Raw genomic sequence first — 72,089 nt, 5'->3', positions numbered from 1 at the left:
GAAGATCCACAATCAATGTGGGATGTCTAATTGTCTTCTTGCCAATCTTAAATGTCAACCAGGATGTTCCTTTTACCTGTAAGGCATTTCCACCTACACTTATCAAAGAGCCATCAAATGACCTTAATCGTGGCTTCTTTGATGTTAAATCTGAAACTTTTTTGAAATAGGTGTAAGATAAAATGGTGGCTTGTGATCCAGTATCTATTAATCCTTTGATTGGTCCGATAAGTTAATTTTTGTAGATATATGTCCACAAAGTATCGGCCATCCACCTGCAACAAATCACAATGAAAGTTAGGATGTTTACCCATCTGCTGTCTGAGAGGTTGACCTCTCTGCAGCTCCGTGACCTCTGCATTCCTGAGTCTCCCAGGACAAGCTGGAGGAGCAGCGTTAGCCTCCCCCCCCCTTTGGGACAAGCTGTGTGACATCACAAATCATAGCTGGCTCACGGCTAGATGCTGGAACGATGTGGTTATACACTGGAACAGACATCTGGTCAACTGAATTGACATCACTAGGCTGCAAGACAAATGACATACTAATTTCAGGGTCAGGGGTACTGCAAGGAAATAAAGAATTAGGAATCACATCAGATTCTACCACAATCAATTTAATACCCTTACAGTGGCCTGGGTTCTGACCCGGCCCAATCTGCTTTATGATGTTAAATTGCTGGGACCGGCAGTTGCCCCTAAAAAAGGGTTAGGCTGTTTTTCTGGGGATAACTGGGACAACTTACTTACCATATTGCTCAGCTGGGCCACTTGCTCTACCAGCTGATCAAACCTGTTTGGTCTGGGCACATTTTGGCTTTGCTGGGCACCCTGGTTATTGGTAGGTGATCTATTCCCGGGTGAATTCAAGGATTCCTGCCTATCTTCCCTCTGTTGTCTGGGCCTATTATCCCAACGTCTATAACCCTGATAACCTCTATTGTTATAGGGCCTATATCCTTGGGGATCCCTACTGTAATAGGGACGGTAGTTAGACTTCCCATTACTTGAATAATTCCCCTCTGATCCATTATTATTTTGGGGTTTGGCCTGTTTGGGCGGTCCTACCTGTTGTTGCTGGGCTTGTTGAGAAGGTCCTGTAGACGGAGGGAACCTTCGTGGCTGGCTTTCAAATCCCAAACTAGGGTTTACCTTAGCTTCAGCTACCTTTTGCTCTGGGGAATTTTTAAACCTTCTCTCACCTGTTGTATGGCACTCACTGATATTATACAGCGTGGTGGCAGCCGTCACCAACCTATCCAAGGGAGCATCAATATCCAGATCTCTGGCTAAGTTAAGTTTGATCTGGGTTTGATAGGCATTTTTGAGGACAGAGAGGAATTCACGGGGACTCTGATTGGGTCTACACGTAAGGCTATATATGTCCCGTTTTGCAGCAGTAGTGGTTCGGTATGGTCCGAATTCCAATTTAACCTCATGCAAAACACTTGGCCAATCTTGTACTCCTCTCTCCTTAAAGGATGTAAAGTAATGACGATATCTGACCTATCCGGTCAGCATCAGAGTATAACTTTAAAGAATCCATAGTGGATTCATACAGTTCTAAGTGATTGGCTATCTGAGAAGAACCTTTCTTGGAAAATTTGGATACTGTACTATTTAAAAACTTAATTATGCTGGAGGAGCACTGATCCTTTTCTGAATATTGGGAATTTTTCTTCGTAGAAACCACCTCAGCATATGTTGTCGTCTGTGATTCTGTGGCAAGGAATAAGTCACATGCTTCCCCACATCACCGTCAGACTCACATGCACTTTCACTTTCATGAAACTTATATCGCACAGGTGATTTAACCCTGACCCTAACATGTCTATCCAGGGGAGTATGAGGAGAGACACTTCTAGGGGCTTCCGTGATATCTGCACCTAGTAAGGTGGTTACAGTTTGGAATGCCCGATTTAATCGGGTTAATGCCTCCTGTTTAATCATGCCAACATTTTCAGGTTGCTGAGTGTTTTGGATGGGGTCTGCTTTAAAAGCATGTGATGACATGTCTGGATATTGGGGAGTAAGAAATGGAGGGTCAGGAGATCTCACAGTGTTAGATGGATCCCTTTCAGCATTGATTATATTATGGGCTGATTCCTCTGTCTGTTTAATTTTGGAATACTGGAGATACAGACGTGGACAAAATTGTTGGTACCCTTTGGTCAATGAAAGAAAAAGTCACAATGGTCACAGAAATAACTTTAATCTGACAAAAGTAATAATAAATTAAAATTCTATAAATGTTAACCAATGAAAGTCAGACATTGTTTTTCAACCATGCTTCAACAGAATTATGTAAAAAAATAAACTCATGAAACAGGCATGGACAAAAATGATGGTACCCCTAGAAAACACAGAACATAATGTGACCAAAGGGACATGTTAATTCAAGGTGTGTCCACTAATTAGCATCACAGGTGTCTACAACCTTGTAATCAGCCATTGGGCCTATATATATGGCTCCAGGTAATCACTGTGTTGTTTGGTGATATGGTGTGTACCACACTCGACATGGACCAGAGGAAGCAAAGGAAAGAGCTGTCTCAAGAGATCAGAAAGAAAATTATAGACAAGCATGTTAAAGGTAAAGGCTATAAGACCATCTCCAAGCAACTAGATGTTCCTGTGAGTACAGTTGCACATATTATTCATAAGTTTAAGATCCATGGGACTGTAGCCAACCTCCCTGGACGTGGCCGCAGGAGGAAAATTGATGACAAATCTAAGAGACGGATAATCCGAATGGTAACAAAAGAGCCTAGAAAGACTTCTAAAGAGATTCAAGGTGAACTTCATGCTCAAGGAACATCAGTGTCAGATCGCACCATCCGTCGTTGTTTGAGCCAAAGTGGACTACATGGGAGACGACCAAGGAGGACACCATTGTTGAAAACGAATCATAAAAAAGCAAGACTGGAATATGCCAAACTACATGTTGACAAGCCACAAAGCTTCTGGGAGAATGTCCTGTGGACAGATGAGACAAAAATCGAAGTTTTTGCCAAGGCACATCAGCTGTATGTTCACAGACGAAAAAATGAAGCATATCAAGAAAAGAACACTGTCCCTACTGTGAAACATGGAGGAGGCTCTGTTATGTTCTGGGGCTGCTTTGCTGCGTCTGGCACAGGGTGTCTTGAATCTGTGCAGGGTACAATGAAATCTCAAGACTATCAAGGAATTCTAGAGAGAAATGTACTAGCCAGTGTCAGAAAGCTTGGTCTCAGTCGCAGGTCATGGGTCTTGCAACAGGACAATGACCCAAAACACACCGCTAAAAACACCCAAGAATGGCTAAGAGGAAAAAATTGGACTATTCTAAAGTGGCCTTCTATGAGCCCTGACCTCAATCCTATTGAGCATCTTTGGAAGGAGCTGAAACATGCAGTCTGGAAAAGGCACCCTTCAAACCGGACACAACTGGAGCAGTTTGCTCATGAGGAGTGGGCCAAAATACCTGCTGAGAGGTGCAGATGTCTCATTGACAGTTACAGGAAGCGTTTGATTGCAGTGATTGCCTCAAAAGGTTGCGCAACAAAATATTAAGTTAGGGGTACCATCATTTTTGTCCATGCCTGTTTCATGAGTTTATTTTTTTACATAATTCTGTTGAAGCATGGTTGAAAAACAATGTCTGACTTTCATTGGTTAACATTTATAGAATTTTAATTTATTATTACTTTTGTCAGATTAAAGTTATTTCTGTGACCATTGTGACTTTTTCTTTCATTGACCAAAGGGTACCAACAATTTTGTCCACGTCTGTATAAATCCTCTAAATCATTTTTTGCCTTTTGGTATGCATCAAGGCTGAGACTAAGGTTGTACTCTAAGTCTTTGATCTTCGCTTCTGCGGATTTTAGTTCTGATTCCATTTTGGATACATATATTTTTGTACCCATTATAGACTCATACCTAGCTTTAGAAAGAGTATTGACTGCCAACAATGCATACAAAACAGGTGGCAATGCACATAAGAGGTGTTGGTCCCTCTTGGTATTATCATTTGCCAAATCCATATAGGTCAGGTATCTATCAACCATGCCACCTAACTTCCATACATCACAACGTTCTTCAAAGGCTCTTGCTTGCAGCTCATTAGTCCATTCATCTATATTTTTATCAATCTTCAAACGGGTATAAATATAATTGATAACCTTAGAGATTATCTTTTCTGGGTCAGAGGGACTATCTGCTAAAACCTGGCCATTACCTGGGTCGCTGCCTGTTACACTCATGATTCTGATCAATAGTCAATAACAACAACAATTTGACTTGCCAATAAGGATTAAAGAATATTTTCACTAATTGCACAAATTGGTTATAGAAATATCTCAATCAATCTCAGCAGTGCCTCCAAATATGTCGGGTATTTATTTCATATAAGATATGAAAACATAAAAATTATGATTTCATATTTTTATGAAATATGGAAAATGAAAAATTTAATTGGCGGACATATAAACGCCAGTTCTTTTATTGATGAGATCTAAAGTTAATTTGTGCAGCTAATGAAACAGGTTGCAATTAATTATACAAAATATAATTTATTATAAATACAAGCAGTAAAAATGGCATACAAATGAATACAAAGATAATATCAAAATTGACCATAAGATGGTGCTCCACCGTTTACAGGCTCACTTAATTTACTACACCAAGTACAATACAATACTACTTTTTCTTTTATCAAATTATTACCGATTAATATACTGGTAATCAAAATATTATAATGCAAAAAAAAAACAAAAACAATAGAAATGAATCTGTGGAAAGTCCCTTATGTATGCTCAATCAGAGAATATGGCAGTAAGAGACACCTTATAAATACGCCCATTGACCTAACTACGGATAATAAAATCCGATCAGAGATTCCACTCTGATAGCAATATTACAGGAATTCTAATGATGTGCACGATCATTAAAATTTCCCATAAAATTATTGTTAACACTATTGACCCACTAATAATGGGGTCTCAACTATATGCCAATTGGAGCGATTTATAATTACTGCAAATAAAATAGATTATACATTACCCCTGGCTTTGGGATAAAGAGCTTTTAGAAGGGACCCAGCTTTCCAAGATTCAGATCTATCCCGTCCTGTGGTACGTTCCTGATGTGTGAAGTAATGCTGATGAATGAATTCCCAAGTGTTCTCTCAAGTCCTCTTTGTCTCAAGTGATCCCTCTTTTCCCCAAAACTGGATCAGATATCCTAATCCTTATCTATGCCCATCCCCTCTTTGATTAGGGATTTCCAATTAGATAAGGTGGGTGTGACGTATGGTAATCATGGGGATGATGTCATTTTATTGGCATTCCTGAAAAACTTCTGCCCATCTACCACTTGATGGCACTGTTGTATCATATAGCAATTTTAAGAATTAACATATATATCTGGCTTTATTATACCTCTTAACCTTTGGTCTCTCCCAACTAAAATCAATTAGGAGGGATTCTTTCTGACACTTTAGAATCACTTTCCCAGACATCATGGATCCATTTTGACAGTTAACAGACCATCTTATTTATGGTCAGATAAGAGAACCATAATCTTTTAACTTTTGTCCTGGTCTGTATACACCTAATTGTCACAGCTATTGAGTAATGATGTTTGAAATAACATCAGCTCCTCTGAATAGACCCTTTTTAAGAGAAAAAAAAAACAAAAAACAACTTACTATATCCCCTCAGTGAGATACAATACAAAAAGATACATTATTAATGTTTGGTTATAATACATCAATATTGCATAGTATATATGAATCATTAACAAGTTCAAACGCTAAATAAATGCACACAGGAATATATATATATATATATATATATATATATATATGAATAGATATCTATTCCACACCAGATGTGTTTTATGGACGTCTCTTATCAGATCATGGCTTAGCCATGAAACACCCATTGTTCCTCAGACAGATATGTTTAGAGAAACCAGTGTTTTAAGCAATAACCTCTCTTGACCCCAGTAGTTGAGACAGTTTATGTGAGACCCATCACATTCTCTAAGATATCACATCTGTTGGCAATAACTTTAAAAACAACATACATTGTATGCCAGTGACCATCATGAATTCCTCTGGCTTATTCCAACAGAGAGTTTGGCCTCTTAAAGGTAATGTGAATCTCCATTTTGGTTCTAATATTGTCAGACCTTAATGTGCAGATATAAATATGCCCGACAATACCCAGTCTGAGCACCTTCAGCCTCAGCTGGATGAAGAAGCAGAAAACTACAAGACAACCTCCAGAGTTCCAGGAAGAAAGCATCCCCTGAGAAACCATCTGAGAGATAAGTCCAGAGACGTAGGAGAAGCAATTCCTCCTCAGCTAGTCTGTCCCCACAAAGCAGAAGTTACAGAAAAGTGCAGAAGCTCAATTCCTGCCACAGTTACAGAGCTACCAAGCAGACGACTTATCCTGCAAGCTCACACTTAAAATGCAGAAGATTAATTGCTGCAAATCATTGCCAAAACCTGCTGGGACCAGAGACCAAAGCTGTATACTGCTTGGATACAAGTTTTCTTTATTAAAGAAACGTTTGAACTTCATCTAAAGTACTGAACATAATTTTTGCAGCAAAATTCCTCTATTACTCCTACTATCACTACACTCAAATTTATTGCAAGTGAGCCAGGAGTCCAGCCCTATCCAGGTAGGCGACACAGTTGACACAATTATCACCACCCTATAGAGACATTATAAGCCATTACACCACTCTGCCATTCCTAATCTGGGACATGTGTTATAACATCTTGGAAGGGCCCTGGGGTAGTACCCTGTGCACGCTGCAATTGGCGTCATGACAAAATCAGATTTTTAAATACCCGTATCCTGGCACACTGTATAGGTGGCGTTAGCGTACCTGTTTCTGATCACTGCAAGTGGTGAGTGCGTGTATGAGTAAGCGGTGAGCGTGTGTATGAGTATATCTATGTATGTTGTGAGTGTATGTTTGAGTGTGTCCGTGAATGTGGTGAGTGTGTGTTTGAGTGTGTCCATGTATGTTTGAGTGTGTCCATGTAAGTGGTGAGCTATGTGTGCGTCTATGTATGTGGTGAGTGTATGTATAAGTGCATCCATGTAAGTGTGTAACACCCCAGAATTGTGTTGCTACACTCCTGTACCCCGCTACTATCTTCTAAGAGCCTTTACACTATCAGATGTAATTTATATTATGTCTTCACAAATGTGCATACAAAACCGTGTTAAACATAATTGTTATTGTAATTTTACAGGTTCACCAGCAGGTGGTAGCATGTAAGTGGTGAGCTATGTGTGCGTCTATGTATGTGGTGAGTGTATGTTTCAGTGCGTCTATATATCTGGTGAACTTGTGTATGAGGGCATCCATGTAAGTGGTGAGTTTAGGTCTCCTCCCACCAAAACGAGTCCTGCAGTATGCGCCCCTCTAATGCATGAAAAAAAGGTCCTACTGTGGTTTCCATGGTGGCCTTATTCAGTTGTCCTCCCCATCATTTTTTGCAGAGATAAGTTTATACTGTAGTTTCTTATGCAGTAGAACGAGCACCCCTGCCTGTCTCCCCATCGATGGGGAACCTATCACCTTGCCAACCCAAAGCCGTTTTATCCTCCAGAAGCCACTTTTATCTAAATGAGTCTCTTGTAATAGGGCTATGTCCGCTTTAAGCCTTTTTAGATGTCTGAGCACCATTAATCTCTTTTGAAGTGATCTCAATCCTGTCACATTCCATGTGACTATGCGCACATCTTCTAAACATAACATGGTGTCAATTCACATAGTCCCCCACAGTGCTATAAATAAAATGCAACAAACCCCCCGACCCCTCCCTTTCCCTTGAACATGCAGCTGCCAAACAAAAACCTCCTATCCACTCTCCGCAACGAAATCATTGTCATCTGGACCTTTTTCCCTCATTTTTTTTAGACTTCATTATCTCCTCCTCTCGTCCTTCTTTTATTTTATTTTATTTTTGTTTTTTTTGTCCTTTTCTTTTATCTTCTACACCATCACACCCAATAGAATAATAGTCGGCCAGTGGCCCACAATTCCGCTAAGATCATCTTTTGGTCTTCCTCCCTTACCTCTAACTATCACCACCCTCCTACCTCTCCCCCCGAGGTAGCAACCTTCTATATTAGCTATAAGGGTCCTCTCTGAAGTCCCTCTAAAGCAGCGCAGACACGATTCAGAGGAGGATATATATATATACACACACACATTACAAAAAAAGAAGAGAAAGAAAACAAAAAAAAAAACAGAACACAATAGCACAACTGAGCAGCAACATCTAGAAAAATATGGTTACTCAGTCCCAGTCTCTATTGGTAGTCTCCTGGTCTTCCCCACGATGTCCTCTGAGCTATCTGGATGTCTTGGATGAGCCAGGACTGTTTTGTTGTTGATGTCGGCTGGTTGGTGATGGGAATCCACGTGGTGTGAGATCCATCTGGCTGGAGATGCCCAATGACAGCATGCCTTCCTAAGGAGTATTTTAAATGTGTGTTTGACCCTCCTCTCTGAACACCTTCAGGACCGCTGGAAATTGTAGGGCAAATTTCTGTCTCCTCTTTACCAAAGCTGAGCAAATCATTGTAAAAGCTCTCCTTTTTCTTGAGACTTCTACTAAGTAGTCTCCAAACAAAAGTAGTTTATGGCTTTATGATTACTATAGGCCTCCCTTCTTTTTTGAAACTGCCCAAAATGGCTGCTTTAGATTAGATATTTGACAATGGTTGGGCAAGGCCTTGGGACGTCGTTGTTATTTTGTAAGTCCCTTGGTGGGCATTACGGAGCAGTAGGGCCAGAGGGATCTCTATTGCACAAATTCGGGAGAGTTGTCCAGGGGGAACCGATTCTGGAAGGCCTATAATTCGCACATGTAACATCCCAGAGTATGTCACTAAAACTCTGTCACCCTGCTACATGATGTTAAAGTGTAAATGTGTTATCATCTGGTGTAATCTGACATTACATTTGCATTATCTGGATTTCTTATTACTGTTTTATGTAATTGCTGTAATTATTCCTGTACACCAGTAGGTGGCGGCAATATGCAGACAGTCTATAGAACAGTTTAGTATATCTAGACCGGAATAGTCCATTCCAGTCTAGGCTCCCCTGTATGAACAGAAGTGGGACGTTCTCATGTCCTGTATCATGAGGAGGAGCAGGAAGTCTAGAGAGTGTACCAGCCATCCCCGTTGGGGTAGGTTGTGTGGATAGGAGCTCCCAGCTACAGGGATCCCAACCCTGGATCCAACCTCGGCTGAGGTTCATGATCCATCTTCCCAGCCTGAGTCATCTATGTCATGGAACCATGAACCAGACGTACAACAAGAGATAAGTGGAAATAAGAAGGCTTTATTGAAAATCAAGCTGTAAGGCAAAAGTCCAAATGGATGGCTAAACCGAAGCAGGGTCTTGCGAGGCCAGAGGTCAGGAGCCGGAAGGGTAGTCAGACGAAGCCTGGATCAGGAACCAGCAGGGTAGTCAGACGAAGCCTGGATCAGGAACCAGCAGGGTAGTCAGATGAAGCCTGGATCAGGAACCAGCAGGGTAGTCAGACGAAGCCAGGATCAGGAACCAGAAGCAGCAGCAGTCTTAGAAGCATGTGAACACAGGAGGACCAAGCAAGGAACTGAAGCCACAGACCTCCTATATATATGAGCTAGGCATCCAGCTCCTCCCAGTGGGAAGGAGAAGCCGCAGGGTGGGAGGCTACAAGAAACCCAGAAACCAAGATGGCCGCCAGCACATGTCAAACGAAGGAGAACAGCAAGAAGGTAAGACCATGACAGTACCTCCCCCTCAAGGGCCCCTCCTCCGCGGAGTAAAGAACGGTTTCTGAGGGAAGCGTGCGTGGAAGGCTCGGAGCAAGGCAGGAGCATGGACATCTGCGGAGGGAACCCAGGAACGCTCCTCTGGACCATAACCACGCCAATGGACCAAAAACTGCACCCGACCGCGGACCAGGCGTGAGTCCAGGATATTGCTCACCTCATACTCCTCACGATTGCCCACTTGGACCGGACGAGGCCGAGGAACCGAGGAAGTGAAACGATTACACACCAGTGGCTTCAACAGGGAGACATGAAACACGTTGGAGATCCGCATGCCAGGAGGAAGCGCAAGGGCATAGGCTACCGGGTTTACCCTGCGAAGCACTCGGAAGGGACCAACAAAGCGAGGCGCCAGCTTGGGAGTGGGCACTCGAAGGTTGAGGTTGCGGGTGGACAACCATACGCGGTCTCCGACCTGGTAGGAAGGAGCGGGCGCTCGTCTGCGATCAGCCTGGAGTCTCTGGCGCTGCGCAGAGACCTCAAGGGACCTCTGGATCTGTACCCAAGAAGCACGTAGGACGGAAAGGTGATCCTCCACAGCCGGAATATCCTGGGGAGAGAATACCTCCGGTAACACGGCAGGTTGGAACCCATAATTGGCCATGAAGGGAGACGTCCCAGCGGAAGAGTTCACCGCCGTGTTCCTGGCAAACTCAGCCCAAGGCAGGAGGTCAACCCAATTGTCTTGGTGATCGGAGACATAGCAACGAAGGAATTGCTCCAAGGCCTGATTGGATCGTTCTGCGGCCCCATTGGACTGAGGGTGGTAGGCCGAGGAGAAAGAGAGATGAATCCCCAACTGGGAGCAAAAGGCGCGCCAGAACCTGGACACAAACTGACTCCCCCGATCCGACACAATCTCCTTGGGCAAACCGTGCAACCGGAAGACCTCCCTGGCAAAAATCGAGGCCAACTCTTGTGCAGAGGGTAACTTCTTGAGAGGAACACAGTGGCACATTTTGGAAAACCGATCCACAATCATGAGAATGACCGTATGGCCTCGGGATGCAGGGAGGTCCACAATGAAATCCATCCCCAGGTGTGACCATGGACGCTCCCCGGTGGCTATGGGTTGCAAAAGGCCCAACGGAAGGTGCCGAGGGGACTTACTCTGGGCACAAACGGAGCATGCCGCTACATATGCGGCGATGTCGGAACGTAGAGAAGGCCACCAGAACAGACGTGAAACAGCCCAGGACAGCTGATTCTTTCCAGGATGCCCCGCGGCCTTGGAGTTATGGTAGGTTCGCAACAACCGAGTGCGCAACTCCTCAGGCACAAAACATCTGCCGTTGGGTCTCCCAGAGGGAGCACCAGATTGAGCCGCCAAAATCTGCTCACCCAGGGGAGAGGTCAGGCTGGTGCGAATAGCGGCCAGGATCTGATTCGGAGGTATGACCGAAGTCGGAATCGACTCCTCCCCGGACAGCTCGGAGTACTGCCGTGATAAGGCATCCGCTCTGATGTTCTTGGAACCGGGTAGGTAGGAGACCACGTAATTAAAACGTGACAAGAACAGAGCCCATCTGGCCTGACGTGGTGTCAATCTCTTGGCCTCAGAGAGGTAGGTCAGATTCTTGTGGTCCGTCAGGATGAGAACCGGAACCACCGAGCCCTCGAGCAAGTGCCTCCATTCTTTAAGGGCCTGCACGATGGCCAATAACTCCCTGTCACCAATCTGATAGTTGCACTCCGCGGAAGACAGTTTCCGGGAGTAAAACCCACAAGGAAGCAGAGGACCCTCTGGTGTTCTACGCTGAGACAGAAGGGCGCCTACTCCCGTCTCAGACGCGTCCACCTCGAGGACAAAAGGCAACCCAGGGTTGGGATGCGACAGAATCGGAGCCGACACAAAGGCGGACTTTAGAGCCTCAAAAGCTCGGATGGCCTCGAGCGGCCAGACCTGGGGATTACTGCCCTTCCTGGTCAGATCCGTGAGAGGCTTGGCTAGCATGGAAAAGTCCCTGATGAACTTCCGATAATAATTGGCGAAGCCCAAAAAGCGCTGCAGGGCACGAAGACCACTGGGCTGGGGCCACTGTAAGACAGCCGAAACCTTCTCAGGATCCATGGAGAACCCCTCAGCGGAAATGATGTAACCTAAGAAGGTTACCTGGGATCGGTGAAATTCGCATTTCTCAAGCTTACCGAACAGCTTGTTCTCTCGTAACCGTTGCAACACTCGTCTGACATCCAGAATGTGGGCCTCCATGGATTCAGAATATACCAAGATGTCATCCAAATAGACCACCACACACTGCTGCAACAGGTCACGGAAAACATCGTTGATGAATTCCTGGAAGACTGCGGGCGCATTGCACAACCCAAAGGGCATAACCAAGGATTCATAATGACCGGTCCTGGTGTTAAACGCGGTCTTCCACTCATCGCCCGCCTTGATCCTTACCAGGTTATATGCCGCCCTCAGGTCGAGTTTGGTAAAGACCGTGGCCCCTTTGAGGCGATCGAACAGCTCGGAAATCAAGGGTATCGGGTAAGCGTTCTTGATCGTGATGCGATTGAGACCCCTGTAATCGATGCAAGGCCTCAACTCACCGCCCTTCTTTTTCACAAAGAAAAATCCAGCCCCTGCCGGGGACGAGGATTTGCGAATGTGTCCGCGTGAAAGCGCCTCCCTCACGTACTCCTCCATGGCCTCATTCTCCGCTACCGACAGTGGATAGACTTTGCCACGAGGAGGAACGGCACCAGATTGTAACTCTATGGCACAATCGTATGGGCGGTGCGGAGGTAGGGCAACCGCACGCACCTTATCGAATACATCCCGGTACTCCTCGTATTCAGGAGGCAACAGAGAGTCCGAGGAAGTACACAGCAACTTGACAGGCCCATGGATGCAACTAGCCCCACACTGCGGTGACCACGAGAGGATCTCGGCCGATCTCCAATCGAAAGTCGGATTATGCTTCTGGAGCCAGGGGTACCCCAAGACCACCGAGTAGTGTGGAGACGAAATAACCTGGAGACAGACCGACTCTCTGTGAACGGCACCAATGGCCATCCCCACTGGAAGGGTCTCCTGAGTCACGTGTGGCGGCAGAAGGGGTCTGCCGTCTATCGCCTCAAGAGCCAGTGGGGAACCTCGAGGCTGCAGAGGAATGGAATTGGCGGCAGCGAACACACTATCAATGAACAAACCACCAGCACCAGAGTCCACCAACGCCTGGGTCGTCACCGAGCCCCCGACCCAGGAGAGGACAACAGTAATCAGTGGTTTGTCAACACGGGAAACCGGGGACGAGGAGACTCCACCCAAGATCTGCCCCCGACAGGATCTCAGGTGCGAGCGTTTCCCGGACGGTTCGGGCATGCCAACCGAAAATGCCCACCGAGACCACAGTACATGCATCGGCCCTCGCGTCTCCGGAGTACCCTCTCCCCCTCGGACAGGCGAGCAAACCCCAGCTGCATGGGTTCACCCCCAGACAAGTCATCCCCAGGAGGCGTGGGAGGAGAGGGAGGCACGGGTGGGACAGCAAACGTAGGCGCCAATCTGTTAGAAGACCTCCGCAGGCTCTCCTTAAAGGAAGGTCTCTCCCTGAGTCTGGTGTCAATCAAAATCAGGAAAGAAATAAGAGACTCGAGCTCCACTGGTAGGTCCTTAGCTGCAACCTCATCCTTCAAGGCATCCGAGAGACCATGAGAGAAAGCAGCGACCAGAGCCTCATTATTCCAGCCCACCTCTGCTGCCAGGGTACGAAACTCAATGGCGTATTCAGCTACGGATCGTGAACCCTGTCTGATGGACATAAGGAGCTTCGCAGCAGAGGCAGCACGAGCCGGCACATCGAATACCTTCCGAAGAGAAGCAACAAAACCGGAAAACTCGGCAACCACCGGATTGTTGTTCTCCCATAAAGGGCTGGCCCAGGCCAAGGCCTTGTCCGAGAGCAGCGAGATCAAGAAGCCCACCTTTGATCTCTCAGTAGGAAAGGCATGTGGCAGCAACTCGAAATAAATGCCCACCTGGTTAAGGAAACCTCGGCACTGAGTTGGCTCTCCCCCAAAGCGCTGTGGAAGGGGGGCAGAACCGGTCATACCCCGAAACACCGCAGGCGCAGCAACAGGTGTCGGGGTAGACTCTGGCGCAACAACCGGAGCGGCAGTAGGAGCGGGCCCAGGAGCGACAACCGACCCATCGGCAACGGAAGCTAAATGAGCCGTGCGTTCAAGCAGGGTTTGCAACGCCACAGCGAACCGACCCAACAGGTGATCCTGCTGATCAAGTCTGGCAACCAGCGTAGGTAGCGAGGATGGCCCTGTACCGTCAGAATTCATGGCTTGGTCCTAATGTCATGGAACCATGAACCAGACGTACAACAAGAGATAAGTGGAAATAAGAAGGCTTTATTGAAAATCAAGCTGTAAGGCAAAAGTCCAAACGGATGGCTAAACCGAAGCAGGGTCTTGCGAGGCCAGAGGTCAGGAGCCGGAAGGGTAGTCAGACGAAGCCTGGATCAGGAACCAGCAGGGTAGTCAGACGAAGCCTGGATCAGGAACCAGCAGGGTAGTCAGATGAAGCCTGGATCAGGAACCAGCAGGGTAGTCAGACGAAGCCAGGATCAGGAACTAGAAGCAGCAGCAGTCTTAGAAGCATGTGAACACAGGAGGACCAAGCAAGGAACTGAAGCCACAGACCTCCTATATATATGAGCTAGGCATCCAGCTCCTCCCAGTGGGAAGGAGAAGCCGCAGGGTGGGAGGCTACAAGAAACCCAGAAACCAAGATGGCCGCCAGCACATGTCAAACGAAGGAGAACAGCAAGAAGGTGAGACCATGACAATCTACCTCAGCTGGACGACCAGAGAAGCAGCATCCAAAGAACAATAGATCTCCAGGAAGAAGACACCATACCCTGCGAGCTGTCCTGTGAGTACAGATCCCAAGACCAGGAGAAGATAAGTACCTCCTCAGCTAGTCAGGCCCATACCAAGCAGAACACAGATAGAGCAGAAGAATAATACCTGCCAGATCTATAGGCGTATGTACCAGATGCAGAATAGATATAAATTCCTGCCACATATTGCCAAAACCTGCTGGGACCCAAGACTATTGCTGTTGCCTTGTAAGGATCAAAGCTGCCATTAAGTAAAGACAAGTTGGACTTTATTATCAGACTGGATCTCAATTATTTCATCAGAACTCCTATTAACAACACTCAATTTGTTGCATGTGAGACATGAAACAGGAACCCAGCCATACCAAGGTAGGATACACCGTTGACACTGCATAGAGACATTATTCCCCCTCTGGCATTCCTCACCTGGTATATGATCTACATCATCTTAAAGGGCCCTGCTATAGTACCTGCGCAAGCTGCAACTGGCGTCACAAACTATTACATATATAAACTGACCCACTGCATAGCAACCCCACTGACCCAGTGTCCTGCTCATTGCACACATTACTCCTTTTAGATCTATTCTCTTAGTGTTCTACCTTCTCTTGTAGGGATTTATTTGATTTCAAGATGTGTTGCATTTTGGTCCGGGACATTTCTAGTTCGTCTAGCAAGCTTAGACGTTGTTCTAACTCCGTTATCTGTGAGGAGTTCAGGTCATGGTCTGCCTGGAGCTGCGTTATGGTTTGCAGCCACTGTTGCCTCTAGTGTTGCCTTTATGTCTGGGGCGAACAGTTTCGCCACTTTGACTGCTAGAGTTTTGCAAGATATGGCTAAACCCCTTTACTACCTCTGGCTCCTTGTCCTCCTCGGAGTCCAGTTCTGTGAGCCTGGGGGGGGGCTACCGTGAGAAAGATCAAGTGGAGCGCGTGGTGCGATCAGCCGCCGCCGCCATTTTGCTACTCTGGTGTTGTCCTCTTTGAGGTAAAGGGCCTCCTGCAGACATGCAACCTATGGCCAGGTACCTCTCCATCCACTGCTGGAGAGGTGCAGACACTGTCGGGAATTCACCCCTCAGTAAGGTTTGGCAGCTTGGTCCTGGGCTTTGAACGGCGCAGCGCCTTACATGCGCGCGCCAGAACCAGAAGTCCCCATTTTTTTGTGATCTTAGCCTAGGAACGTTTCAAAAATAATGAAAAAATATTGCAATGTTCTTTTAAAGTCAAGACACTAAAGTAATTGTGTGAAACGAGTCGCTCTAAGGTACTGCACGGAAAACAATTTTGTAGTTTAATCAGTAAAAGCTTAAATCTAGAGGTCACATCAGAAAATTCTTTCACCATGGACTACATACCTCCAGCAGTAATAAAGATTAACACAACATTTATTTTCTGCATTTATTTCTTGTGAAGAATCTAATTAAGAGAAGGTTTGAGAATCAGCACTAATCTGACCTCTCTTGTGGTATTCTGCATTTTTCTACTGGAACTGGTGACTAATTAAACTAACATTGAATGTACGGTATGTAGTAAAAGGCTTTAAATACCATTATTTTTCAAATTATTAAATAGCTTTGTATAAAATTTCACAAATGTACAAAATAAAACTAGTGATATTGAACCAAATGTAGTCAGACATTAAATTTGCCAAACTTTCATGATTATAAGATTATTGTATGCAGTGGCGCACCTACAGGGGTGGTCCAGCGGGTCTGGACCCTCCTAGAACTAATACTTTTTTATTTTATCCTTCAAGGCCGCACCGCCGATCACCACAGGCCCTGGATGTAATTCCGGAAGCGGTGGGGGGTGCCGGGGGGGCGCCGGGGGGGCAGTAGGAGATGAGCGCTTCCATTGTGGAAGCGCTCATCTTCATATCCATCTGCATCGCCATCCTCAGGACAGCGATACAGATGGCTGTGCTCTGCTGCGGCAGGGGAGGGAGAGGTGTGTCCCTCCCCTATTTTTCTGATAGGCCCCAGGCACTAATGCCTGCAGCCTATCAGAGGCCGGCTCAGGCGGCACGATGACATCATCATAGCGCCGCCTGAGCCGGGCAGCACACAGCAGGGACACAGGCTGGAAGAAGCCTGCATCACATCGCTGCTGATGGAGGTAAGTATTAGTGTTTTTTTTGTTTTTTTGGAGGGGGGGGGGAGCTGGCATCTGACAATTCTTACAGCCCCATTTTTTTTGGGGTGGCACTTCTTACTGGCACATTATGGGGGGCACCATGGGGGAGAGGAGCACTATGGGGGCTCTAAAGGGGCTTTTTTTATTGACACATTATGAGGGCACTATAGGGGAGAATGGCACTATGGGGCATCTGGTGGCACTATAGGGACATTATTTGGGGCACTATGGGGAAGTGGGGGCTCTAAAGGGGCCTTTATTCTTATTGGCACATTATGTGGGGCACTATGGCATTTGGTGGCACTAAGGGGGCATTTTTTACTGGCACATTATGGGAGGCACTATAGGGGAGAGCGGCACTATGGGGGAGAGGATCACTATTGGGGCATATGGTGGCACTTAGAAGGGGCATTTTTTACTGGCATATTATGGGGGACACTATGGGGAAGGGGGAGAGGAGCACTATGAGGGCATTTACTGGGGCACTATATAGGGGTATTTTATACTGGCATACATTATGGGGACATTAGCTCAACAGCAGGCACTAAGCGGGGGTATTTCATGTACTGTCATATTGTAGGGAGAATTATTAGTACTAGAGGGTATTATGCGGAGCCTTGCTACTACTGGGGGCTATGAGTAACATGATTACTAGTATGGGCACTATAGGGGCATTATTACTACTAAGTGTGCTCTGGCAGAGAATTATTTCTATTTTGGAGAGCCCTGTTACTTTGGGGGGCACCCTGACACAGTATCAGCTTAGCACAATAATTTTTGGGGGACATTATATTTATACTATTAGTGTCTGGGCGCAGTTCTTTTTTAGAGCATTGTGTGCCAATAATTGTTGAAGGGGGCACTATCTGTGTGGTAGCAGTATTTCCAGGGGGACTGTTTCTGCAGTATAGTATTGGGGGTACAGCGGGCACAGTATTGGGGCACTATCTGTGTGGCAGTAGTATTTCCAGAGGGACTGTTTCTGCAGTATAGTATTGGGGGTGGCAGGAAAGGGTGTTCAGAAGATGTGAAGATGATGGAAATGTGGGAAACTAATGTCTGTTTGTCAATCTCTGCAGAGACGGGAGATGGCTGAAAAATCATCATGGCGGTCTGGTCTGAATAGAGAAGATGAGGAAAGAGAATGTCTACAACAAAGGTGACATCACTGGATGTAAGAGGTATGGGGCGCTATGTAGGAGAGGAGATGCTCCGGCTCCTCCCTCTGCCATTTGCAGAAGGAGAATTCAGAGCTGGGTGAGGACGGTCAAGGGGGGCAGCAGACCACGGGCGGGTGGCAGATGGTAGGGGGGAACCATAGGCCTTGAGCAGGATCTGGGGAGGGAGAAGAGCGGAGGAGCTTCCTGGCTGTAGCCTGCTTTTTATTGTATAATGTGAAGCAGGCAGTGCAGGACAGACCCTCTTCTCTCCGTATGATGAGTAGAGACAAGCCGCAACTATAGAATGTCAGCTGTACAGTGTTTGTTGGGAGTGGCATATTATATGTAGGAGGGGCTTTTAATAATGGGCGGGGCCCAAAAAGATTGCAGCGCGCTTTGTTCTATTCCTACAGAGCTTTTAGAATCGCCAAGTAAAAGAATCAGTGCAACACACTACACCTCTTCCCCGCATTTTTAAATATAAAGGGGGCTTTGAAAAAATGAATTAGCACAGTGCACTACACATGCCACATATTTTTGCCTTTCAGACCCCCCTAGACAAAATTCCTGGGTGCTCCCCTGATTGTATGCAGTCTTCGAAAAATCTTCTGGTTTATCTCAGGTAGTTCGTTTTTTCTAACTTTCCACACTGAAAATTTTTTACAGAAATATTTTATAGTGTTTATTGGCAGCAGGAACAGAAAAATTTGTGATATGGAATAGGTTTTAAATACAAGTCTCCTGGGGTGCTCGGATGTGTTGATCCTTTAAGAGGCCTGGAGTTCTTCAGTTTCTGTAGGCTGCCCACCATAACCAAAGGACAGGAGGGCCCCCTGTTGAGAGACTGTATTCCTCTGAGGATACTGTGGATATCATCTACTTATATGTATCTCATAATAGAGAAAGTGCATCCCTTTAGGCTGGGAAAAGGAGAGATTGACCATTCTGACTGAGAGAGAGAAACTAGCCTCCATATGCAATCTTTAGGAATTACTTTGGGAGTTGACTGTAAATACTGCATTTCATGTGATTTGTGCTTGTGTGAATCACCTGCTGACCAACGTTGGTAAAATACTGTGGATTTGTTATACCAACACCGGTCTCATCATTATACCACACTACATTTGCGCCTCAAGATGCTGGTGTCACGACAATCAGGATCCTGCCTTGAACCATAAAACAGCAACATTGAGAGCACCTCAATTGGCATCAGACAGGAGAACCCCAGAATCAGAGTGTGCCCCGAAGGGAAGAACCGGTGCCCCCTTCCTGTCACTGCATGCCGTCACAGGGAGCTTGAGGAAACTGTGTGTATGACTACTGCACCCATCCGGCCACCCACACTCACGTGTGCCCCTGCGGCCCGGTCACTGCATGTTGAACCACTTTCTGAAAACATGGAAGGGCAAACAAAAAGTGGTTTATGCATTAGGATAAATATAATCTCAATTTCCTTGAAATATTAGGCAAGATAACTTGCAATAAGAGGAGCGGCAGACAATTAGCTGATTGCCAGAAGTGATCAGCTGATGTCATCAGGGCGTTGTAGATGACAGAGATAAAGACCCTAATCGTCAGTGTCCTATTCACAAGAAGCCTCACCCTCTTAAGAAATGTCGTGGGCTTAGGGCAAAGACTTTACAAGAGCGCAGGGAGATTCTCCATAAACTTGGCATATGCTACAAGTGCTGTGCTTCTTATAGTCATTTTGCTAAAGACTGTAAAGTCCTGAGAAAGCTGCTACGATGTATGCTATAATAGATAAACAGAGCAACAGATCCCTGGTTAAGCCTAAATTCTTTGAGATCTTTGGCATAGAAGGTCACGCAACACCATATACTCTCAGATCCTGTTCTGGTCGTGTAGAGACCTTCAGCAGAAGGGTTGATGGATTCATGGTCTCTCATATCAAAGAGGGAGAGGGCATACCCCTACCAATGTTAGTCGAGTGCGACCAGATACCAGACGAAAGGGAAGAGATTCCCACTCCAGAAGCTGCGTATCAACATCCTCATTTAAGGCACCTTGTTGATGAGATTCCTGCAATGGACAATAGTGCTGAAATCTTAGTCCTGTTAGGAAGGGACATTCTCAGAGTACATAAAGTACACGATCAGTGCAACGGGCCTGACTATGCCCCTTATGCACAAAGACTTGACCTAGGCTGAGTAATAGTGGGCGATGTACAGACTATTGAGTAATAGTGGGCTTGGACAGGATGTGTACGCCATCTGTGTCACCACCAGACATCTGAGAAGCTCTGACAGACGTTCTTCTGAACCTCCTCCTTGAGGTTCCTTTTGTTTTGCTTTCGTTTTCTCATCTCGTTAGCTTCTCTCAGCTGTCATGTAGTTGCACTGATTGCATTCCTTTAAATCCCTTCCCATACTGCATCACTTTGCGGTTTATACAACTTCCTGGAGTGTGTGCATGCTGAATGCTACTACTGAGTCTTCTACAGATAAGTTTTGTTTATTCATTTGTGTTTTCCTGTTTGCTGGATCCCAGGTGACCCTGACTCCCTCCGTATCAAGTGTAGGGAGCCGGTGGTCGTGTCCCCTCACTATTTTAGGGTGTTCAGGTGTTATACAGTCGAGAAACGAGGATATGCGATCATCTACCATTGAGATTTTTGCATAGGCTGAGCAGTTAGGGAGAGAGCCAGGTCTGTTGCAGGGCTCTCCCTTTGGTTCCTTAGTTTTGGATCCAGTCAGTCGGATCTTCTAGTTTTCTGTACACCTTCCGTGACAATCTGAGATCCACTCCTGCAAAACTTACGTGTTGGAAAACGGATGTGCATCCCACTTCAAACTGTGCCTTCACCATTATGAAGTAAAGGAGAAGCTTCTTGACATCATCCAAGTACCTGATGTTACTCCTGTGCTTTGTGATGACAACCTAGATACCACAGTGTTTTGTACTACAAGTGAGGACAACAAAATAGCCTTGTCAGTTGAAGACAGAGAATTCATCAAAATAATGGATAAGGAATTCTTTCAGGATAAGTCCAACAGCTGGGTTGCACCATTACCTCTCCGTGCTACAAGGGCCAAACTCCCAACCAATCGTGAACAGGCTTTATCTAGATTCAACTTACTACAACGAACACTAAGGAACAGGCCTGAAATGAAGGACCATTTCATCGCCTTTATGAAAAGGATCCTTGACAATGATCACGCCGAACCAGCGCCACCACTTCAAACACACGAGGAGTGCTGGTATCTACCTTTCTTCGGAGTGTATCATCCACGTAAGCCAAAACAAATCATGTAAACGCACACCATGTAAACATTCACAGTGCAGGTGGAAAAAGTATGTGAACCCTTGGATTTAATAACTGGTTAAACCTCATTTGGCAGCAATAACTTCAACCAAACGTTTCCTGTGGTTGCAGATCAGACGTGCACAACGGTCCGGAGTAATTCTTGACCATTACTCTTTACAGAACTGTTTCAGTTCAGCAATATTGTTTAGATGTCTGGTGTGAATCGCTTTCTTGAGGTCATGCCATATTTTCTTCTGTTTAAGCCATTCTGTTGTTGATTTACTTCTATGCTTTGGGTCGTTGTCCTGTTGCAACACCCATCTTCTGTTAAGGTTCAGCTGGTGGACAGATGCCCTTAAGTTCTCCTGAAAAATGTCTTAATAAACTTGGGAATTCATTTTTCCTTCGATGACAGCAATCCTTCCAGGCCCTGACACAGCAAAGCAGCCCCAAACCATGATGCCCCAACCACCATACTTCACAGTTGGGATGAGGCTTTGATGTTGGTGTGCTGTGCCTCTTTTTCTCCACACATAGTGTTGTGTGTTTCTTCCAAACAACTCAACTTAGGTTTCATCTGTCCACAGAATATTTTGCCAGTACTGCTGTGGAACATCCAGGTGCTCTTGTGCAAACTGTAAACGTGCAGCAATGGGTTTTTTTTGGACAGCAGTGGCTTTCTCTGTGGTATCCTCCCATGAAATCTATTCTTGTTTAGTGTTTTGCGTATCGTAGAATCGCTAACAGGGATGTTAGCATATGCCAGAGTCTTTTGTAAGTCTTTACCTGACACTCTAGGATTCTTCTTCACTTCATTGAGCTGTCTGCGCTGTGCTCTTGCAGTTATCTTTACAGGACGGCCACTCCTAGGGAGAGTAGCAGCAGTGCAGAACTGTCTCCATTTATACACAATTTGTCTTACCGTGGACTAATGAACAGCAAGGTTTTTGGAGATACTTTTATAACCCTTTCCAGCTTTAGACAAGTCAACAATTCTTAATCGTAGGTCTTCTGAGAGCTCTTTAGTGCGAGGCATCATTCACATCAGGCAATGCTTCTTGTGAAAAGCAAACCCAGAAATGGTGTGTGTTTTTTATAGGGCAGGGCAGCTGTAACCAACACCTCCAATCTCATCTCATTGATTGGACTTCAGTTGGCTGACACCTCACTCCAATTAACTCTTGGAGATGTAATTAGTCTAGGGGTTCAGATACTTTTTCCACCTGCACTATGAATGTTTACATGGTGTGTTCAATAAAAAAAACATGGTAACATTTAATTCTTTGTGTGTTATTAGTTTAAGCAGACAGTCATTGTCTATTGTTGTGACTTAGATGAAGATCAGATCACATTTTATGACCAATTTGTGCAGAAATCCATATCATTCCAAAGGGTTCACATACTTTTTATTGCAACTGTATTATGCAAAGGTTTCAGCAGAGATGAGGGAAGACAGGCGAGATTAGCTATTTGTGCTCCTGCCGGTACAGCGCGCACTGCCAACCATACTGTAGAACACAGAATCCGTATACCACACACATGGCTACAGTGTACGGAGTTTGTATGCACCGCAATGAAAAGCGATGTGGACAGGCTCAAGCTTCGGGGGCCTGTTTTGGCAAAAAATAACTATAAAATCAATAAATAAAATACAATGCAAAGATAATTGTTAGGGTATTCGTAGCAGTTTAAAAAAAATTGAAGGTTTAGGTACACTTTAAACCCTCAAAGTTTATGAATAGGGCATTTCATATGAAATTTTATTGCAAAGTACATGCAATCAAAATATTGTTCTAGTTTCAGTGTATTCAGCGGTGGACTAACATTCTCAGCAGATTCTCTTTTTCCTTCCCTCCCCTCAGTGCTGGGCTAGTGATCTCATACTATAGCAGGCAAAGTGGTCCAGAGTCCTTTCATTCATTCATTTCATTCATTCATCTGTGCTTCTAAATTGTGAGAAATAGCTATCTCTCTCTAGACAGTGGGGAAATTACATGCCATATGTATCTTTGGGGCTATATGTGACAGACAGCTTTTCTATGCATGGGAGAATGAGCTAAATGCGTTGCATCCTGGGAGATGCAGATGCTTTATTGTCTCGTGAGCAGCTGTGCTGCCCACCTACAGAAAGGGAAGACAGTCCTCCAAATAAGCAGATACGTGTACTTTCACACTAGCGTTATTCTTTTCCGGTGTAGGGGCTCAATACCGCAAAAAAACTGATCAGTTTTATCCTAATGCTTTGTAAATGGAGAGCAATCCATTCAGTATACATCAGGATGTCTTCAGTTCAGTCACTCTTATAGTATTTGACCAGAGAAAATAGCGCAGCATGCTGAGGTATTTTCTCCGTCCAAAATTCCGGAACACTTGCCGGAATGCCGGCATCATTTTCCATTGAAATGCATTAATGCCGGGTTCGGCACCAAGTGTTCTGACAAAACAGATCCGGTTTTCCGGTCTGCGCATGCGCAGACCTTTAAAAATGCAAAAAAATAAATAAATACAGGATCCGTTTTTCCAGATGACACCGAAGAGACAGAACCAGTGTTTCAATTAATTTGTTAGACGGATCCGTCTACAAATGCTATGCGTTTGCGCACAGATTTCCGGATCCAGCAGGCAGTTCCGGCAACGGAACTGCCTGCCGGATTCTTCTAACGCTATTGTGAAAGTAGCCTAAGCCAGTAAAAAATTTTTTTTATATGTGTTGGATAACCACAGAATTTTAGCACACACCATACAATCATGATAAAATAAAAGCATTATGGGCGCCCATCAAGCTTCACAGCCTTATGCCCCTGAATATCTCACTTTATTGCAGATGTAGAGCTGATATTGGTACATTCCTGCATGTTTTTGCGCATTACTAAACCAGTAGTTTACAAAATTATAACCAGGCAATTTTCACATATCTTGAGAGGATTGGGGTTTAGTAATGGTGAACCATAGGGTCAGCTTTCTGTCATCATACAAAAGTTGTGGTTTGTCACCTGATTAAAATTAATGCAGTGCTGATTAGTGATGAGCGGCAGGGGTCATATTCGAATTCGCGATATTTCGCGAATATTTTTAGAATATTCGTCGAATATTCGAAAATTCTCGATTTTTTTTCTTGAAAAAATCGGCAAGGTAATGATTGTGTAATATTCGAATTTTCGGATTCGAATTTTTATTGCGAATTTTTCAACTTACAACTATTAGACAAAGAAGATTATAGCACTATATTAGCTAAATTGCTCTATATTCGATTTTTTGAATATTCGCTATATTGCTATAACAGTTTTTTCGAATATTCGTAATATATAGCAATATAGCGAATATTCGAAAAAAACGAATATAGAGCAATTTAGCTAATATAGTGCTATAATCTTTTTTTTATAGTTGTAATTTTTTTCCAATCTGAACTTCAGATGAGAAAAAAATTACAACTATTAGACAGAAGAAGATTATAGCACTATATTAGCTAAATTGCTCTATATTCGTTTTTTTTCGAATATTCGCTATATTGCTATAACTTCGTTTTTTCGAATATTTGTAATATTCTAAAACAAGAATATATAGCAATATAGCGAATATTCGAAAAAACGAATATAGAGCAATTTAGCTAATATAGTGCTATAATCTTCTTTGTCTAAAAGTTGAAAAATTCGCAATAAAAAATTCGAATCCGAAAATTCGCATATTACACAATCATTACCTTGCCGATTTTTTCAAGAAAAAAAAATTCGTGCATTTTCGAATATGACCCCTGCCGCTCATCACTACTCCTAAAGTCAAGTATATTGCAGCCTTCTTATTGGCCCACAAGCTAGAAGCAGGAAGGATCCATGTGTACTAATGAAAAAAATAAAAAATAATCGGAAAGAAAAAAATCGGAAAAAAAATCAAATATTCGAAATTGCAAATATATATAACTATATTCGAAATATTCGCGAATTTTCGAAGTACCTATATTCGCGATTAAAATTCGAAATTCGAATATTCGTGATCAACACTAGTGCTGATCTGTATTCCAGTTTGAACACGACAGAACAAAGCTAATTGAGGATTTACAGTACAGAATGTTCATGGTTTATGTGAAAAGGTTGTTTAATTGTCAACATTTTTATACATTATCTTACAAGACTATTTGCTTAAAAGGACTTCCAAATAGTGTTGGGCGAATCGAATTTAATTCGTCACAAAGCTGAATTTACTTGCTCTTCATGGTAACAAATAAAACTTTTCCTGAAATCACAGTGAAAAGCAAAAAAATACATACTCACCTCATCCATTTGCTTACAGAGAGGCTATCGCAACCACCAAATCTCATGCTCATTGATGTATGACGTCACCACATCAGACCGTTGGCTGGACGTGGTGACCTCATCAGTGATGAAGCACAGCCAGTATGATGACATGGTGACATCATCACGTCAGCATGTGCGAGATTTGGAGCATTTTCATCAATCAAGATGGCCGCGACAGCCTCTCGCGAGTAAATTGATGAGGTATGTATTTTATTTATTTGTTTAACCCTGATTAACCCCTGAAAATCCTCAATGTGACTGTCAGGTGCTGTGATCAGCGTTGAACATGCCATTTGAGGGGTTTAATGATGGGGGTGGTGTGATCATCGTTTTCCGTCATTGCGCCCGCTACATACAATGGAATGTGGTTCGTAACAAAGTAATCTATAACTAATCAATTTTTTTTTGTGAAGCAATCGAATCAAATTTTTAATAACTTTGCTCATTTCTACTTCCAATCATTGTGACTGGTGGCAAAAATAATAAAATAAATAGAAAACAGTATACTGTAGCTGCAGACCTCAGACTTCCGTTACTCAAGATTAAGTGCATTGAATATTCTGGCTAGAGTGGGTAATAGAGTAGGTTTTGTCCACAATGTCTAGAAAAGTCTAATATTTTTGCTCAAGGTGATATCTGGCAGGTAATGACTACTAACTGTAGAGTAAATGTGAGGCATTATTAATGCAAGGCTGTGAGCAGTGCACATAATTAAGGATTATTTAGAAACAATACCCAGCTAATGCAGCACTACTTATTCCAGTATAGGTGAAGGTCACTTTGTATCATCTATTCCACAAAGATTCTTTTTTTTTTTTGTACCATCTGGGGAATAGGAAAAGAAAAGCACACTGGTACAGTTTGCAAAGCAAACACATTATGAGTAGAGTTGAGCGAACACCTGGATGTTCGGGTTCGAGAAGTTCGGCCGAACTTCCCGAAAATGTTCGGGTTCGGGATCCGAACCCGATCCGAACTTCGTCCCGAACCCCATTGAAGTCAATGGGGACCCGAACTTTTCGGCACTAAAAAGGCTGTAAAACAGCCCAGGAAAGGGCTAGAGGGCTGCAAAAGGCAGCAACATGTAGGTAAATCCCCTGCAAACAAATGTGGATAGGGAAATGAATTAAAATAAAAATTAAATAAATAAAAATTAACCAAAATCAATTGGAGAGAGGTCCCATAGCAGAGAATCTGGCTTCACGTCACCCACCACTGGAACAGTCTATTCTCAGATATTTAGGCCCCGGCACCCAGGCAGAGGAGAGAGGTCCCGTAACAGAGAATCTGTCTTCGTGTCAGCAGAGAATCAGTCTGCATGTCATAGCAGAGAATCAGGCTTCACGTCAGCCACCACTGCAACAGTCCATTGTCATAAATTTAGGCCCAGCACCCAGGCAGAGGAGAGAGGTTCCGTAACAGAGGATCTGGCTTCATGTCAGCAGAGAATTAGTCTGCATGTCATAGCAGAGAATGAGGCTTCACGTCAGCCACCACTGCAACAGTCCATTGTCATAAATTTAGGCCCAGCACCCAGGCAGAGGAGAGAGGTCCCGTAACAGACAATCTGGCTTCATGTCAGCAGAGAATTAGTCTGCATGTCATAGCAGAGAATGAGGCTTCACGTCAGCCACCACTGCAACAGTCCATTGGCATATATTTAGGCCCACCACCCAGGCAGAGGAGAGAGGTCCCGTAACAGACAATCTGGCTTCATGTCAGCAGAGAATCAGTCTTCATGTCATAGCAGAGAATCAGGCTTTACGTCAGCCACCACTGTAAGAGTCCATTTTCATAAGTTTAGGCCCAGCACCCAGGCAGAGGAGAGAGGTCCCGTAACAGACAATCTGGCTTCATGTCAGCAGAGAATTAGTCTGCATGTCATAGCAGAGAATGAGGCTTCACGTCAGCCACCACTGCAACAGTCCATTGGCATATATTTAGGCCCAGCACCCAGGCAGAGGAGAGAGGTCCCGTAACAGAGGATCTGGCTTCATGTCAGCAGAGAATTAGTCTGCATGTCATAGCAGAGAATGAGGCTTCACGTCAGCCACCACTGCAACAGTCCATTGTCATAAATTTAGGCCCAGCACCCAGGCAGAGGAGAGAGGTCCCATAACAGACAATCTGGCTTCATGTCAGCAGAGAATTAGTCTGCATGTCATAGCAGAGAATGAGGCTTCACGTCAGCCACCACTGCAACAGTCCATTGGCATATATTTAGGCCCAGCACCCAGGCAGAGGAGAGAGGTCCCGTAACAGAGGATCTGGCTTCATGTCAGCAGAGAATCAGTCTTCATGTCATAGCAGAGAATCAGGCTTTACGTCAGCCACCACTGTAAGAGTCCATTTTCATAAGTTTAGGCCCAGCACCCAGGCAGAGGAGAGAGGTCCCGTAACAGACAATCTGGCTTCATGTCAGCAGAGAATTAGTCTGCATGTCATAGCAGAGAATGAGGCTTCACGTCAGCCACCACTGCAACAGTCCATTGGCATATATTTAGGCCCAGCACCCAGGCAGAGGAGAGAGGTCCCGTAACAGACAATCTGGCTTCATGTCAGCAGAGAATCAGTCTGCATGTCATAGCAGAGAATGAGGCTTCACGTCAGCCACCACTGCAACAGTCCATTGGCATATATTTAGGCCCAGCACCCAGGCAGAGGAGAGAGGTCCCGTAACAGACAATCTGGCTTCATGTCAGCAGAGAATTAGTCTGCATGTCATAGCAGAGAATGAGGCTTCACGTCAGCCACCACTGCAACAGTCCATTGGCATATATTTAGGCCCAGCACCCAGGCAGAGGAGAGAGGTCCCGTAACAGACAATCTGGCTTCATGTCAGCAGAGAATCAGTCTTCATATCATAGCAGAGAATCAGGCTTCACGTCACCCACCACTGTAAGAGTCCATTTTCATAAATTTAGGCCCAGCACCCAGGCAGAGGAGAGAGGTCCCGTAACAGAGGATCTGGCTTCATGTCAGCAGAGAATCAGTCTGAATGTCATAGCAGAGAATCAGGCTTCACGTCACCCAACATTGGAACAGTCCATTGGCATATATTTAGGCCCCGGCACCCAGACAGAGGAGAGGTTCATTCAACTTTGGGTAGCCTCGCAATATAATGGTAAAATGAAAATAAAAATAGGATTGAATGAGGAAGTGCCCTGGAGTCCAATAATATATGGTTAAGGGGAGGTAGTTAATGTCTAATCTGGACAAGGGACGGACAGATCCTGTGGGATCCATGCCTGGTTCATTTTTATGAACGTCAGCTTGTCCACATTGGCTGTAGACAGGCGGCTGCGTTTGTCTGTAATGACGCCCCCTGCCGTGCTGAATACACGTTCAGACAAAACGCTGGCCGCCGGGCAGGCCAGCACCTCCAAGGCATAAAAGGCTAGCTCTGGCCACGTGGACAATTTAGAGACCCAGAAGTTGAATGGGGCCGAACCATCAGTCAGTACGTGGAGGGGTGTGCACATGTACTGTTCCACCATGTTAGTGAAATGTTGCCTCCTGCTAACACGTTGCGTATCAGGTGGTGGTGCAGTTAGCTGTGGCGTGTTGACAAAAGTTTTCCACATCTCTGCCATGCTAACCCTGCCCTCAGAGGAGCTGGCATTGACACAGCTGCCTTGGCGACCTCTTGCTCCTCCTCTGCCTTGGGCTTCCACTTGTTCCCCTGTGACATTTGGGAATGCTCTCAGTAGCGCGTCTACCAACGTGCGCTTGTACTCGCGCATCTTCCTATCACGCTCCAGTGCAGGAAGTAAGGTGGGCACATTGTCTTTGTAGCGTGGATCCAGCAGGGTGGCAACCCAGTAGTCCGCACAGGTTAAAATGTGGGCAACTCTGCTGTCGTTGCGCAGGCACTGCAGCATGTAGTCGCTCATGTGTGCCAGGCTGCCCAGGGGTAAGGACGAGCTGTCCTCTGTGGGAGGCGTATCGTCATCGTCCTGCCTTTCCCCCCAGCCACGCACCAGTGATGGACCCGAGCTGCGTTGGGTGCCACCCCGCTGTGACCATGCTTCATCCTCATCCTCCTCCACCTCCTCCTCATCCTCGTCCTCCTCGTCCTCCAGTAGTGGGCCCTGGCTGGCCACATTTGTACCTGGCCTCTGCTGTTGCCAAAAACCTCCCTCTGAGTCACTTCGAAGAGACTGGCCTGAAAGTGCTAAAAATTACCCCTCTTCCTCCTCCTCCTCCTCCTCCTCCTCCTGGGCCACCTCCTCTTCCATCATCGCCCTAAGTGTTTTCTCAAGGAGACATAGAAGTGGTATTGTAACGCTGATAACGGCGTCATCGCCACTGGCCATGTTGGTGGAGTACTCGAAACAGCGCAACAGGGCACACAGGTCTCGCATGGAGGCCCAGTCATTGGTGGTGAAGTGGTGCTGTTCTGTAGTGCGACTGACCCGTGCGTGCTGCAGCTGAAACTCCACTATGGCCTGCTGCTGCTCGCACAGTCTGTCCAGCATGTGCAAGGTGGAGTTCCACCTGGTGGGCACGTCGCATATGAGGCGGTGAGCGGGAAGGCCGAAGTTACGCTGTAGCGCAGACAGGCGAGCAGCAGCAGGATGTGAACGCCGGAAGCGCGAACAGACGGCCCGCACTTTATGCAGCAGCTCTGACATGTCGGGGTAGTTGTGTATGAACTTCTGCACCACCAAATTCAGCACATGCGCCAAGCAAGGGATGTGCGTCAAATTGGCTAGTCCCAGAGCTGCAACGAGATTTCGCCCATTATCACACACCACCAGGCCGGGCTTGAGGCTCACCGGCAGCAACCACTCGTCGGTCTGTTGTTCTATACCCCGCCACAACTCCTGTGCGGTGTGGGGCCTGTCCCCCAAACATATGAGTTTCAGAATGGCCTGCTGACGTTTACCCCGGGCTGTGCTGAAGTTGGTGGTGAAGGTGTGTGGCTGACTGGATGAGCAGGTGGAAGAAGAGGAGGAGGAAGCCGAGAAGGAGGAGGTGGCAACAGGAGGCAAAGAATGTTGCCCTGCGATCCTTGGCGGCGGAAGGACGTGCGCCAAACAGCTCTCCGCCTGGGGCCCAGCTGCCACTACATTTACCCAGTGTGCAGTTAGGGAGATATAGCGTCCCTGGCCGTGCTTACTGGTCCACGTATCTGTGGTTAGGTGGACCTTGCTACAGATGGCGTTGCGCAGTGCACACTTGATTTTATCGGATACTTGGTTGTGCAGGGAAGGCACGGCTCTCTTGGAGAAGTAGTGGCGGCTGGGAACAACATACTGTGGGACAGCAAGCGACATGAGCTGTTTGAAGCTGTCTGTGTCCACCAGCCTAAATGACAGCATTTCATAGGCCAGTAGTTTAGAAATGCTGGCATTCAGGGCCAGGGATCGAGGGTGGCTAGGTGGGAATTTACGCTTTCTCTCAAATGTTTGTGAGATGGAGAGCTGAACGCTGGCGTGTGACATGGTTGAGACGCTTGGTGACGGAGGTGTTGGTGGTGGTGTTGGTGGTACATCCCCTGTTTGCTGGGCGGCAGGTGCCAACGTTCCTCCAGAGGCGGAGGAAGAGGCCGAGGCGGCAGCAGCAGAAGAGGCCGAGGCGGCAGCAGCAAAAGAGGTAGCAGGGGGAGCCTGAGTGACTTCCTTGGTTTTAAGGTGTTTACTCCACTGCAGTTCATGCTTTGCATGCAGGTGCCTGGTCATGCAGGTTGTGCTCAGGTTCAGAACGTTAATGCCTCGCTTCAGGCTCTGATGGCACAGCGTGCAAACCACTCGGGTCTTGTCGTCAGCACATTGTTTGAAGAAGTGCCATGCCAGGGAACTCCTTGAAGCTGCCTTTGGGGTGCTCGGTCCCAGATGGCGGCGGTCAGTAGCAGGCGGAGTCTCTTGGCGGCGGGTGTTCTGCTTTTGCCCACTGCTCCCTCTTTTGCTACGCTGTTGGCTCGGTCTCACCACTGCCTCTTCCTCCGAACTGTGAAAGTCAGTGGCACGACTTCATTCCATGTGGGGTCTAGGACCTCATCGTCCCCTGCATCGTCTTCCACCCAGTCTTGATCCCTGACCTCCTGTTCAGTCTGCACACTGCAGAAAGACGCAGCAGTTGGCACCTGTGTTTCGTCATCATCAGAGACATGCTGAGGTGGTATTCCCATGTCCTCATCATCAGGAAACATAAGTGGTTGTGCGTCAATGCATTCTATGTCTTTCACCGCTGGGGAAGGGCTAGGTGGATGCCCTTGGGAAACCCTGCCAGCGGAGTCTTCAAACAGCATAAGAGACTGCTGCATAACTTGAGGCTGAGACAGTTTCCCTGGTATGCATGGGGGTGATGTGACAGACTGATGGGGTTGGTTTTCAGGCGCCATCTGTGCGCTTTCTGCAGAAGACTGGGTGGGAGATAATGTGAACGTGCTGGATCCACTGTCGGTCACCCAATTGACTAATGCCTGTACCTGCTCAGGCCTTACCATCCTTAGAACGGCATTGGGCCCCACCATATATCGCTGTAAATTCTGGCGGCTACTGGGACCTGAGGTAGTTGGTACACTAGGACGTGTGGATGTGGCAGAACGGCCACGTCCTCTCCCAGCACCAGAGGGTCCACTAACACCACCACGACCATGTCCACGTCCGCGTCCCTTACTAGATGTTTTCCTCATTGTTATGGTTCACCACAACAACAAAAATATTATTTGGCCCAATGTATTGTATTCAAATTCAGCGGGATATAAATTTGAGGCCTAGTATTTAGGCGCTGGGTGACCGGTATGGATTTACTAACAGAATTAGACTTGGAAATGCACAGTAGCGTGTGTGTGAAGTTATTCTGAATGACCCTATGTGCACCTTGAATATTATATACCCTTTTAGGGATAGATTTCAAATAGCTCTGATATAGCAGGAACCACTAAATTATGAAATTGCTAAATTGGGAATTGTATTTCAACCCAGAACAAAAAATGTGCTTTGACGGACACTAAATAACTTGCCCAGCCACAACAGGACAGCGGTAACGAGAGATTTAGCGGGATATAAATTTGAGGCCTAGTATTTAGGCGCTGGGCGACCGGTATGGATTTACTAACAGAATTAGACTTGGAAATGCACAGTAGCGTGTGTGTGAAGTTATTCTGAATGACCCTATGTGCACCTTGAATATTATATACCCTTTTAGGGATAGATTTCAAATAGCTCTGATATAGCAGGAACCACTAAATTATGAAATTGCTAAATTGGGAATTGTATTTCAACCCAGAACAAAAAATGTGCTTTGACGGACACTAAATAACTTGCCCAGCCACAACAGGACAGCGGTAACGAGAGATTTAGCGGGATATAAATTTGAGGCCTAGTATTTAGGCGCTGGGTGACTGGTATGGATTTAGTGACAGAATTAGACTTGGAAATGCACAGTAGCGTGTGTGTGAAGTTATTCTGAATGACCCTATGTGCACCTTGAATATTATATACCCTTTTAGGGATAGATTTCAAATAGCTCTGATATAGCAGGAACCACTAAATTATGAAATTGCTAAATTGGGAATTGTATTTCAACCCAGAACAAAAAATGTGCTTTGACGGACACTAAATAACTTTCCCAGCCACAACAGGACAGCGGTAACGAGAGATTTAGCGGGATATAAATTTGAGGCCTAGTATTTAGGCGCTGGGTGACCGGTATGGATTTAGTGACAGAATTAGACTGGGATATGGCCAAAAAACAACCACACTATTGCTGGTTAAATGCACTTGGTGACGGGCGCAGCTTGCCCCGATTTAGTATATGGCCAAAAAATGAACAGACTATTGCTGGTTAAATGCACTTGGTGTGAAAGCTTGACCAACCACACTACTGAGGGTTAAATGCACTTGGTGACGGGCGCAGCTTGCCCCTGATGTAGTATATGGCCAAAAAATGAACAGACTATTGCTGGTTAAATGCACTTGGTGTCACAGCTTGACCAACCACACTACTGAGGGTTAAATGCACTTGGTGACGGGCGCAGCTTGCCCCTGATGTAGTATATGGCCAAAAAATGAACAGACTATTGCTGGTTAAATGCACTTGGTGACGGGCGCAGCTTGCCCCTGATTTAGTATATGGCCAAAAAATGAACAGACTATTGCTGGTTAAATGCACTTGGTGTGATAGCTTGACCAACCACACTACTGAGGGTTAAATGCACTTGGTGACGGGCGCAGCTTGCCCCTGATGTAGTATATGGCCAAAAAATGAACAGACTATTGCTGGTTAAATGCACTTGGTGTCACAGCTTGACCAACCACACTACTGAGGGTTAAATGCACTTGGTGACGGGCGCAGCTTGCCCCTGATGTAGTATATGGCCAAAAAATGAACAGACTATTGCTGGTTAAATGCACTTGGTGACAGGCGCAGCTTGCCCCTGATTTAGTATATGGCCAAAAAATGAACAGACTATTGCTGGTTAAATGCACTTGGTGTGATAGCTTGACCAACCACACTACTGAGGGTTAAATGCACTTGGTGACGGGCGCAGCTTGCCCCTGATGTAGTATATGGCCAAAAAATGAACAGACTATTGCTGGTTAAATGCACTTGGTGTGATAGCTTGACCAACCACACTACTGAGGGTTAAATGCACTTGGTGACGGGCGCAGCTTGCCCCTGATGTAGTATATGGCCAAAAAATAAACAGACTATTGCTGGTTAAATGCACTTGGTGTGACAGCTTCACCCTGATGTAGGCTTTAGCCAAAAAACAACCACACCATTGAGGGTTAAATGCACTTGGTGACAGGCGCAGCTTGCCCCTGATGTAGTATATGGCCAAAAAATAAACAGACTATTGCTGGTTAAATGCACTTGGTGTGACAGCTTCACCCTGATGTAGGCTTTAGCCAAAAAACAACCACACCATTGAGGGTTAAATGCACTTGGTCGCAGCTTGTGCTGGCGCACCACAAGACACAAAATGGCCGCCGATCACCCCAGAAAAATGTGACTGACAAACGGTCTGGGCAGCCTAAAAACAGTGAGCAATTGAGTATCAGCAGCTCAATGACCCACAGCTGCAGATCGATCAATAATCAAGTCCTTTGGAGGAGTTAATCTGCCTAATCTCGCCCTACTGTCGCAGCCGCAACCTCTCCCTACGCTAATCAGAGCAGAGTGACCGGCGGCGCTATGTGACTCCAGCTTAAATAGAGGCTGGGTCACATGGTGCTCTGGCCAATCACAGCCATGCCAATAGTAGGCATGGCTGTGATGGCCTCTTGGGGCAAGTAGTATGACGCTTGTTGATTGGCTGCTTTGCAGCCTTTCAAAAAGCGCCAAGAAAGCGTCACAAAAGCGCCAAGAAAGCGACGAACACTGAACCCGAACCCGGACTTTTACGAAAATGTCCGGGTTCGGGTCCGTGTCACGGACACCCCAAAATTCGGTACGAACCCGAACTATACAGTTCGGGTTCGCTCATCCCTAATTTACATATATTTTGGACTAGTAATATTTAGACAATAGGTTTTTATTAAACGTGTTGCACTATTTGTTTTCTGCAGCTTCTAAATTTTATGCTACATAGTGAGCTGCAGAAAGCCATTCTGTGATAAATCATCAGACTGGCTAAGAGTTAATTTCTAGTTCCTCTCTGTCTTCTTCTGAATGATCTTCTAAGCAGGTTGATAACTCAATCAAAGTTCAAGAGATGGATTTATCACAGACTGGCCTTCTGCTGCTTTCTAGTGTAAAACATAGAAGCTCCTGATGCAAAACACTGCAAATTTTTGAATTGAAACCCAGCAGTAACTTAAATGTTATTTCTTTTAAGCTTGCAAATTGTAATACGCATGGTATTTTATTAATGCTGATGGTTGATTTGGGAGAAAATGAATAAAGTAGTAACATCCATGTGACCACCATTTCTCATACAAAATGTCCACAATAAACCATATTATATATTTTTACAGATTTTTTAAAAATATTTCTGATATCAGGTCATCATTGCAAATATGTAAATGTATGTGAAATATCTGCATTACATAAATGTTAAAATGAGATAAGGAAATTACCTCTCTGGGCTCAACACCTGGCCACCACAAAGTGGCTTTCTCCCCTAACTATACTTGGGGTTCTCCAGTGTAATACATGATGATATTGCTTGGCCACCATTACTCTACCCTTAGTGTGTTCAACAATGTTTCTGTGTGTTCCATTTCATTGTATACCAATTTCGCTGTACCATGTACCCAGTTCTGCCTGCCCTCCATTATTTGGCCTATCATCTGTTTGACTTCACTCCATTATCCCCTTCTTATCATCCTACCCTCAGCAGTATGCTCTGATGTAGTCTTTCTGTCGTCATTGCTCATAAAGGTTCCTCCAATCATTACCATAGCTAGGTCCACCCTTGCTTTACATTATACAGGAACTAAAACACTGAACTTATTTAAAGGGAACCTGTCACCAGAATGGCCTTGTTGAGCTAATCACATGTGTCCATTGATCACTCTTCCATGGTTCCTAAGCTGGTTTACTTGATCAGTGTATTTGTGTGAAAACAACTTTAAAAATGGAACTGACATCATGAATATTGACTTAGTGGAGTCAATGGGGCATGTCCCTCGCTAAGTTGAGACACTAAATATTGCCAGCAATCCCACCTCACTGCTGAAGTCCACCCTTTTATCTTTAATGTCACTCCTGGCCAGAAGCACTCCTTCAGCAGCCAGGATCTAGGTGTGCGCATTGAGAGCTTGAATCCAAAGTATATAACCCTCGGAATCCAGGTATGCGCAGGAAGGCATCCAGGCATGCGCAGTGAGGTGTATACACCTCATCTTCAAGCGATCACTGCACATATCTGGATCTGAGCCGCTGAAGGAGTGCCTCTAGCCAGGTAATGATGTGCGGGAGAGAAGGGGCAGGCTATAGCAGCGAGGCAGGCTGGATTGCCAGCAGTATTTAATGACTCAGATTACCAATGGGCGTGCCCCAGTGAATCCACTAAGACAATATTCATGACATCAAGTACATTTTATAAGTCGTTTTTTAACAGAAATACCCTGATTGTAAACTTCAAGAAAACCTGTTTAGGAACCAGTGTGCACATGTGATTAGCTCAATAGGGCCGTTCCAATGACAGCTTCCATCTAAGACACCTAAGTTCTTATGAGCTACTGTAAGTACCGCAACCTAAAGCACAGCTGTAGGGAAGGGGTCCAATATTCCCTTGGATATAATGATTATGGGGAGTTCTTGTAGTCTATCACAAGAGATCCATTGTCTGGTAACAAGAATGTCAGTTTGGAGAACCTTTCTGCTTATTTATTAGAAAATTCTCAAAATGAAAAGTCCAACTTACTGTTACTGTTATATTCTTAGTGTTGCTTATCCGGAGAGTATATTGCTTGATATAACAAAATGTAAGAAACACAATAAGAAAACATTAGAACATATTAAAAGTAGTTACTCATATAAGCTGTAATGGCCAATTATGTTCAATTTTAAATAACTTCTAAAAGTTACAGTTTTGTGGAACGTCCTCAACTTCTCCTTTTAAATGTGTAATATGTGTCTTTATCTGTGATAATGAAATCCCTGGTGTTAACTTTGCTTTGCTTCTAGCCACAAAAAACACCAATTTAGTGCTCTTCAAAGAATGGACTATTAAAGTGTAATAGGAAAGAAGGAGTATTAAAAAAAATCCATCTTTATCTCTTCCAATTACACCACTGCACAGAAGAGGAGCAAAGAGTAATAATACAGACATCTTCTCTCACTATAACACCAGACATGAAGTCATAAACTGAAAATTGCAAACTGCTGAACATTGTGCAGACAAAACAGAACCTTAAGCTTGTTAGGTATTCTTAAAGTGGGCCTGCCAAATGGTCGTAGACATAATCAGGGGTGTAGCCAGAAGTGACTGGGCCCCACAGCAAATTTTTGTATGGGCACCCCTCCAGCGCACTTTGCAACTCCCTCCTCCTGTGTAAACCCCACTTCTTTGGCTAGTCACGATCTAAACCAGACCAGGCTGCCACGCAGGGGGGCGCAGACAAGGGCCAGGGGGGGTGCAGACAAGGGCCAGGGGGATCACAGATAAGGGCCAGGGCCCAGGGGCGCAGACAGGGGCTAGGGAGGCACAGACAGAGGCCGGGGGAGCACAGGCCGGGGGGGGGGTGCAGATAAGGGCCAGGGGCACAGAGAAGGACCAGGGACGGGGCACAGATAAGGGCCAGGGCCCAGGGAGGGGCCAGGGAGGCGTAGACAGGGGACCAGGGAGGGCACAGAAAGGGCCAGGATGATGCACACAGGTGGCAAGGGGGCAGAGACAAAGGCCAGAGAGTCACAGACAGGGGCCAGGGGCACAGACAAAAGCCGGGGGGCACAGATAAAGGCCTGGGCCCAGGGAGGTGCAGACAGTGGCCTGGGGACCATAGGCCAGGGTGGGCACAGGCAAAGGCCACAGGGGCACACATAATTGTCAGCCACTGAGCAACTGCTCTCCTGAAAGAGCCAACCAGGGAGGCACAGTTACATGGGCCAGGCAGGGCTGCGCTTAGAAGGGCAACTTGGGCAAGGGGGGCACACAGGCAGCAGTCACAGGGGTCACAGGGCAGAACGGCCACAGACAAAGCCCACAGGGCCTGGGGCACACATAATGGTCAGCCACTGAGCCACTGCTCTCCTGAAAGAGCCAACCAGGGAGGCACAGTCACAAAGGCCAGGCAGAGCTGCACTGACAAAGGCAACTTGGGCATGGAGGGCACACAGGCAGCGGGCACACATACCTGAAAAGCCCAGTCAGTCAGTGATGTGCGCTCTGCGCTGCTGTGCCGCTGCCGTGCCGCTGCCGTGTGTTGCTCTTCTTGCCTGCCGAGCTTTTCTCCCGCCTGCTGCTTCTTCCTCTGGTCAGGACTACTCGGTGGGCGTGCCTAACGATAACAGAGTGCCATGCCGAGTGCCGGCTTGAATCCTGTGTCTCGCTCTCTCAGTAAGATGCACACCGGGGTGGAGAGGAGGGGGGTGACTCGGTAAGGATTTGGATGGAAGGAATAAGGATGATGATGGACAGGTCACAGGCCAGGCCCCCATCGTCGCCTGACCTAAAAAACTGTGTTAAAACTAAGTTGAATTGACTGACATGCTGCCGGGCGCCGGGCCCCTTGTCAGCCCGGGCCCCGAAGCAGCCGCTTCCCCTGCTTCCCAGGTATTTACACCACTGGACATAATGATGGTTCTTCTAATCAAAGGAAGCTTTAGTCATTAAGGGGTTAATTTACTATAATGAAATATGCCTAAATTAGGCCTATTTCAGGCGCAGATAGCTACAGTTGTGTTCAAAATTATTCAACCCCCAATGCTTTAAAGGGTTTTAGGGAATTTAGTGTACATTTGTAATTGTGTTCAGAATGAAATCTTACAAGGACTTTTTAAAGAACCAAATGCAACTAAAATGACATCAATTGTTTTTGTAATACAGTATTAAATGTTTTTTTTTGTGATTTCTTCATTGACACAATTATTCAACCCCTTAAAGACTACGACTCTTAAGAACAGAGGTTCATTCAAGTGTTTTCGAAAACACCTGTGGATGTCAAGGAGCAGCAATCAAGCATAATAAGCACCAATTAGGCAGATTTAAAAGGACTGTGATACTCAGCTCCTTCTAGACAGCATCATTCGCAAATTCAAGGCAAAGGGCACTGTTGAAACGCTACCTGGTCGTGGCAGAAAGAAGATGCTGACTTCGACTGCTGTGCGCTACCTGAAGCGCAAAGTGGAGACCATGAATTCTCTTCAGTACCAGGAGATATTGGATGAAAATGTGATGCAGTCTGTCACAAACCTGAGGCTTGGGAGACGTTGGACCTTTCAACAGGACAATGATCCCAAGCATACCTCCAAGTCCACTAGAGCATGGTTGCAGATTAAAGGCTGGAACATTTTGAAGTGGCCATCGCAGTCACCAGACTTAAATCTGATTGAGAACCTCTGGTGGGAATTAAAGAAAGCAGTTGCAGCGCGCAAGCCTAAGAATGTGACTGAACTGAGGCTTTTGCCCATGAAGAATGGGCGAAGATACCCGTAGATCGCTGCAAGACACTTGTGTCAAGCTATGCTTCACGTTTAAAAGCTGTTATAACTGGAAAAGGATGTTGTACTAAGTACTAAGATTGAATGTCACTTGGGGATTTAATAAAACTGATAATGATGTGAGCACAGAAAAGACATTTGTGGTTATTTCATTATAAATGTTATGTTATATTTGTCTGACTTACAAGTTCCTCTTTGATTTAATTGTAAACAAGATGACTGAAATGATCAAAATCAATGTCAAACTGGCCAAAACACTCAATTTCAGTGGGCGTTGAATAATTTTGAACACAACTGTGCCTACAACTTCGCCCCGCTCATACCAGGTCTAATATTGTGGCTGGGGAAGGGGATGGGCCAGCAGGCCCATCTCATTGATAATTTTCTATAAGACCACTCAGAAGCTGTCTTACATTTAGAACTGGTGCTGGATGCGCCAAAGTTATGGAGAGGCTGGCACCTCTTCATAACTTCTGCAGTTCGATCGCCAGTTTAGGGTTTTATTAAGACTGGCGTCTAAGACTCCATTCTTTAAACAATTTTATATGTAATTCTTAGGTGTAGCCATTGGTTTGTATATTTCTCTACATAGAAGTTTCACGTATGATGACATTATGACCAATATGAGACTGGGGAATACCATTAATCAAAACAGTATCTGTGCTTGCCTAGGTATACTTGCATTGTAATGTGCCTCCAAATAGGGTTGTCGTCTGCTAGATCGTTCCTGAAATTCACTGACAAGGAAATTAAATCTATGAAATCATTTCACTGAAGGATGTAGCCTGCAGTGAACTGGTGTTTTAACCTTGTATCAGTAAGTATCGTGTTTTCCGTCATATGTGATAAATAGTGTTGAGTGAAGCAAAGCGAAATTTGGTCCGAAGTTTAAGCAAACTTTAATTTGCAATTAATCCGAATTTCCTTGCACTTTGTGGTAACAAATCCTTTTTTTTTCAAAAAGGATGGCTGATTTAAAGTGAAAAAGCCTCGTCCCGAGTAGTCTCTGCCATTGTCCTGTGCGTTGGGCATAGGGAGAGTTGTTGAAAATGATTGCTAGAAGAATACTGCAGAGGGAGAGTGCAGGAAGACTTATTCTGCGTCAGTTTATTTATTTATTCCTACATCAGCCATAAATGTAATTCAATACCAATAAGATGGAAACCTTTATTATTCCAGTGCCAGTGTGCCAAGCAGCACCATCCACTATGCACTCCTTAGGGGGGCCAGGTCTTGATGATGACCATCCTCATCTTTTGCTGGCTTTAATTCTTACAAATCCTTCAAAGTTTCCATGCCCTAGATGTTCCTGATGGTGTATTCTTATTGATATTAGATGATGTGAAAAAAGAGGAAAAGCATATGGCAGAAGAAGGGCTCCCACTTGTAGGGCAGGGGAGCGCTGGGGTCGGAGAAGTGGGTATGCCAGAGCTGATTAATATATTGTGTTTACTGTCAAATAAACTGCAGGAGATTGCAGGAAAGAACAGCAATGATATGCATATTGTCCCGCCATCTAACCAGCCAAACCCTATAACAGCCCCTGTTTAAAGGTGCCAAGTGGCCATTAACAATGAAGAAGGACTATACAGTGCGGTCTTTATTATTAAATGAAAGGCAGTTGCGGGCGAATTGGCCATGCGGTTCTTCACTGCAGCAAGGCCACAACCAGCCGGCAGCATGGCCACTCCGTGTGGCTGTACCCTAAGGAAGAGTGGCCTGGGTTTACTTGATTTATAGTCATTCGTGATCAATTAATTCATAATTAATCAAATTTCTAGGAGCTAATGTATTTGATCATCAATAACACTGATCGCACATATTTAATACCTTAGATGATATGGTCAAATGTGCATCTTGGAGCACAAAAACCTGGAAGCGTGCACTCCCGGGCATGCTCCAACTCCCCCTACCGTGGATCAGGGGAGCCAGATAGTGTGTGCAGCAGCGTCAGTCCTCCTGAATGATCCAAGGCTGCCACACACAGGTTCTATGGAGACCCTTCCTCCATAGGAACACAGTGAAATTCTCCTAGTCTCTTATGCTAATTAATTGGGATCTATGAGAGAAGCAATCTTAAGATTGCTTATTTGAGTCCCCTAGAGAAAATATTAAAAAGTGTAAATAAAAATAAAAAAATGAAATGTTTTAAAAAATATTTTAAAAGTTTTAAAAATATAAAAATTCTAATCACCCCCTTTCCCCCAAATCATAATCAAAATAGATAAACAATAAAAAATTAACAAATATAATAGTCATCGCTGCATACGAAGATGCCTGTACTATTAAAATATAAAAATATTTATCCCATACGGCAAATGTCAAAATGGAAAAAAAATGTCAAAATGGCTGATTTGAGGTTTTTTGGTCACTTGACCTTCCACAAAAAAATGTAATGCAAAGTGATAAAGTCATACACACTCCAAAATGGTATCAGTGAAAAGTACAAATTGCCCCACAAAAAAATTTGCCTCCACACAGCTCCGTAAGAATATATATATTTTTTTTCAGTATTAAAACACAAGAAAAACTATACAAATGTGGCATGTTTGTAATCAAACTGAATCGGAGAATGAAAATAGCAGGTCAGTTTTACAGCATAGAGAATGCCGTAAAAATAAAACATATAAAGAATTGCATTTTTTTTTCTAATTCCTCCCCATTTGGAAAAAAAAATTAAGCTCCTCACTATATCATATGCAACAATAGTGCCATTAGAAAGCACAACTTGTCCCACAAAAAACAAGACATCATACGGCTATGTAAATGGGATAAATGAAAACGTTATGTCCCTGGAAAGGTAGGGAGTGAAAAAGAAAAACGCTAAAAATCCTAAAATAAAATAAAAAATAAAAAAAGGCAGCTCAGAGACAGAGAGAATTTTGAATGTTGCAAACAAGAGGTAACTTTATGAATTTGTCCTTAACTATATTCTCTTTGGCTAGGCAAAAAATCCATACATATTGTAAACCTAGCATGACCTGAATGCTTACTAAGTTTCATGCGAGGAGAAGAAGTGCAGTTAACACAAAGGCTGGACATGGGTGCACCTATCCTTTCTGCTGCCTGAGGCAAAAACTGAAATGGAGCCCTCCCTTCCTAATGCCAATTTTTTTACCTAAACCCTTCCCTTCAGCCCATGGCCCTTCGGCTGCCCCTCTCTTGCCCCTACCTGGTGCTGCCTGAGGCAATCGCTTCACCTGACCTCATTGGTGGTGCACCCCTGAGGCTGGAACAGAAACATGATGTGAGAATTCTGACAGAAAAGTAGGCTATGTAGAATGGATTAGGCAAATGACTTTACATCTAAGTCTTGCGAAATATAAAGCCACTTGCAAACTGGAGATGAGCGAACTTCTTGAAATTTGTGAATTTTTTTAACCACTTCCAGACCGGGCCATCTACCCCCTTCCTGACTAGGCCTAATTTTGCAAATCTGACATGTGCCACTTTATGTGGTAATAACTTTGGAACGCTTTTACTTATCCAAGCCACTCAGAGATTGTTTTCTCGTTATTGTACTTCATGTTAAAGGTACATTTGAGTCCAAATGTTTTACCTTTATTTATAAAGAAAATCCAAAAGTTAATGAAAATTTGAAAATATTCTGTTTCCTAAATTTGAATCTTTCTGCTTTTAAAACAGATAGTGATGCCTCATAAAATATTCATTAATTAACATTCCGCATATGTCTACTTTATGTTGGCATCATTTTGGTAATGTAATTTTATTTTTTTAGAACGTTAGAAGGTTTAGAATTTTAGAAGCAATTTTTTTAATTTTTAAGAAAATTTTCCAAAGTCAACTTTTTAAGGACCAGTTCAGTACTGAAGTCACTTTGTGGGGCTTACATAATAGAACCAATCCATAAATTACCCCATTTTAGAAACAACACCCCTCAAACTATTTAAAACTGGTTTAAGAAATGTTGTTAAACCTTTAGGTTTTCCATAGGAATTAAAGCAAAATAGAGGTGAAATTTCCAAATTTCACTTTTTATGCAGATTTTCCATTTTAATAATTTTTTTGCTGGAACACATCAAGGGTTAACAGCAAAACAAACCTTATTATTTAATACCATGATTCTTCAGTTTGTAGAAACACCCCATATGTGGTCATATACCGCTGTTTGGGCACACTACAGGGCACATAACACAAGGAGCACCATCTGGTTTTTGGAGGGCAGATTGGGCACCATGTTGCATTTGAAGAGGCCCTAAGGTATCCCCACAGTGAAAACTCTCAAAAAGTGACCACATTTTGTAAACTACACCACCCAAGGAATTTTTAAGGGGTGTAGCGAGCACTTCACTCAACAGGTGTTTCATAGAATTTTTAATACTTGGCTGTGAAAATGAAAAATTGCATTTTTTTTTACAAGAAAATGGTGCTTTAGGCCCAAACTTTATTTTTCACAAAAGATAACAGGAGAATATTCCCCCACAATTTGTTACCCACTTTCCCTTAAATACAGTAACACTCCACACTCCTATTGTGGTCATAAACTGTTAGGCCTCATGCACATGGCCATTGTGCGGCCGTTCCGTGTATTGGGGACCGCAATTTTCGGTCCCCAATGCACGGGCAACGTCCGTGCGGCGGCCAGGATGTATCGAGAATAGGGTTGAGCGAACCCGAACTATAAAGTTCAGGTTCGTACCGAACTTTAGGATTTCTGGACCCCAGACCCGAATATTTCAGTAAAAGTTCGGGTTCGGTGTTCGGCTATTTTATGGCGTTTTTTGAAAGGCTTCAGAGCAGCCAATCCACAAGCGTTTAACTCTGTGCCCTTAGAAGCCATCACAGCTATGCCTACTAATGGTATGGCTGTGATTGGCCAGTGCAGCATGTGACCCAGCCTCTATATAAGCTGGAGTCTGCTGCTGTGAGGGAGAGAATAGGACAGAAACTTTAATCAGAAGTGCTTGTTAACTCAGCAATCTACCTAGATTTTGTTTTGTGGGTGCAGTGTACAATCTTTTTACCCTGCGCTGAGCCCAGTGACCCAGGAAATTTATTTTGTCCGTCTGTCAGTTAGGTAGGCGGCAGCAGCGGCCATTTTATGCAAGTTCTGTGCAACAGCACAGCATATGTGCATTTGTGACAAATAGAAGCTTGAACTACTGCAATTATATTCTGGGTTTAAAAAAATCACCCATTTTTGGCAAGACCCTACATCTGTGGCCTTTGTAATATTTTTCTGAGTTTTAAAAAACACAATTTTTGGGCAAAATACTCAATTTTACTTGCTACATCTGTCAGTGTGAAATTCAAGCGTTATATACTGCTGTCATATTCTGTTAGTAAAGAAAAAAAATCATTTTGGGCAAAGTACTTAATATTGCAGCCTTCACTGAATCTGTGATTGTAAAAAACAAGCTTGAAATACAGCTATCATTTTCTGGGTTTCAAAAAACCTAAATTTTTAGTCAAAATACTAAATTCTACAGCCCTTGCTGCATCTGTACGTGTGAAATTCAAGCGTTATATTCTGCTGTGCTATTCTGTTTTTAAAAAAAACCACCCATTTTAGGCAAAATACTTAATTTGCGGCCTTGTCTGAATCAGTCAGTGTGAGATACACGCTTTAGATACTGCTGTGCTATTCTGGTAGTAAAAAACACCCATTTTGGTCAAAATACTTAATTTGCGGCCTTGTCTGCATCTGTCAGTGTGAATTTTTAGCGTTATATACGGCTGTCTTATTCTGTTATTAAAAAACTCCCTTTTTGGGCAAAGTACTTAATATTGCAGCCTTTGCTGCATCTGAGATTGTTAAAAACAAGCTTGAAATACATTAATAATTTTCTGGGTTTTAAAAAAACACCAATTTTTGGCAATACCCACCATCTGGGGCATCTGCCGCATTAGTCAGTGTGCAATTTAAGCTAGAAATACAGCTATCATTTAGGAAACACCCATTTTGAGCAAAACACTTAATTTGCGGCCTTGTCTGCATCTGTCAGTGTGAGATACATGCTTTAGATACTGCTGTGCTATTCTGGTATTAAAAAAACACCTATTTTGGGCAAAATACTTAATTTGCAGCCTTGTCTGCATCTGTCAGTGTGAAATTCTGTCAGGAAGCAGGGGGTGTTACTCCTACTCTGGGACCACGGGCACGGCGCAGGGCACGGGTTCCCCTTCAGCTCAGTAGAACACCTGGTGCCCGAGGTGCGGGTGCGCGGCGTGTGCGCAGTACACAGGCTGCTCGCACATTTCCGGGTGCATAGCGTTCCTGCATTATCCGGCTGTCAGGTGTGAGCCTTGCTGAGGGAGATTCCCAGTACACACCTTCCACCTTCCTCACCTGCCATTGGTTCCTGGGGAGGGTGGTTCCTACCTTCCCTGGCTATAAAGACCTGGCCTGAGCTCTGGCTCATTGCTGAGTTATTCCACCTCATGATGAACACCTAGCCTCCCTGCAGATCCTCCTATTGCCTGTTGTTTCTTTGTATCCTTCCCAGCTACTGACCCCTGGACTGTCTTCCGCCTTGAACCTTCGCTGCCTGCCTCGACCCGGATTGGACATTGACTACCCCTCTTGGATTTTCCCTAAACTTGTACCGCGTTCTGGGCTGTCAGCTGCTTACTGCCAGTGGGTTCCTCATCCCACTACTGGCTCCCTGGGAGGTTCTGACAGAATAACTCAGCCTTCACCATGGAACCCGCAAAAGCAGTGGATCCCATGACGGCCATGACCCAGCAACTTAACCTCATGACGCAGGCCTTCCAGGAGATGCAAGCGAGTCATGAGCACCTGCTGCAGAGGGTTGCCACACAGGAGCAGCGCATCGCAGAGCGCACCGCGCTACCACCCTCGCCCCCCCCCTACGCCGGCGCGCACCCTGGAAGTGGTCTCTAGCGAGCCGTCAGTCCGCCTCCCTGAGCGGTTTTCAGGACATCGGAGGAAGTACTGCTCCTTCATCATCTCCTGCGAGCTGTTGTTTTCCCTGAAGCCGCGTACATATGCCACGGACTTCGTCAAGGTACGCACGGCAATTTCCTTGCTCTGAGGGCCTCACCAACACCTACTAGCCGATGACCCAGTGCTGGCATCTTGGAAGTCCTTTGCCGCAGCTATGCAAAGACTTTATGATGACCCCCTGCGTTCTTCAACCGCCAGGGGTACCTTGCGCACCCTCCGCCAGGGCAGACGTCCAGTGGAGGATTACATCATGGAATTCCGTGAGGTAGCCCCGGATACGGGCTTGAACGAGGTGGCCTTGATTGACCAGTTCCGCATCGGTTTGTCCGAGCAGCTCAAGGATGAGCTCGCCCGCATTGGGGTGTCGGGCTCCTTGGGGGGCCTGATGGACTTAGTAACCCACCTGGATCGCCGCTTCCGGGAAAGACGACAGGAGCGACAACAGAACCCGCCTCTAACGGAGCGCTGGTCGGAACCCTTAAGGCTTCCTGTTGCGGCAGACGGTAACCAGGAGGAGCCGATGCAGATCGGGGCTGTTCGGGGTCCCCTGTCCACGGTGGAGAGAACCAGGAGAAGAACCTTGCATCTGTGCTTATACTGCGCAAAAACCGGGCCATTTCCTGGAGGTCTGTCCCATCAAACCTCCCGAAGGTAGGCCGGAGACACCGACGGTATGCATTAACCTACCTATGTATAACAACTCGTCTCATCTCACCATCCCTGTTTCCCTGCAGCTGGGCAACAACAATATTGATCTCTCTGCCATCATTAATTCGGGCGCAAGCAGCTGTTTTATGGACAAGGATCTGGCTTCCCAACTAGGCATCCCGTTGCGCCCTAAGAAGAACCCATCCCAGCTGCATCTGGTGGATGGCAGCACCCTAAAGACGGGACCTATCGCCATGGAATCCCATCCCTTGTTCCTCCGCATCGGCCTTTACCATTCCGAGAAGATCGTGTGGGACATCGTGCCTTCCCCCTTGTTTCCAGTCATTCTAGGCATCCCCTGGCTTAGGAGACACAACCCCACGATTAACTGGACCTCTGGCTCCATAACCTTCACGCCCCCCTCCGGTTCTCCTGTTCACGCGTCTCCGGCTCCAAGCCCTCCTACGGTTCTGGGCACCGTTGAACACAGACTACCCGACAAATATCGGGACTATGCAGACGTTTTTGAAAAAAAAGGAGCAGACGCCTTGCTGCCACACAGGCCCTATGATTGCCCCATTGACCTGCTCCCTGGAGCCCCACTGCCGTACGGGCGCTTGTACAATCTGTCCGAACCCGAGACCAGGGCCCTGAAGGACTACATAGAGGAGAGCCTAGCGAAGGGGTTCATCCGTCCCTCGACCTCTCCAGTTGGGCCGGCATCTTCTTTGTGGGGAAAAAAGATGGGGGTCTCCGGCCCTGTGTTGATTACCGGGCCCTGAACGACATCACCAAGAAGAACCGGTACCCACTCCCTCTCATTCCCGACTTGCTGGACAGAGTCAAGAATGCCCGTTTCTTCACCAAGATCGTCCTCCGGGGGGCCTACAATCTGATTCGTGTCAGGGAGGGGGATGAGTGGAAGACAGCATTCCGCTCACGGTTTGGGCACTACGAGTACCTTGTCATGCCCTTCGGGCTCTGTAACGCCCCTGCCACATTTCAGTGCTTCATCAATGACGTCTTCCGTGACCTGTTGGATACCCATGTTGTGGTATATCTGGACGATATCCTGGTCTTCTCCAGATCACTGCCACAACACGAACGGCATGTGAAATCGGTGCTCCAGCGTCTGCGGACCCACAGTCTCTATGGCAAGCTTGAAAAAAGCACCTTCGAAGTCTCGTCCATTGAGTTCCTGGGCTACATCCTATCCCCAGGTCGAGTGGAGATGGACCCCAGGAAGATCCAGGCCGTCCAGAATTGGCCTGTCCCCCGCAATCGGCGGATGGTGCAGCAGTTCATTGGTTTTGCCAATTTTTACCGCCGATTCATTCGGAACTTTTCAGCGATCTGCGCTCCCATCACTGCTCTGACCAGGAGCAACACCCTGTTTGAATGGACCCCGAAGGTCCAACAGGCATTCCAGCACCTTAACAGGCACCTATACTGGTACAACCGGACGTCTCTTGCCCGTTTTTTCTGGAGACCGACGCCTCCGAGGGGGCTATCGGGGCTGTTCTCTCCCAGGTCCAAGGGGAGAAGCAGCTTCTCCATCCCGTTGCCTTTTATTCCCGCAAACTCACCGGGGCCGAACGCAACTATGATGTGGGTGAGAGGGAGCTGCTCGCCATTAAGGACGCCCTTGAGGACCGGAGACATTTGCTGGAAGGAGCCGAAAACCCTGTGGTGGTGTACACCGACCATCACAACCTCGAATATCTCCGCAGTGCCAAGCGACTGCGTCCTCGACAAGCCAGGTGGGCTCTCTTTTTCTCCCGTTTTCGCCTCCAGATTACCTATCGACCGGGATCCAAGAACGGCAAGGCTGATGCCTTGTCCCGTATGTGCTCCTCCGAGGCCGATCCTGAACCTCCGGAACCGATCCTGCCAGCCGCATACTTTCTAGCCACCCAACACTCCTTGATCGAGAGGATCCGACGGGCCAGCACGCCAGCTCCAGAGGAGGCAGCCCATCTGCCAATGAAGCAGGGGCTTCGTTACCACCAACAGTGGATCTATGTCCCAGTCTCCCAGCGACTGCCTGTACTACAGCATCACCATGACCACCCCACAGCAGGCCACCGAGGTAGGCGCAACACCACGGAATGCATCCTACGTCAGTTTTGGTGGCCCTCTTTGGCAGCCGACGTACGCTCCTTCATAGAGTCTTGTTCCGTGTGTGCACTCTACAAACGTCCCACCTCAAAACCCGTTGGGTTATTACAGCCTCTGCCAGTGCCAACCCTTCCATGGCGCAACATAGCCATGGATTTCATTGTGGACTTACCGCCTTCACAAGCCTGTACCACCATCATGGTGGTGGTGGACAGATGTACCAAGATGTCCCACTTCATTCCGACCTCCGGTCTCCGGTCTCCCGACGGCCCAACAAACCTCGGAGTTGTTCCTCCAACACGTGTTCCGGTTGCACGGGCTCCCTGATTCCATCGTCTCAGACCGGGGCTCGCAATTCACCTCCCGCTTTTGGACCCAGTTTTGCCGTAGCCTTCATATCACTCGCAGCCTGTCTTCTGCCTATCACCCCCAGTCCAATGGGCAGACCGAAAGGACCAACCAAACCCTCGAACAGTTCCTTCGCTGTTACACATCCCATCTACAAGACGACTGGGTGAGCCATCTCCCCTTCGCGGAATTTTCCTTCAACAATCAGCTTCATTCCTCCACCGGGCTCTCACCATTCTATGCCAACTATGGCTATCATCCCACAACTCTCCCGGATCTCCCCCTTTATGTCCCGGCGCCTGAAGTGGCTCAACGGCTCCGGCTCCTACGAGAACTGAGGCGGACCCTAACGCAACAACTCCAGGCCGCTCAGCAGCGGCACAAGATGCAGGCAGACCGTAGACGCACAGAATTCCCCAGGTACAAAGACGGGGACAAGGTGTGGCTTTCCACACAGCACCTCAAGCTGTCCTGTCCCTCCCGAAAACTGGGACCCCGTTACCTAGGTCCCTTTGAGATCGTGAGTATGGTCAACAATGTTGCAGCCAAGCTCCAGTTGCCTACTTCCCTGGGAATCCACCCGGTATTCCACGTGTCCTTGTTGAAACCACACCGTGCCAACCCGTTCCCGGACCGGGCACCTGCTCCACCACCTCCCATCCAGGTGAATAACGATGATGAGTATGAAGTCCAGGAGATCCTGGACTCCCGCCGCCGGCATGGGGTCCTGGAGTATCTCATCCACTGGAAGGGGTACGGTCCCGAGGAGCGTTCCTAGGAGCCCTTGGGGATTGTCCATGCGGCCACCAAGGTGCGGGTGTTCCATCGGGCCTTCCCAGGGTCGCGTCCGGAGGCCGCTCCTTGGTGAGGGGCTCTGTCAGGAAGCAGGGGGTGTTACCCCTACTCTGGGACCACGGGCACGGCGCAGGGCACGGGTTCCCCTTCAGCTCGGTAGAACACCTGGTGCCCGAGGTGCGGGTGAGCGGCGTGTGCGCAGTACACAGGCTGCTCGCACATTTCCGGGTGCATAGCGTTCCTGCATTATCCGGCTGTCAGGTGTGAGCCTTGCTGAGGGAGATTCCCAGTACACACCTTCCACCTTCCTCGTCTGCCATTGGTTCCTGGGGAGGGTGGTTCCTACCTTCCCTGGCTATAAAGACCTGGCCTGAGCTCTGGCTCATTGCTGAGTTATTCCACCTTATGGTGAACACCTAGCCTCCCTGCAGATCCTCCAATTGCCTGTTGTTTCTTTGTATCCTTCCCAGCTACTGACCCCTGGACTGTCTTCCGCCTTGAACCTTCGCTGCCTGCCTCGACCCGGATTTGACATTGACTACCCCTCTTGGATTATCCCTAAACTTGTACCGCGTTCTGGGCTGTCAGCTGCTTACTGCCAGTGGGTTCCTCATCCCACTGCTGGCTCCCTGGGAGGTTCTGACAAATTCAAGCGTTATATACTGCTGTCATATTCCCTTTTTTTTAAAACACCCTATTCGGGCAAAGTACTTAATATTGAAGCCTTTGCTGCATCTGTGATTGTTAAAAACAAGCTTGAAATACTTCAATATATTTCTGGGTTTTAAAAAACACCAATTTTTGGCAATACCCTCCCTCTGGGGCCTCTGCCGCATTAGTCGGTCGGCAATTTAAGCTAGAAATACAGGTATAATTTTCTGGGTTTTAAAAACACAATTTTTGTGCAAAATACCCAATTTTACAGACCTTCCTGCATCTGTACGTGTGAAATTTAAGCGTTATATACTGCTGTCATATACTGTTATAAAAAAAACACAAATTTTTCGGCAAAATACTTAATTTGCGGCCTTGTCTGCATCTGTCAGTGTGAAATTCAAGCGTTATATACTGCTGTCATATTCTTTTATTAAAAAAACACCCTTTTTGTGCAAAGTACTTAATATTGCAGCCTTAGCTGCATCTGTGATTGTTAAAAACAAGCTTGAAATACTTCAATAATTTTCTGGGTTTTAAAAAACATAAATTTTTGGCAATACCCTCCATCTGGGGCCTCTGCCGCATTAGTCAGTGTGCAATTTAAGCTAGAAATACAGCAATAATTTTATGGGTTTTAAAAAACACCCTTTTTGTGCAAAATACTACATTTTACAGCTCTAGCTGTATGTGTAAAATTCAAGCGTTATATACTGCTGTCGTATTCTGTTATTGAGGCCTTGTCTGCATCTGTCAGTGTGAGATACACACTTTAGATACTGCTGTGCTATTCTGTTATTTTAAAAAAAACACCTATTTTGGGCAAAATACTTAATTTGCGGCCTTGTCTGCATCTGTCAGTGTGCGATACACCCTATAGATACTGTTGTTCTATTCTGCTATTAAAAATACACCTATTTAGGGCAACATTTTTAATTTTGCAGCTTTTGCAGCATCTGTCATTGTGAGATATACCCTTTAGAAACATAGAATGTGTCGGCAGATAAGAACCATTTGGCCCATCTAGTGTGCCCAATATACTGAATACTATGAATAGCCCCTGGCCCTATCTTATATGAAGGATGGCCTTATACCTATCCCATGCACGCTTAAACTCCTTCACTGTATTTGCAGCTACCACTTCTGCAGGAAGGCTATTCCATGCATCGACTACTCTCTCAGTAAAGAAATACTTCCTGATATTACTTTTAAACCTTTGCCCCTCTAATTTAAAACTATGTCCTCTTGTAGCAGTTTTTCTTCTTTTTAATATTCTCTCCTCTTTTACCTTGTTGTTTCCCCTTATGTATTTAAAAGTTTCTATCATATCCCCTCTGTCTCGTCTTTCTTCCAAGCTATACATGTTAAGGTCCTTTAATCTTTCCTGGTAAGTTTTATCCTGCAATCCATGTACCAGTTTAGTAGCTTTTCTCTGAACTCTCTCCAAAGTATCAATATCCTTCTGGAGATATGGTCTCCAGTACTGAGCACAATACTCCAAATGAGGTCTCACCAGTGCTCTGTAGAGCGGCATAAGCACCTCCCTCTTTCTACTGGTAATGCCTCTCCCTATACACCCAAGCATTCTGCTAGCATTTCCTGCTGCTCTATGACATTGTCTGCCTACCTTTAAGTCTTCTGAAATAATGACCCCTAAATCCCTTTCCTCAGATACTGAGGTTAGGACTGTATCACTGATTTTATATTCTGCTCTTGGGTTTTTACGCCCCAAGTGCATTATCTTGCACTTATCAACATTAAATTTTAGTTGCCAGATTTTTCCTAAATCCTTTTCCATTTAGTGTATCCCTCCAGGAACATCAACCCTGTTACAAATTTTTGTGTCATCAGCAAAAAGACACACCTTACCATTGAGGCCTTCTGCAATTTCGCAGATATTAAACAATATGGGTCCCAGAACAGATCCCTGAGGTACCCCGCTGGTAACAAGACCATGGCCTGAATATACTCCATTGACTATAACCCTTTGTTGTCTGTCCCTCAGCCACTGCCTAATCCATTCAACAATACTTTTGTTCTATTCTGTTATTAAAAAAAACACTCATTTTAGGCAAGATCCTAAATTTGAGTAATATGAGGAGAGCGTCAAATAAGGGACGTGGCCCTGGTCGTGGTGCTACTGGTGGAGCTCCTGTTGCAGGGAGAGGATGTGGTCGATCTGTGCCAGCTACACACACAAGTGAAACACCTTCCTCAGGTGCGAGTAGGCGACAGAACCTTCAGTGGTATTTGGTCGGGCCTAATGTGGCTCTACGATTGGTGAGGCCAGAACAAGTAGAGTTATGCGATAGTAGATTGGGTTGCTGACAGTGCCTCCAGTTCCTTTACATTGTCTTCCACCCAGTCTCCTGCTGAAAGATCAGAGTTGGCACCTGCAGCCGATATCCATCAGTCTTTCACCTCACCCCCTTGCAAATCAGCCAAGCAGTCTGAGCCCCAAGTCATGCAGCAGTCTCTTCTGCTTTTTGATGACTCTGCTAGCAGGGTTTCCCCGGGCCATCCACCTAGCTCTGCGCCAGAAGTGGAAGATATTGATTGTACCGATGCCCAACCACTTATGTTTCAAGATGAGTACATGGGAGGACCACTGCAGCACGTCTCGGATGATGATGACAAAACACAGGTGCGAACTGCTGTGGCTTTCAAAAGTGTGCAAACCGACAAGGAAGGCAGGGATGAAGACTGGGTGGAAGAAGATGTGGAGGACGATGAGGTCATCGACCCCACATGGAATCAAGGTCATGCAAGTGACCTGTGTAGTTCGGAGGAAGAGGCGGTGGTCGCACAGAGCCTCCAGCACAGCAGAAGAGGGAGCAGGGTGCAAAAGTGGAGCGGCCGTCCCCTAGACAGTACGCCTGCTACTGCCCACCGCAGCAAGGGACCGAGCACACCAAAGTCAGCTCCAAGGAGTTCCCTGGCGTGGCAGTTCTTCATACAATGTGCTGACGACAAGACACGAGTGGTTTGTACGCTGTGCAATCAGAGCCTGAAGCGAGGCATAAACGTTTTTAACCTGAGCACAACCTACATGACCAGGCATCTAAGTGCAAAGCACGAGCTGCAGTGGAGTAGACACCTCAAAAACCAAGAAAGGTCTCTTGCTCCTCCTGCTTCCTCTTCTGCTGCAGTCTCGGCCTCTTCTTCCACCTCTGGAGTGACAGTGCCACCTGCCACCCCACAAACAGAGGATCTGCCAGCAACACCACCAACATCTCAACATCTCCCAAACACTAGAGCGGAAGAGGAAGTACCCTCTGCGAACCCTGGCCCTGAATGCTAGCATTTCAAAAGTACTGTCCTTTTATATGCTGTCATTCCGTCTGGTGGAGACAGAGAGTTTTAAATGCCTTATGGCGATGGCTGTCCCACAGTACGTCGTGCCCAGCCACCACTACTTTTTAAGGCATGCCATCTCTTTCCTGCACAACCAAGTGGGGGACAAAATCAGGTGTGCACTGCGCAACGCCATCTGTGGCAACGTCTACCTAACTACGGATACATGGACCAGTAAGCACGGTCAGGGACATTATATCTCCATAACAAAACACTGGGTAAATGCAGTGGCGGCTAGGCCTGAGGCGGATAGCAGTTTGGCACATATCCTTCCACCACCGAGGATTGCAGGGCGCTTCAGTTTGCCTCCTGTTGCTTCCTCCTCCTAATCCGCTTCCTCATCTTCTACTGGCTCCCCACCCAGTCGGCGTAACACTTTCACCAACAACTTCCGCACAGACAGGCCTGGTGGTGTGCGATAATGGGCGAAATCTCGTTGCAGCTCTGGGACTAGCCGCTTTAAAGTACATCCCTTGCCTGGCGCATGTGCTGAATTTGGTGGTGCAGAGATTCCTTAAAAATTACCCCAATATGTCGGAGCTGCTGCATAAAATGCGGGCCGTCTGTGTCCGCTTTCAGCGTTCTCTCCCTGCTGCTGCTCGCCTGTCAGCGCTGCAGCGTAACTTTGGCCTTCCTGCTCACAGCTTCATATGCGATGTACCCACAAAGTAGAAATCCACCTTGAACATGCTGGCCAGACTGTGCAAGCAGCAGCAGGAGATAGTGGAGTTTCAGCTGCAGCACGCACGGGTTAGTCTCTCTGCGGAACAGCACCACTTCACCACCAATGACTGGGCCTCAATGCGAGACCTGTGTTCCTTGTTGCGCTGTTTCGAGTACTCCACGAACATGGCTAGTGCCGATAATGCTGTTCTCAGTGTTACTATCCCACTTCTATGCCTCCTTGAAAAAACGCTGCTGGCGATGATGGAAGAGGATGTGACACAGGAGGAGGAAGAGAGATAATTTCATAGGGTTTCCGGCCAGTCATTCACAAGTGGCTCCGAGGGTGGGTTCCTGCACCCACAAACACCAGGTAAACAATTGTCCAGCCAGGGCACAGTTCTGGAGGATGACGAGGTGCAGAATGAGGAGCAGAAGATGGAGGAGGAGGAACCCTGTTCACAGCAGGGTGGCACCCAAACCAGCTCATGGCCATCACTATGTTTGAGCGCCCACGGCTTACTGTTAATTCTGCATATATTGCACACAGCAATGCCTTTGTCTTTTGGCAGTGTGGAGAAAATTCCAAAAGGGAGATACTCAGACAGATCTAGCGGCAGCAAAACTTGGCACACATTATCAGTGACATCACCAGTTCCTGAGCTGAGGTTTTGACCATACTTTCTTTTGCTGTTTATTTCCGCTGCCTCCACGACCACCACACTCCTTCTTTGAAGTCACCTCATCTTCAGCATTCTGATCTAGCTCCCAGGTGCTATCCAAGATGCATTCTTACTCACCACGCCACTTTTATCCGATTGTGTCATTGTGGGTTCCTTGGACCACCTCCTGATACCCTGCTCTGTATTTGCCACTGTTGCTACCACTGCCACTACTGCAACCACTTTTTCACTGTTTACACAAGTGCCACTACTACAACTACCACCACCAACTTAGATATGCATGCCTCCCCTGAACCTCCTCCACATGGCAATCCAAATGACTGTTGTCTCCAAAGTCATCAACCGGGAGACTCTCTTGAGTATCTTCCATAGCACATGGTATTTTGTTGCCTCTTCTCATGAAAAAAGAAGGTGCCCTACTAGGAGAGGGCAGTAAACATAGAGGATGCAAGTGAAAGTCTTCTCTGGGTCCGCAAGGAGGAGGAGCAAGAGGATTGCACTGACCCTTGGCTCAAAGGCACGGTGTCAGACTCAGAGGTGACATCCACATCATCCTGCAGAGATGGAGAGGAGATGTGAGCCATCCAGTCCACAAATCTCATCCTCTTTGTCCTCAACAATAATGTGGCACCTATTGACAGCACCACAGAGAGAACTGTGGCCTGTTGCTACTACTAGTACTACTGTTGTTACTGCTGTTTGCACTACTACACACATTATGACTCTCATATGATAAGGCATTTGTCTTTCATTTTGCACTTTTTTTTATTTACTAGACATTTTATTATAAGACCTATAAAAAAGTTGCAGTTTTGGCACACAAAATATTAAATGGTAATAGCAAAATTGCAAGTGTTTTTCTGTAATTTAAAGACCGAGGTGAAATAAAATGACCCTCCCCTTCTAAAAACACACAGCACACTGATATTGACAATGGTAATCATGCAGTTACTGCAATACAATGTGTGTAAACTACATGGTATGATGCAGTAGCATGTTCACTAACACAAGTATAAGAATGCAATTTTTGCAGTAACATGTTTTTAACTACACAGTATGATGCAGTAATGCATTCACTAACACAGGTATAAAAATGTAATTTTTGCAGTAAAATATCTTTGAACTACACATTATAATGCAACTATACACAGGTAGAAGAATGCAAATTTTCCAGTAAAATGTCTTTGAACTAAATGGTATAAAGCAGTAATGTTATCACACACTTACCTGTCTGCACTCCTTCGGCAAGTCCCTGTTCCTATGGCAACCAGCCCTGCTGTCAGTGGGACTGTTCTACCTATCAGGGAGCCGGAACACCAGACCAATCAGGCTTTGTACTAGCATCACATGCTTCCTGAAAGCCTCACCAGATTATGTGTGTGCTTCTCTGGCTCACTGACCTTTTGCATGTTTCTTTGCCTCTGATTACTGATTTTGCTTCTGACATGACCTCATGGTTTTTTACTCTCTCGCCTACTGACTTTGTCATTTTCTCCTGTTTTTTCTTTGCTGTTTGGATTTGGATCTGGTCCTGGTTTTGCCTGTCTGGTTTCACCTCTTTCCGTCTTACTACTCTTTACCCATTTTGGCTTAGGCCCCTGTACTTATCTAAGAAGAGATTGCTGTCCAGTTGTGGGCCATCACTTAGAATGGAAAGTGCAAGTAGGTAGGGCCAGTGATGCAGGTGGAGTACAGGGCTGCACTGTCTTTCACCTACACAGTATGATACAGTAATGCATTTACTAACATGGATATAATATATAGACCACTTGGAACCGAACTTGAGTTCAGGAAATGTTTTTTTTACAGTAGAAATAGATTTATAAAGTTATTATGCGAAATCTTGCTAGACTTCGCGAAGTAATTACTTCGGCTCATAGGAGTCAATACATTCTAATACTCTACGGAGCTCGCTCCATACAGTATTCAAAAGCCTATTATGCGAATTGATTTCCCTAGTCATTGTCTTTCTGGAAGGTTAACCTTCAGCCCAGCATGATGTCTGAAACACAGTGGATCAAGTTTTCATTAAGATTATCTATGTATTTGCTAAGTTCAGTTTTCCCTCAACTTTGACCAGTTTCCCCCACCCATAGTACAATGCTTCTACTACTTTACTACAGGGAGAGTATTGGACAGTGCTTGGTTTCCTCCAAACATGACACTTGGAATGGAGACAAAAAAGTTAATTATGGTTTCAACAGACTAACAGAAATAGCGTGGTGTTCAAAAGCCAGGAAGTGCTCAAACCCATATGCAGCTATGCACATATATACAGGGAAGCAAATCCTGCACTTGTGGCCCGTTGCTAACAGCAATCCCCAGCAAAAATGCATACAGTGGAGGATGCCCGCAGCGGACCAGAAGTACCACAAGAGACATCCTACAAGAGATAGCAATTATGTGGATGTGATAAACAGTATAACAATCTAATAACAAGGACAGGTGCACTCTATGATCTTACTAAGCCCTCAAACTGATACTAAAATTGAGAGATTAGCCAACATGTCCTACTATGAGAACATGTCTGAGCCCGAGCCAGAGCCCGAGCACCGCGCCAAGGTTTCTCAAGTAGCTTGGGTCCTAACAGTCACCTACCAAAGAATCTTGTTTCACACAGTCTAAGAGTCCTCTGGGTGCTTTTTTTTTGCAAACGCTTGCATATATTTCATTGAGCAGAAGTTTTTTCTGGCCTCTCTGACTGGAGGGATGCCGCAGTGATGTTTGACCTTCTGGAAGTTTAACATTGATCTGCACACAGGATCCTTGAAGTGACCAATGTCCTTCTCTCCCGATTACTTAGTTTGGTGGAAAGGCCAGCTCTAGGGACTGTAGGAAGGGTCCTTGTTGTTCTCAACTTCTTACATTTAAGAATTATCAAGGTCACTGTGCTCTTGGGAACTAAGTGCAGCAGAAATTGTTTTATACCCTTCACCAGGTCTGTGCCTCCACAAGTCTCTGTGCTCTACAGGCAATTGTTTCCTCTTCATGGCTTGGTTTTTGCTCTGATATGAATTGTTAGCTGTTATACCTTATAGAGGTGGTGGTGGTGGGGGGTGTAAGTCGCTTTACAAATCATGCCCAGTCAACTGAACTTAACTACTTCACTTCCGCCCGTAGGATATAAATGTCCTATGGGTGGATGTTTATCTCTGAATGGATGTTCTGGAACGTCCAATTAGAGATAGCAGCTGCACACTAATGACAGCAGAGCAACCTTACATCACAAAAAGTGCAACTCCAAGTAATCAAAAAGACGTACTGTATGTCCCACAAAATGGTACCAATAAGACAGTCACCTCATCCCGCAATAAATGATCCCCTACATAAAAAAAATTAAAAAACTATAGCTCTCAGACTATGGAAACATTAAAACATTTTTTTGTTTAAAAAATGCTATTATTGTGTAAAACTTAAATAAATTAAAAAAGTATACATATTAGGAATCGCCGCATCCATAACAACCAGCTCTATAAAAAATATCACATGACCTAACCCCTAAAAAAATAAAAATAAAAACAGAGCTAAAAAAAAGCTTTTTTTTAAAAAAAATTGTCACCTCACAACACCAGCAACACCAAGCAATCAAAAAGGCATATGCCCCACAAAATATAATCAATCAAACCATCACCTCCTCCTGCAAAAAATGTGACCCTACCTAAAACAATTGGTAAAAAAATATAAATAATCTATTGCTCTCAGACTATGGAGACGCTAAAACATAATTTTTTGGGTTTCAAAAATGCTATTATTGTGTAAAACTTAAATAAATAAGAAAAAGTATACATATTAGGTATTGCCATGTCCGTAACAATCTGCTCTATAAAAATGTCACATGACCTAACCCCTCAGGTGAACGCTGTAGAAATAAATAAATAAAAACTGTAATAAAACAACCAATTTTTTTTCACCTTGCTCCATAAAGCATAATAATGAATGATAAAAAAAATCATATGTACCCAAAAATGGTACCAATAAAAATGTCAACTCTTCCTGCAAAAAACGAGCCCCTGCACAAGACGATCGGCAGAGAAATAAAAAAATCATATGTACCCCAAAATAGTACTAAAAAAACTGGCACCTTATCCCCTAGTTTCCAAAATGGGGTCACTTTTTGGGAGTCTCTACTGTAAGGGTGCATCGGGGGGCTTCAAATGGGACATGGCATCTAAAAACCAGTTCAGCAAAATCTGGCTTACAAAAACCATACAGCGCTACTTTTCTTCTGCGCCCTGCCATGTGCCCTTACATCAGCTTACGACCACATGTGGGGTGTTTCTGTAAACCACTGAATTAGGGTAATAAAAATTGAGTTTCATTTGTCTGTTAACCCTCGATGTGTTAAAGAAAAAATGGATTAAAATAGAAAATCCGTCAAAAAAGTGAAATTTAGAAATGTCATCTCCATTTTCCTTTACTTCTCTAAAGAGTTAACAAAGTTTGGAAAATCTGTTTTGAATACCTTGAGGGGTGTATTTTCTAAAATGGGGCTTTTTATGACTGGTTTCTATTATGTAAGCCCCACAAAGTGGCTTCAGACCTGAACTGGTCCTTAAAAAGTGAGTTTTGGAAATTTTCTAACATTTTTTTAGAATTGCTTCTAAAATTCTAAGCCTTCTAACATCCTAAAAAATAAAATAAATTTGCAAACATTTCCAATTATTTTTCTCTCATTACGGTGGACCGAGTGCAGATTGATGGAGGAAAACTTGCTTTTGCTTTTTATTTTAGCACAAGGCTGTAACTTAACAAACTGTGAAAAAAATTGAAAATGTCTAAATAGAAAAGTCAAGTTATTTTGTTTTCTGTGATATGCTATATGATCTCCTTCCCATTGGAAACATTTGCCCTTGATCCAATATGGCGGCTTACAAGATGGGGGCAATGTTACGGACATAGCCTAAAAGATAGGCCCCCTCACCCATTACAAGCTGCAGTATTTAGATACTTCATTTTCTCTTTTGTTTCTGAAATAAAAGGGTGTCCTGTGACTTTTGACTCACTATACACTCACACTCACATATATATAGCTACATTCTGCTCATAATTAGGGATGAGCGAACTCGAACTGTATAGTTCGGGTTCGTACCGAATTTTGGGGTGTCCGTGACACGGACCCGAACCCGGACATTTTCGTAAAAGTCCGGGTTCGGGTTCGGTGTTCGTCGCTTTCTTGGCGTTTTTGTGACGCTTTCTTGGCGCTTTTTGAAAGGCTGCAAAGCAGCCAATCAACAAGCGTCATACTACTTGCCCCAAGAGGCCATCACAGCCATGCCTACTATTGGCATGGCTGTGATTGGCCAGAGCACCATGTGACCCAGCCTCTATTTAAGCTGGAGTCACATAGCGCCGCCCGTCACTCTGCTCTGATTAGCGTAGGGAGAGGTTGCGGCTGCGACAGTAGGGCGAGATTAGGCAGATTAACTCCTCCAAAGGACTTGATTATTGATCGATCTGCAGCTGTGGGTCATTGAGCTGCTGATACTCAATTGCTCACTGTTTTTAGGCTGCCCAGACCGTTTGTCAGTCACATTTTTCTGGGGTGATCGGCGGCCATTTTGTGTCTTGTGGTGCGCCAGCACAAGCTGCGACCAAGTGCATTTAACCCTCAATGGTGTGGTTGTTTTTTGGCTAAAGCCTACATCAGGGTGAAGCTGTCACACCAAGTGCATTTAACCAGCAATAGTCTATTTATTTTTTGGCCATATACTACATCAGGGGCAAGCTGCGCCTGTCACCAAGTGCATTTAACCCTCAATGGTGTGGTTGTTTTTTGGCTAAAGCCTACATCAGGGTGAAGCTGTCACACCAAGTGCATTTAACCAGCAATAGTCTGTTTATTTTTTGGCCATATACTACATCAGGGGCAAGCTGCGCCCGTCACCAAGTGCATTTAACCCTCAGTAGTGTGGTTGGTCAAGCTATCACACCAAGTGTATTTAACCAGCAATAGTCTGTTCATTTTTTGGCCATATACTAAATCAGGGGCAAGCTGCGCCCGTCACCAAGTGCATTTAACCAGCAATAGTCTGTTCATTTTTTGGCCATATACTACATCAGGGGCAAGCTGCGCCCGTCACCAAGTGCATTTAACCCTCAGTAGTGTGGTTGGTCAAGCTGTGACACCAAGTGCATTTAACGGGCAATAGTCTGTTCATTTTTTGGCCATATACTACATCAGGGGCAAGCTGCGCCCGTCACCAAGTGCATTTAACCCTCAGTAGTGTGGTTGGTCAAGCTATCACACCAAGTGCATTTAACCAGCAATAGTCTGTTCATTTTTTGGCCATATACTAAATCAGGGGCAAGCTGCGCCCGTCACCAAGTGCATTTAACCAGCAATAGTCTGTTCATTTTTTGGCCATATACTACATCAGGGGCAAGCTGCGCCAGTCACCAAGTGCATTTAACCCTCAGTAGTGTGGTTGGTCAAGCTATCACACCAAGTGCATTTAATCAGCAATAGTCTGTTCATTTTTTGGCCATATGCTAAATCAGGGGCAAGCTGCGCCTGTCACCAAGTGCATTTAACCAGCAATAGTCTGTTCATTTTCTGGCCATATACTACATCAGGGGCAAGCTGCGCCCGTCACCAAGTGCATTTAACCCTCAGTAGTGTGGTTGGTCACGCTATCACACCAAGTGCATTTAACCAGCAATAGTCTGTTCATTTTTTGGCCATATACTACATCAGGGGCAAGCTGCGCCCGTCACCAAGTGCATTTAACCCTCAATGGTGTGGTTGGTCAAGCTTTCACACCAAGTGCATTTAACCAGCAATAGTCTGTTCATTTTTTGGCCATATACTAAATCAGGGGCAAGCTGCGCCCGTCACCAAGTGCATTTAACCAGCAATAGTCTGTTCATTTTTTGGCCATATACTACATCAGGGGCAAGCTGCGCCCGTCACCAAGTGCATTTAACCCTCAATGGTGTGGTTGGTCAAGCTTTCACACCAAGTGCATTTAACCAGCAATAGTCTGTTCATTTTTTGGCCATATACTAAATCAGGGGCAAGCTGCGCCCGTCACCAAGTGCATTTAACCAGCAATAGTCTGTTCATTTTTTGGCCATATACTACATCAGGGGCAAGCTGCGCCCGTCACCAAGTGCATTTAACCCTCAGTAGTGTGGTTGGTCAAGCTATCACACCAAGTGCATTTAACCAGCAATAGTCTGTTCATTTTTTGACCATATACTAAATCAGGGGCAAGCTGCGCCTGTCACCAAGTGCATTTAACCAGCAATAGTCTGTTCATTTTTTGGCCATATACTACATCAGGGGCAAGCTGCGCCCGTCACCAAGTGCATTTAACCCTCAGTAGTGTGGTTGGTCAAGCTGTGACACCAATTGCATTTAACCAGCAATAGTCTGTTCATTTTTTGGCCATATACTACATCAGGGGCAAGCTGCGCCCGTCACCAAGTGCATTTAACCCTCAGTAGTGTGGTTCGTCAAGCTGTGACACCAAGTGCATTTAACCAGCAATAGTCTGTTCATTTTTTGGCCATATACTAAATCAGGGGCAAGCTGCGCCTGTCACCAAGTGCATTTAACCAGCAATAGTCTGTTCATTTTTTGGCCATATACTACATCAGGGGCAAGCTGCACCCGTCACCAAGTGCATTTAACCCTCAGTAGTGTGGTTGGTCAAGCTGTGACATCAAGTGCATTTAACCAGCAATAGTCTGTTCATTTTTTGGCCATATACTACATCAGGGGCAAGCTGCGCCCGTCACCAAGTGCATTTAAACCCTCAGTAGTGTGGTTGGTCAAGCTATCACACCAAGTGCATTTAACCAGCAATAGTCTGTTCATTTTTTGGCCATATACTAAATCAGGGGCAAGCTGCGCCCGTCACCAAGTGCATTTAACCAGCAATAGTCTGTTTATTTTTTGGCCATATACTACATCAGGGGCAAGCTGCGCCCGTCACCAAGTGCATTTAACCCTCAGTAGTGTGGTTCATCAAGCTGTGACACCAAGTGCATTTAACCAGCAATAGTCTGTTCATTTTTTGGCCATATACTACATCAGGGGCAAGCTGCGCCCGTCACCAAGTGCATTTAACCAGCAATAGTGTGGTTATTTTTTGGCCATATCCCAGTCTAATTCTGTCACTAAATCCATACCGGTCACCCAGCGCCTAAATACTAGGCCTCAAATTTATATCCCGCTAAATCTGTCCTTACCGCTGTACTGTTGTGGATGGGAAAGTTATTTAGTGTCCGCCAAAGCACTTTTTTTGTTCTGGGTTGAAATACAATTCCCAATTTAGCAATTTCATAATTTAGTGGTTCCTGCTATATCAGAGCTATTTGAAATCTATCCCTAAAAGGGTATATAATATTCAAGGTGCACATAGGGTCATTCAGAATAACTTCACACACACGCTACTGTGCATTTCCAAGTCTAATTCTGTCACTAAATCCATACCGGTCACCCAGCGCCTAAATACTAGGCCTCAAATTTATATCCCGCTAAATCTCTCGTTACCGCTGTCCTGTTGTGGATGGGAAAGTTATTTAGTGTCCGCCAAAGCACATTTTTTGTTCTGGGTTGAAATACAATTCCCAATTTAGCAATTTCATAATTTAGTGGTTCCTGCTATATCAGAGCTATTTTAAATCTATCCCTAAAAGGGTATATAATATTCAAGGTGCACATAGGGTCATTCAGAATAACTTCACACACACGCTACTGTGCATTTCCAAGTCTAATTCTGTTAGTAAATCCATACCGGTCACCCAGCGCCTAAATACTAGGCCTCAAATTTATATCCCGCTAAATCTCTCGTTACCGCTGTCCTGTTGTGGCTGGGAAAGTTATTTAGTGTCAGTCAAAGCACATTTTTTGTTCTGGGTTGAAATACAATTCCCAATTTAGCAATTTCATAATTTAGTGGTTCCTGCTATATCAGAGCTATTTGAAATCTATCCCTAAAAGGGTATATAATATTCAAGGTGCACATAGGGTCATTCAGAATAACTTCACACACACGCTACTGTGCATTTCCAAGTCCAATTCTGTTAGTAAATCCATACCGGTCACCCAGCGCCTAAATACTAGGCCTCAAATTTATATCCCGCTGAATTTGAATACAATACATTGGGCCAAATAATATTTTTGTTGTTGTGGTGAACCATAACACTGAGGAAAACATCTAGTAAGGGACGCGGACGTGGACATGGTCGTGGTGGTGTTAGTGGACCCTCTGGTGCTGGGAGAGGACGTGGCCATTCTGCCACATCCACACGTCCTAGTGTACCAACTACCAATGCCGTTCTAAGGATGGTAAGGCCTGAGCAGGTACAGGCATTAGTTAATTGGGTGGCCGACAGTGGATCCAGCAGGTACACATTATCTCCCACCCAGTCTTCTGCAGAAAGCGCACAGATGGCGCCTGAAAACCAACCCCATCAGTCTGTCACATCACCCCCATGCATACCAGGGAAACTGTCTCAGCCTCAAGTTATGCAGCAGTCTCTTATGCTGTTTGAAGACTCCGCTGGCAGGGTTTCCCAAGGGCATCCACCTAGCCCTTCCCCAGCGGTGAAAGACATAGAATGCACTGACGCACAACCACTTATGTTTCCTGATGATGAGGACATGGGAATACCACCTCAGCATGTCTCTGATGATGACGAAACACAGGTGCCAACTGCTGCGTCTTTCTGCAGTGTGCAGACTGAACAGGAGGTCAGGGATCAAGACTGGGTGGAAGACGATGCAGGGGACGATGAGGTCCTAGACCCCACATGGAATGAAGTCGTGCCACTGACTTTCACAGTTCGGAGGAAGAGGCAGTGGTGAGACCGAGCCAACAGCGTAGCAAAAGAGGGAGCAGTGGGCAAAAGCAGAACACCCGCCGCCAAGAGACTCCGCCTGCTACTGACCGCCGCCATCTGGGACCGAGCACCCCAAAGGCAGCTTCAAGGAGTTCCCTGGCATGGCACTTCTTCAAACAATGTGCTGACGACAAGACCCGAGTGGTTTGCACGCTGTGCCATCAGAGCCTGAAGCGAGGCATTAACGTTCTGAACCTGAGCACAACCTGCATGACCAGGCACCTGCATGCAAAGCATGAACTGCAGTGGAGTAAACACCTTAAAACCAAGGAAGTCACTCAGGCTCCCCCTGCTACCTCTTTTGCTGCTGCCGCCTCGGCCTCTTCTGCTGCTGCCGCCTCGGCCTCTTCCTCCGCCTCTGGAGGACTATTGGCACCTGCCGCCCAGCAAACAGGGGATGTACCACCAACACCACCACCAACACCTCCGTCACCAAGCGTCTCAACCATGTCACACGCCAGCGTTCAGCTCTCCATCTCACAAACATTTGAGAGAAAGCGTAAATTCCCACCTAGCCACCCTCGATCCCTGGCCCTGAATGCCAGCATTTCTAAACTACTGGCCTATGAAATGCTGTCATTTAGGCTGGTGGACACAGACAGCTTCAAACAGCTCATGTCGCTTGCTGTCCCACAGTATGTTGTTCCCAGCCGCCACTACTTCTCCAAGAGAGCCGTGCCTTCCCTGCACAACCAAGTATCCGATAAAATCAAGTGTGCACTGCGCAACGCCATCTGTAGCAAGGTCCACCTAACCACAGATACGTGGACCAGTAAGCACGGCCAGGGACGCTATATCTCCCTAACTGCACACTGGGTAAATGTAGTGGCAGCTGGGCCCCAGGCGGAGAGCTGTTTGGCGCACGTCCTTCCGCCGCCAAGGATCGCAGGGCAACTTTCTTTGCCTCCTGTTGCCACCTCCTCCTTCTCGGCTTCCTCCTCCTCTTCTTCCACCTGCTCATCCAGTCAGCCACACACCTTCACCACCAACTTCAGCACAGCCCGGGGTAAACGTCAGCAGGCCATTCTGAAACTCATATGTTTGGGGGACAGGCCTCACACCGCACAGGAGTTGTGGCGGGGTATAGAACAACAGACCGACGAGTGGTTGCTGCCGGTGAGCCTCAAGCCCGGCCTGGTGGTGTGTGATAATGGGCGAAATCTCGTTGCAGCTCTGGGACTAGCCAATTTGACGCACATCCCTTGCTTGGCGCATGTGCTGAATTTGGTGGTGCAGAAGTTCATACACAACTACCCCGACATGTCAGAGCTGCTGCATAAAGTGCGGGCCGTCTGTTCGCGCTTCCGGCGTTCACATCCTGCTGCTGCTCGCCTGTCTGCGCTGCAGCGTAACTTCGGCCTTCCCGCTCACCGCCTCATATGCGACGTGCTCACCAGGTGGAACTCCACCTTGCACATGCTGGACAGACTGTGCGAGCAGCAGCAGGCCATAGTGGAGTTTCAGCTGCAGCACGCACCACCAATGACTGGGCCTCCATGCGAGACCTGTGTGCCCTGTTGCGCTGTTTCGAGTACTCCACCAACATGGCCAGTGGCGATGACGCCGTTATCAGCGTTACAATACCACTTCTATGTCTCCTTGAGAAAACACTTAGGGCGATGATGGAAGAGGAGGTGGCCCAGGAGGAGGAGGAGGAGGAAGAGGGGTCATTTTTAGCACTTTCAGGCCAGTCTCTTCGAAGTGACTCAGAGGGAGGTTTTTGGCAACAGCAGAGGCCAGGTACAAATGTGGCCAGCCAGGGCCCACTACTGGAGGACGAGGAGGACGAGGATGAGGAGGAGGTGGAGGAGGATGAGGATGAAGCATGGTCACAGCGGGGTGGCACCCAACGCAGCTCGGGTCCATCACTGGTGCGTGGCTGGGGGGAAAGGCAGGACGATGACGATACGCCTCCCACAGAGGACAGCTTGTCCTTACCCCTGGGCAGCCTGGCACACATGAGCGACTACATGCTGCAGTGCCTGCGCAACGACAGCAGAGCTGCCCACATTTTGACCTGTGCGGACTACTGGGTTGCCACCCTGCTGGATCCACGCTACAAAGACAATGTGCCCACCTTACTTCCTGCACTGGAGCGTGATAGGAAGATGCGCGAGTACAAGCGCACGTTGGTAGACGCGCTACTGAGAGCATTCCCAAATGTCACAGGGGAACAAGTGGAAGCCCAAGGCCAAGGCAGAGGAGGAGCAAGAGGTTGCCAAGGCAGCTGTGTCAATGCCAGCTCCTCTGAGGGCAGGGTTAGCATGGCAGAGATGTGGAAAACTTTTGTCAACACGCCACAGCTAACTGCACCACCACCTGATACGCAACGTGTTAACAGGAGGCAACATTTCACTAACATGGTGGAACAGTACATGTGCACACCCCTCCACGTACTGACTGATGGTTCGGCCCCATTCAACTTCTGGGTCTCTAAATTGTCCACGTGGCCAGAGCTAGCCTTTTATGCCTTGGAGGTGCTGGCCTGCCCGGCGGCCAGCGTTTTGTCTGAACGTGTATTCAGCACGGCATGGGGCGTCATTACAGACAAACGCAGCCGCCTGTCTACAGCCAATGTGGACAAGCTGACGTTCATAAAAATGAACCAGGCATGGATCCCACAGGATCTGTCCGTCCCTTGTCCAGATTAGACATTAACTACCTCCCCTTAACCATATATTATTGGACTCCAGGGCACTTCCTCATTCAATCCTATTTTTATTTTCATTTTACCATTATATTGCGAGGCTACCCAAAGTTGAATGAACCTCTCCTCTGTCTGGGTGCCGGGGCCTAAATATATGCCAATGGACTGTTCCAATGTTGGGTGACGTGAAGCCTGATTCTCTGCTATGACATGCAGACTGATTCTCTGCTGACATGAAGCCAGATTGTCTGTTACGGGACCTCTCTCCTCTGCCTGGGTGCTGGGCCTAAATATATGCCAATGGACTGTTGCAGTGGTGGCTGACGTGAAGCCTCATTCTCTGCTATGACATGCAGACTAATTCTCTGCTGACATGAAGCCAGATCCTCTGTTACAGGACCTCTCTCCTCTGCCTGGGTGCTGGGCCTAAATTTATGACAATGGACTGTTGCAGTGGTGGGTGACGTGAAGCCTCATTCTCTGCTATGACATGCAGACTGATTCTCTGCTGACATGAAGCCAGATTGTCTGTTACGGGACCTCTCTCCTCTGCCTGGGTGCTGGGCCTAAATATATGCCAATGGACTGTTGCAGTGGTGGCTGACGTGAAGCCTCATTCTCTGCTATGACATGCAGACTAATTCTCTGCTGACATGAAGCCAGATCCTCTGTTACGGGACCTCTCTCCTCTGCCTGGGTGCTGGGCCTAAATTTATGACAATGGACTGTTGCAGTGGTGGGTGACGTGAAGCCTCATTCTCTGCTATGACATGCAGACTGATTCTCTGCTGACATGAAGCCAGACTGTCTGTTACGGGACCTCTCTCCTCTGCCTGGGTGCTGGGCCTAAATATATGCCAATGGACTGTTGCAGTGGTGGCTGACGTGAAGCCTCATTCTCTGCTATGACATGCAGACTAATTCTCTGCTGACATGAAGCCAGATTGTCTGTTACGGGACCTCTCTCCTCTGCCTGGGTGCTGGGCCTAAATTTATGACAATGGACTGTTGCAGTCATGGGTGACGTGAAGCCTCATTCTCTGCTATGACATGCAGACTGATTCTCTGCTGACATGAAGCCAGATTGTCTGTTACGGGACCTCTCTCCTCTGCCTGGGTGCTGGGCCTAAATATATGCCAATGGACTGTTGCAGTGGTGGCTGACGTGAAGCCTCATTCTCTGCTATGACATGCAGACTAATTCTCTGCTGACATGAAGCCAGATCCTCTGTTACGGGACCTCTCTCCTCTGCCTGGGTGCTGGGCCTAAATTTATGAAAATGGACTCTTACAGTGGTGGGTGACGTGAAGCCTGATTCTCTGCTATGACATGAAGACTGATTCTCTGCTGACATGAAGCCAGATTGTCTGTTACGGGACCTCTCTCCTCTGCCTGGGTGCTGGGCCTAAATATATGCCAATGGACTGTTGCAGTGGTGGCTGACGTGAAGCCTCATTCTCTGCTATGACATGCAGACTAATTCTCTGCTGACATGAAGCCAGATCCTCTGTTACGGGACCTCTCTCCTCTGCCTGGGTGCTGGGCCTAAATTTATGAAAATGGACTCTTACAGTGGTGGGTGACGTGAAGCCTGATTCTCTGCTATGACATGAAGACTGATTCTCTGCTGACATGAAGCCAGATTGTCTTTTACGGGACCTCTCTCCTCTGCCTGGGTGCTGGGCCTAAATATATGCCAATGGACTGTTGCAGTGGTGGCTGACGTGAAGCCTGATTCTCTGCTATGACATGAAGACTGATTCTCTGCTGACATGAAGCCAGATTCTCTGTCACGGGACCTCTCTCCTCTGCCTGGGTGCTGGGCCTAAATTTATGAAAATGGACTCTTACAGTGGTGGGTGACGTGAAGCCTGATTCTCTGCTATGACATGAAGACTGATTCTCTGCTGACATGAAGCCAGATTGTCTGTTACGGGACCTCTCTCCTCTGCCTGGGTGCTGGGCCTAAATATATGCCAATGGACTGTTGCAGTGGTGGCTGACGTGAAGCCTGATTCTCTGCTATGACATGAAGACTGATTCTCTGCTGACATGAAGCCAGATTGTCTGTTACGGGACCTCTCTCCTCTGCCTGGGTGCTGGGCCTAAATATATGCCAATGGACTGTTGCAGTGGTGGCTGACGTGAAGCCTCATTCTCTGCTATGACATGCAGACTAATTCTCTGCTGACATGAAGCCAGATTGTCTGTTACGGGACCTCTCTCCTCTGCCTGGGTGCTGGGCCTAAATTTATGACATGGACTGTTGCAGTGGTGGCTGACGTGAAGCCTGATTCTCTGCTATGACATGAAGACTGATTCTCTGCCTACATGAAGCCAGATTGTCTGTTACGGGACCTCTCTCCTCTGCCTGGGTGCTGGGCCTAAATATATGCCAATGGACTGTTGCAGTGGTGGCTGACGTGAAGCCTCATTCTCTGCTATGACATGCAGACTAATTCTCTGCTGACATGAAGCCAGATTGTCTGTTACGGGACCTCTCTCCTCTGTCTGGGTGCTGGGCCTAAATATATGCCAATGGACTGTTGCAGTGGTGGCTGACGTGAAGCCTCATTCTCTGCTATGACATGCAGACTAATTCTCTGCTGACATGAAGCCAGATTGTCTGTTACGGGACCTCTCTCCTCTGCCTGGGTGCTGGGCCTAAATTTATGACAATGGACTGTTGCAGTGGTGGCTGACGTGAAGCCTGATTCTCTGCTTTGACATGAAGACTGATTCTCTGCTGACATGAAGCCAGATTGTCTGTTACGGGACCTCTTTCCTCTGCCTGGGTGCTGGGCCTAAATATATGCCAATGGACTGTTGCAGTGGTGGCTGACGTGAAGCCTCATTCTCTGCTATGACATGCAGACTAATTCTCTGCTGACATGAAGCCAGATTGTCTGTTACGGGACCTCTCTCCTCTGCCTGGGTGCTGGGCCTAAATTTATGACAATGGACTGTTGCAGTGGTGGCTGACGTGAAGCCTGATTCTCTGCTATGACATGAAGACTGATTCTCTGCTGACATGAAGCCAGATTGTCTGTTACGGGACCTCTCTCCTCTGCCTGGGTGCTGGGCCTAAATATATGCCAATGGACTGTTGCAGTGGTGGCTGACGTGAAGCCTCATTCTCTGCTATGACATGCAGACTAATTCTCTGCTGACATGAAGCCAGATTGTCTGTTACGGGACCTCTCTCCTCTGCCTGGGTGCTGGGCCTAAATTTATGACAATGGACTGTTGCAGTGGTGGCTGACGTGAAGCTTGATTCTCTGCTATGACATGAAGACTGATTCTCTGCTGACATGAAGCCAGATTGTCTGTTACGGGACCTCTTTCCTCTGCCTGGGTGCTGGGCCTAAATATATGCCAATGGACTGTTGCAGTGGTGGCTGACGTGAAGCCTCATTCTCTGCTATGACATGCAGACTAATTCTCTGCTGACATGAAGCCAGATTCTCTGTTACGGGACCTCTCTCCTCTGCCTGGGTTCCGGGGCCTAAATATCTGAGAATGGACTGTTCCAGTGGTGGGTGACGGGAAGCCAGATTCTCTGCTATGGGACCTCTCTCCAATTGATTTTGGTTAATTTTTATTTATTAAATTTTTATTTTAATTCATTTCCCTATCCACCTTTGTTTGCAGGGGATTTACCTACATGTTGCTGCCTTTTGCAGCCCTCTAGCCCTTTCCTGGGCTGTTTTACAGCCTTTTTAGTGCCGAAAAGTTCGGGTCCCCATTGACTCCAATGGGGTTCGGGTTCGGGTTCGGGACGA

This window comes from Bufo gargarizans, chromosome 6, assembly GCF_014858855.1.
Source record: "Bufo gargarizans isolate SCDJY-AF-19 chromosome 6, ASM1485885v1, whole genome shotgun sequence".
NCBI lineage: Eukaryota > Metazoa > Chordata > Amphibia > Anura > Bufonidae > Bufo > Bufo gargarizans.
The sequence above is the reverse complement of the archived record's forward strand: the minus strand, read 5'-3'. Positions refer to the sequence as shown.